General features: G+C 37.4%; 1 long non-coding RNA gene across 1 annotated transcript; it reads left to right on the top strand.

Annotated features, from left to right (window-relative positions):
• The first annotated feature begins 24,031 nt into the window (after positions 1 to 24,031).
• LOC132346267 (uncharacterized) lies at positions 24,032 to 56,193 on the top strand. Its single transcript, XR_009496052.1, has 3 exons — positions 24,032 to 24,108; positions 54,013 to 54,100; positions 55,628 to 56,193. It is a non-coding gene; the product is annotated as an uncharacterized lncRNA (long non-coding RNA).
• Positions 56,194 to 72,089: the final 15,896 nt, after the last annotated feature.

Here is a 72,089-nt window from a genome sequence, read left to right on the forward strand (position 1 = left end):
ATTTTGAAAGCAACAAGAAAAAAAATGGCTTATAGCATATAAGGAACCCTAATAAAAGAATTCGCTGACTTGTGGAGACCAGAGAGCAACAAAATAACAGATTCAAAGTGCCAAAAGAAAGATAGTGTCAACCAAGAATCTTACACCTAGGAAAACTATATATTATAAATAAAGGTGAAAGAAAGATGCTTCCAAGTAAACATTGAGAGAATTCTTTTCTAAAAGAATCACCTAATGTTAATTCAAATCCACATGCAAAAATATAGTGCTGTTAAATGTTATGTTGTATTGATTAAAGACTATATTCATTTCTTCTTTCTTTCTGAACTGATTTTAAAAAGTAATCATATAAAATAATATTCATATAACATGATGTTGGACTTACTAAATATGAAAATGTAATATATTTGGCACTAATAGCATAAAAGAAGTATTTGGGAGAAAAGGCAGTTTGGAGAAGGAAATATCAGAAGATGGTAAATTGAACCAAAGTAATAAATGAAAAGTCTATACATTGAAAATAAGAAGATGAGTATTACAAATTCTATAAATACATACTTAGCTCTTCTTTTGTCAGTTTGTTTGGTAAACATAAAATTATACAGATTAATAATCATAGTAATGTATTTGGTTTGTAACATGTATAGATGTACTACATGTAACAGTAACACAAAGGGGGATACTATAAAAAAGTATATGCTAAGAAATTATATACCTTAGATATTATGTATAAATTCCTGGAAAGACATAAATTATTGAAACTGATTCAAGAGAAAGACAAATTCTGAATGATGTATAACAAATATAGATATTGAATTACTAAGAACAAAACTTTCCACAAAAAAATCCCAGACCCAGAGGGCTCTCCCATTGTATTATCTTAGCACCCTTGTCAAAACTCAATTGACCATAAACATGGACAGTCTTGTATTCCTTTTGCCTACATGTTTGGTTTTGGCTATTTGACATGATAGATCAATGGAATAGACTTGAAAATTCAGAAACAGCCCGCACATTCATGGTCCACTGACTTTTGACAAGGATGCTAAGATAATACAGTAGAGAAAGAATAGTATTTTCAACAAATAATGCTGAGATAACTAGATAGCTACATTCAAAACAAATAATTTAGGCTCCTGTTTCATATCACATAAAAAAAAAAATTGGTCCAAAGCCTTAAATGTGCTATCCTTAGAAGAAAAATAGTCATGTTTTAAGAAGAAATTGTGCTTCAAAAGTAGCCATCATGAAAGTGAATATCATTTCAATATATGGCAGAATCAATACAATATTGTAAAGTTTAAAAATAAAATTAAAAAAAAAAGAATTATATATACAAAAAAAAAAAGAAAGTGAATAGACAACACCCTAAAAGGGAGAAAACATTTTTTTCATGTATTTATGAAAGACTTTAATCTAGAGTACATAGAAAAATAACCTTTATAATTCAGTATAAAAAGACAACCCAATTAATACCAGATGAAGAATTTGAATAGACATTTCTCCAAAGGGCAAAAACAAGTGGTGAGTAAACAAATTCATTAGCCACCAGGGAAATGCAAATCAAAAGAACAGTGAGAAACTATACCAGTAAAAGTACCTATTATCAAAAAGACAGGACACGTGTTGGTGAAAATGTACAGAAACTGGAACCATCACTGTACTTCTGGTAGAAATGAAAAGTGGTGCAATCATTTTAGAAAGCAGTCTTCCAGTTCTTCAAATAGTTAAACACGAATTTTCCATCTGTTGTCATTATTCAGTCACCAAGTTGTGTTCAACTCTTTGTGACCCCATGGACTGCAGCACACCAGGCCTCCCTGTCTCTCACCATCTCCTGGAGTTTGCCCAAGTTCGTGTCCATTGAATCAGTGATTCCACCCAACTGTCTCATCTCTGTTGCCCTCTTCTGGCTTCAATCTTTCCCAGCATCAGGATCTTTTTCAATGAGTCGACTTTACATCAGGTGGCCAAAGTATTGGAGCCTCAGCTTCAGCATCAATCCTTCCAATGAATATTCAGGGTTGATTTCCTTTAGGATTTACTGGTTTGATCTCCTTGCAGTCCAAGAGTCTCTCAGGAGTCTTCTCCAGCACCACAGTTTGAAAGCATCAATTCTGCCTTCTTTATGGCCCAACTCTCACATCCATACATAACTACTAGGTTTATCATATGACCCAGTAATTTCACCCTAACTTGTCTATACACCAAAGACAATTAATAACACATCCACATAAAAACTTATATGCAAATGTTCATAGCTGCATTATTAATAATAGTAGAAACAATCTAAAGGTCCAACAATTGACAAATGGATAAATAAGATGTAATATAATCATACAATAGAATATTATTTATCAGTAAAAATAAAGTACTTATACTTGTGTATATAAAGTTTAACATGGATTAATCTTGAAAATATTATACAAAATGAATCCAATCACAGAACCACATACTGTATGATCTCATTTACATGAAATATCCAGAGCAGGCAAATCTATAGGGCATAAAGTAAAACACTGGTTGTCTAGGGCTGGAGGGATTGGGGTAACATAGGTCAACCTGCTAATAAGATGAAGTTTCTTTGTAAATAGATGTTTTAAAATGAACCAAAGTTATGGCTGCACAATTCTGTGAATACATTAAAAACATTAAATTTTATGCTTTAAATATGTAAATTACATGATTTATATCTCAATAAAGCTGTTATGTTTTGAAAATAACATTTCCTGATGAAATTTCAGAAATACAAGGATAACTATGAAACTTCTAAAAGCTTTCAGAAAGGCAAAAGAAGTTACCTGTAAAGGAATAGGAATCAGCATGGCCTTAAAAAAAGCAATAACAGAAGGAGATATGATTTCAAAATCCTGGAGAAAAAGTTAATTGTCGATTTGATTTTTATACTAGAATGTTCTAATTCAACTGTAAATACTGTATTACTTTCCTAATGTTGCATAACAAATTACTACATACTTATCATCTTGAAACTATCTATACTGACCAATTTCCAAGAGCCCAGACTTAATGGGGTTTTCTGCTCAGGGTCTCACATTGGAATAATTTATATACTGATTAGGCTATCTTCAGAGAAGGCAATGGCACCCCAGTCCAGAGCTCTTGCCTGGAAAATCCCATGGACGGAGGAGCCTGGTGGGCTGCAGTCCATGGGGTCGCACAGAGTCGGACACAACTGAAGTGACTTAGCAGCAGCAGCAGGCTATATTACTCTGGAGCTCCAGGTTGTCTCCGAACTCTTACAATTGTTAGAAGAATTCAGTAATAAGACTTATATCTCTTCTTCCTCTCCACTCTTTGCTGGGGGCTAATTTCAGTTCTTAGAAGACACTTCATTTCCTTGCCATGTGGCCGTCCCATAGGTCATGTTACAACATGGCCGTCTATTTCTTCATAATCAGTAGGATAATCTCTCTAGACAATCTTCTAGGATATTTTAGTCTTTAGCCTGACTATGCCATTAACTTTGCTTAGAAGAAAGTCACAGTTTCCCATCCTCACTCAAGGGAAGGGAACTATATAAAGATTTGACTAATTTGAGGGTGGTCTTAGAATTCTCCCTACCATACAGGGTATGCCTTTTCAGAGCAGGTTATCTCAGACTTGATCTTACAAAACATGTCAAACAAACAAATGGGGAGTTGTGATAAAGAGTGAGCATATACCAAGAGAATGAAGTTACAATCATAAGGTTACAATCATTGGGCTCTGGTGTCAGCTCATACCAGTTCCTAAGAGCTGACTGCCAACTTTTTCAGGATAAAATAATATAAATTTACAACTAAATAAATTGTATTTAAAACACAGATAATGAATACTATAAACATCACTTTCTAGTTATTTTACTGCTGTTTATTACTACCTATGCTCTTGAGGTTATTTACATATATGTCTATGGTAGATAATAGCGAACTCATTATTCACTCATGAAATAGAGCTCATCTCATTCCAATCATGCACTCAGTGACTTCATGCTAGCAGTCTGAAATTAGCCTTGTAGGGAGTATTTGCACCATGGGAATTGGCAAATATTACAAACAGGGGCTCAATCCACCATGGCAGTGCTGGTTGTTAAATATTTAGTACATAATTGGTTGAAGGTAGAAAGTTTACATTTCAAGGCACTATGCCCTACAGCGAAGCAGCAAGAAATGGATCTTTATAGCTATGAAATTTGAATAATAAGATGATAGTAAAAGGTCTTGAGAATTTGGGGATGGGGAAAAATATTCATAGGGTAGGACAAGGGATTCAGATATGGATATGGTATAGGACCTGCAAATCCATACCCTAACCCAAACCTTCCATTCCAACTTCTTTTGGAATGAAAATTTCTTAGTGACTTTGCTAAAGACTACACTTCATTAAGGGTTTCCCTGATGGCTCAGGGGTAAAGAATATGCCTGCCAACGCAGGAGATGTGGATTTGATCCCTGGGTCAGGAAGATCCCCTGGAGAAAGGAATGGAAATCCACTCCAGCATTCTTGCCAAGAAAATCTCAAGGACAGAGGAGCCTTGCAGGCTATAGTTCATGGGGTAACAAAGGGTCAAACACGATTTAGTAACTAAACAGCAGCAGCAGCATCTCATCATAATTCCTAGTTCTGAAGGATTATTAATCCCTAGATGAGTCATACAGTAAATTATTTTTCTTGATGATCCTGTGAAGTAACAAGGAAAATAAAGATTAGCTCGCCCAGATGGAAAACAAATTTTTAATATTACCAGTCCATGAGTATCATATTCCTTTAATCTCCACCTTTACTGAAATATATGCATACTGTGGGCAAACGTCAACTCTGCTTGAAAATTCTTTAGGTAAAGCACAGGGCTTTCAAAGAATAGATGCTCAGTAAATATTTTATGTAAGTGTAATATTAAGTTGAATTGAACTGGGCTACACGGAATGGAACTAAAGCTTATGTCTAGTAATTTACAAACAAATGATTTAAGGACCATAATGTGCTTAGAATAAGTGCTTATGAACAGAAGTAATTTGATGGTCTCTAATGTATTTATGAAGATTCTATTTAGAAATGTTATATATAAAGTGAGTCCAGAGGCATATATCTATTTATACTTAAAATACAATTTTATTAATTTTCTGAAAAACAATTAAATTAGAAAATTCCAACTAAAATTAACAACACAACCCTTCCCCAAAAGTTTCTCTTCTTTATGTGCATTTTGAATATTTTATTTTCCTACCTAAATTGCCAGCGGAGTGTCAAATACTGTCTGACTTCTACTTTAAAGCACATTAAAAAAAAAAAAAAAACTCAGGAAACATTAAAATATACAGTAATTTCTTCATGCAGAAAAACTGTGGCAGGAAAAAAAAATTTGTTAAAGTGTCTTATTCTTCAGTTACATTTTCAATGAGTATCCGCCTGAACCCAGTATTTTATAAGTAGCTATGCTCACAATTCTAATATTTCAGTTTCCATTGTACAGGGTGAAGTTTCTGATAGACTCCTGGGAAATGACATCCTCAGTCAACTCTCCAATTTGCAACACCTCCAATTTTGTAGCCTCTACTGACTACAGTTAAGTGCTAAGTTTTAAACTTGGCAATAGAAACTCTGACCTTGCTATTTGATTTAATCAAACCCAGCATTAAATTGAATGCTAACAGGTATACTCACAATGTTCTTCAACCAAGTTATAACCTCTAATCTTTAATGCTTTCATATTTTTGTTATGAAAATTAAATGAAAAACCAGCTCCATTTTATCTTCATTTTCACTCATGACCAACTTATATTCCACGTTTCACTCTTACCATCATTCAGTCATTACTTTGAAAAACCCAGTATCCCATTTCTCTCTCTGCCTTCATAATCACTGCAAAAATAACTCAGCCATCCATTATTTCTGTGACAGCACCACAGCAGCTGGAAAGAGTCATGCAAATGGGTAGAAAGACTACTGGAACAAATCATCACAAGTTATTTGGCTTAAAATACAACAGAAAAGTGTGTGTGTGTGTGTGTGTGTGTGTGTGTGTGTGTGTGTGTGTGTGCATGCGGGCGCGCATGCGCACTCACTCAGTCATGTCTGATTCTTTGTGACCTCATGGGCTCTTACCCTGCCAGGCTCCTCTGTCTATGGAATTTTCCAGGCAAGTATACTGGAGTGGGTTGCCTTTTCCTACTCCAGGGGATCTTCTTGACCCAGGGGTCGAGCTGATATCTTCGGTGTCTCCTGCATTGGCAGGCAGATTCTTTACCACTGTGCCACCGGGGAAGCCCTCATAACAGAAAATTACTCTCTCACAAATCTGAAAGACAAAAGTCTGAAATCATTATCACAACTGAAATCAAAGTGTTGTCAGGACCATACTCCCCCAGAGACTGTTGGGGAGAATGTGTTCCTTGACTCTACCAGCTTCTGGTGAGTGCTGGCAATATTTGCCATGTGGCTGCATCATTTCAGTTTCTTCCTTTATGGTCACATTACCTCCTCCTTTTCTTTGTAAGAGTATAATCTTCATCTTCTGTATGTATAAAGATACTTGTTATGGCATTTAGAATCTACCTGGATAATCCTGGATAATTTTCTCATTTCAATATCCTAAACTTAATCAGATCTTGAAAAAATATTACAATATAAGTTAACAGTCATAGGTTCTAAGCTATAGCGTTTAATACCTTTGGGAGACTATTTACCAATCTACCACAAATAGTTGCACTTTAAATTCATGATCTAAAATTTTAAGTAGGTTCTCTACATTGCCTAGCAATCTTACTGTATCTACTAACTCTCCAAGATGACTGTACATCTGCTCTCTGTTGAATATTTCATATTATCTCTTCCAAACTTCTCTTTTAGCTAATGACTATGAATCTTCACATGATGTTTTCATTTCCTATCTTTCCAACCTCCTTCCATGCCACTATTCAATTGCCCATTATGTGCTAGCCACACATATAAAGTTTATCCAACATAAAAGCTTTTTAAAATTCAGAGCATTTTATATGTACCATTCTCTCTCTCTGATAGGCTGCATTCCACTACTATTTCTTCTTTCATCCATCCTGTAAATCAAAACCAAAACTCTTCTTGCTTAATCTTCTGGTGTCACAAATATCACTTTACATTGGTCTTTACAGACAACATTGTCTTATTTACTGTTTCCACTGTCTCCACACCTCTTCCACTGTCTAAACACTTTGTCTATTTAAAGTCTCATGACCATGATTGTTTATTCACCATTAGATACCTAGTATTTTGTTCAATGTCTAGAACTTAAAAGGTTTACAATTATTTCCCAAGTGAACTAATTACTGGGACTCACATAGTAAAATGTAACAATTTTAAGTTGGAATAGCTTTATGGCTCGAAATGTGAACTTGAAAATCAGAGACTTATTTTTGAATTCTAGCTTTCTCATTTTTTAACTGGAAGAACTTGGGAAGATTTAATATCTCAGTAGTCTGCCTACCATTAGTTAAAAAATTGTAAGTTGTCATGACTCGACCTATTACCAGTTCTGTGACTATGTACCTTGTTAGACCTGTTTTTTCAACTTTAAAATGGCAGACCTGAATTCAGTGATCTCTAATATTCAAATCATGTCTAATATTCTATATTTCCTCTTTGTGTGAGATTCTACATGGGAAAATTCAATAGGACAGAAAAACCTTGAAATTTGAGAAAAAAACATAACTAAATATCTGCTGAATATTTGAAACTATTTAAACTTGTCAATGTTTGTTTAGCAGTAAAATATAGTACATGAAAATGTTGGTTATCACACCCCTATCTTTCCAAATTTTACTGTGTTTTATTGAAAAGTTGACAAGTCACACATTTGCCAATCATCTTTTATCCTTGAAATTTGACAGATTTGAAAGCTGTGACAAAGAACTAATTTCAGTTCAGCTTGGGTTATTCTCTGAAACCTTTATGGAACTAGATGGATGTGTTCTATGTGAAACAGGTGATAGGTTTGAACAACACATTTGTGAGATGGATAGCTAAGAACAGTAGGAGTTCACTCAAGAATTTTTATTTTATATAATGTCAGGATACGGAGAAAAAAATAACCTCTTTGGAACAATAAGACAATGTCATCTTTAGAAACCACTGGTTACTAATCAGAAAAATATGTTTAAATGATTTAGATAATCTTTTAGGTAAGAACTGAAGGGCAGCACATATGATTAGCAGATCATTGATATCAGAACAATGAAAGATATTTAGGATTTTCAGACATTGAGCAATGCAGAAGAAAGAGCACAGAACCTAAAATCAGGATTATCTGGATTCTAGTTCTAGTGCTGCGACAGCTTGCTTCATAACTGTATCTCAAAGGAAGGCATCTGATGCCAAAGTGCTTCTTCCTGCACTACAATGCGTTCACTCAAACATTTCCTGGCAACTTCTGCACTATTTGTATTATTGGTTAAAATAATCTAACGCATGCATGTGTGTTAGTCATTCAGGCATATCCAACGTTTTGGGGCCCCGTGGACTGTACCCTGCTAGACTGCTTTGTCCATGGAATTCTCCAGGCAAGAATACTGGAATGGGTTGCCATTCCCTTCTCCAAGGGGATCTTCCAGACCCAGGGATCGAACCCAGTTCACCTGCATTGCAGGAGGTTTTCCTTATCGTTTGAGCCACCAGGGAAGCCCCCCAATAAGATTAAATTCAAAGACCCTAACTAGTAAAAATATTTATAATTTCATAAAAAGTGAAGTCTAGTGATTTGGCCAGTTGTTCAGCTGCTGAACTGAAATTGTTGAAAACCAAACCCAGAGCCTCATCCTGAGAGAGGCTGAATTATAATGCAAATTGAATACTCAAACTCATGGAGTTTTATTGTTACAAGAAGGGCATTGATTAGGATAGAATGGGATTCTCAAAATGGGAATGGGGACATGGAAGCTCCTGAGGAAGCTGGAAACATTAAACTCATAAATTCTGATGAGTCTTTGGCAGTGGAAGTTTCCATTATATCTGTGTCTAAGATTAACCCTGCTTTGCCTAAAGAAACTATAGTGGCCTTCCCTGAAATAATTGCAAGCCACCATGGATTCTCTTCAGGACCCCAACCGAAAGCCTCTTTGCTTCTAGACTTATCAATTCAGTTCAGGAAGCCAGGCTTCCCTGTCCATCTAGACTCATAACTAGACTCAAGTCCCAGCAAGGCTTGAAAGTTGAGATATAAACTGTGTTCCGTGTAGATGTGTTCCATACTCCAAAAGAACTACAAGCTTTTCCCAATTTATACAGACAGAAATCCAGGGAATATGTATGGGAATGGATGTTGAAGGTGTTGGATAATGGAGGAAGGAACATAAAATTAAATCAGGATGAATTTATTGATATAGGCCTAGGAAGCAGAGATTCTGAATTAAATGTTGCAACGTAGAGGGTTAGAAAGTGTTCTTCTCTTTGATTTGGCTGATACATAGACCAAAACGCAGACCAAAAGGTGGCCTACACTAAATTAAGCTGAAATGCCAGAACTGCCTAGGTATATGGTAAAATGCTCCAAAGGCTTAGGGGAACTGGAATGTTAGATTGTTATTTATCATGTAAGACCTATTTACCCCTGCAGGGTCGAGTTCACACCTTTCAAAATGACTGTTAAGAGATGAGTTTGTGAGGGAAACCCTAGCATCCTTGAAGAGCTTCTTGATCACTCTTTTCTGTAGGTCAGAAATTACCATGAGAACTGCTATCACTGAATTAGGAAAGCTGAAGTATGATGGGGATAATCGGACTTCAGAGAGGCAGGGGCCAAGTGGCAGTACTTCATTGCTGAAGGCAAGGCGGGTGTGGTTTCCATATAGCTGAGACAAAACAGCAATCAGAACAGTTCGGCAGTGTACAAGAAGTAAAATAGTGGACAGGCTACTAAATCCTTACTTACTATGTACATGGCATAGTTCTAGGTCATAAAAACAGAGCCACAGTCATTCCCAGAGATAAGGACTCCACACTTCCACTGCAGGGAGCATGGGTTTAATTTGATCCCTGTTCAGGGAACTAAGACCCTGCAAGCCACGTGTGTGCATGTATGTGTGTGTGTGTGTGTGTGTGTGTGTATTTACATATATATACACACATACATATGTATTCACTTTTTTTATATATAGTAACTATCACATATGTGTGTGTATATGTTTGTATAGAAAGAAAGAAAGAAAGAAAGTTAGTGCTAAGTCATGTACAGCTCTTACAGTCCCATGGACTGTAGACTGCCAGGCTTCTCTGTCCGGGGATTCTCCAGGCAAGAATACTGGAATGGGTTGCCATTTTCTTCTCCAGGGGATCTCACCAACCCAGGAATTGAACTCAGGTCTCCTGCATTGTAGGCATTGTAGACAGATTCTTTACTGACTGAACTACGTGGGAAGCTCTCATATGTGTGTATTTGTGTGTGTGTGTGTGTGTTTGTATATATAATATAATGTATATATATAATGGGCATATATATATATATATATATATATATATATATATATGTAAAATGCTGCTGCTGCTGCTAAGTCACTTTAGTCGTGTCCGACTCTGTGTGACCCCATGGACGGCAGCCCACCAGCTCCCCCGTCCCTGGGATTTTCCAGGCAAGAACACTGGAGTGGGTTGCCATTTCCTCCTCCAATGCATGAAAGTGAAAAGTGAAAGTGAAGTAACTCAGTCGTGTCCAACTCTTAGCGACCCCATGGACTGCAGCCTACCAGGCTCCTCCGTGCATGGGATTTTCCAGGCAAGAGTACAGGAGTGGGGTGCCATTGCCTTCTCCATATGTATAATGAAGTAAATATCAAATTCAGTGCTTTCTTTTTTCTAAAGTTTTCTGGAAACCATGAGGATGCTTGGAAAAGATCTGCTACTTTGAAGGTCTGACATTGCATAACTGTGGTTTAAATGCCTTTCTGAACACAATTTACTTTGGGGGGACACATTAGAAGTACCTTTTCTTAAAAAAAAAAAAAAGAACTACCTTTTCTTAAATACTAGCGGAGTTGGTTAGGACTTCCTCTACTTGTTCTAGAAGATAATATCTAACACTTCTCTTGCTGTTACCTTCAATGTGCCTTCAGCCATTCAGTTGTGTCTTTGGAGCTCTTTTTGTTTACTTCTTTTATTTTTAAAAGCTCTTTCTATTTTATTTTAACATGAAAATTCTTGGCACAATGAATGCCAAGAACATAAACCATGGATTTACCCTTAAGGCTAAACTTCCCCTTGAACCCTTCTCACTTTTTTGTTAAACATTACCAGTTGCATTCACCCTTCTTTGAATAGAAATTTCTTACCCCCTACACAGCCACTGGCAATGACTGCCTCTGCCTACCTCAGCTTTTGAGACTCAAATTCATTTCAAGTTAGTTCCTTGAAAAAATAAAAATAAAAATGCTGGGAAAGCTGAAGGAATTTGAGATACTGATTGAAATAGTACCTACTTTTTACCTATCAGATTATATCTTTAGGCTTGTCTTCTAGAGAAACCTATGTATACAGGGTGAGTGAACCAAGGCCAGGGAAGAAGAACAGTAAGAGCGGTCTGTCCCCTTTTAAAGATGGAGTGATGACTATGGCTTTCCTTGTCCCTCAGGGCTGGAGCTATGGGCAGAGGCATCAATATGCTATAGGCACAACTCTGAAATTGCCTTACTCATGCCTAGTCTTTCTAATTCTACTTTCTTAAGTATTAATTAGCAAGTGAACTAATCCAAAACCACTTAAATGTTGGCTATTTACACACTCATTCCCATTTTGTGAAGAAAAACGGTAGGTTAAATTACTTTAAAAAAGGTGCCATGGTGCCAACAAACTGAGTTGTTTAATTTATGTTTAATAAGAAGAATAAAAAAAAAACTAATTGCCTTTATATCCCACCTCCCTACTTAGCCTCCATGCTACTTGTTCTTTTCTCTTAAATAAGAAAGAATTTTCATGGAAAAGCAATTGCTATAATGTGCTGATTGTTACATTAATTCTTCCCTTAGCTCTATTGCTTGGCAGGAATTTTGGACTTTACTCAGGAACTGCTTAGTGAGCTTGTCCGTGGATAGGATTAATTTAATCTCCTCTCACAAGCCTCTAAGCACTGGGAAGGGTTGGGGTAGAGGAGAAAGAGTGGTAAGGCTGAGAGGGCAGGGTAAAAAGCATTGCTGATGACCAATGCCAAGGTTTATTTTGTCTCAGAACTAAGTCTGAACAGTGAGGAGAAAGGAGGGCGGGGAGGGGAGTTAGGAATGGGAAGGGAGCGGTAGGGGAGGAGATGGCAATGGTGGTGAATAAGAGTGTTAAACCAGGATGAAGATGGTGGTCTCTTCATGGTTTCACTGTGCTTGGAGTGTCTCTAAGCCCTGCGGGCTGTGCACAAGTGAGAGGGAAATGGAAGGGGTGGGGGGAATAGAATGATGACTAGGGTCCCCAAATAAAGAACCCTGAGAAAAGGAGGAAAGAAAAAAGAGGAATTTCTGCATATAAAGGAGGAAGCAGGGAGACTTGAGACTTGGCTCATTTCTTTGGTGGACTTTATCCACCGTGCAGATGGCCTAGGTGGGGACATAGTATGATTTTAACAGAGTTCCTAATTTCTTCACCCTTGATGAAGATTAAACAAATTGGGTTAGATGAGTTTTATGACACAAAGTTTGTGAAATGTCTTATGAACTCTACTGTGCAAGAGAAATATAAGAATTTATTATTTATTATTATCATTGCCATGCCTGTGTCTGGAAAGCAATGGATGATAAAAATTTGTTTGTGTATTGAGACATGATAAATTCACTGTATATTTAATTTAAAATTGTATTGTATACCATGTCTTTTTCCAAATAATAGATAATGAAATTTTACTGATAAAGGAAGCATTTTTTTTAAATAGACAATAGGGCTTGCAATTTTGAACCAAGGGAACATTTCATGCAAAGATGGGCACATAATGAACAGAAATGATATGGACCTAACAGAAGCAGAAGATATTAAGAAGAGGTAGCAAGAATACACAGAAGAACTGTACAGAAAAAGATCTTAATGGCTCAGATAACCACAATGGTGTGATCACTCACCTAGAGCCAGACATCCTGGAGTGTGAAGTCAAGTGGACCTTAGGAAGAATCACTATGAACAAAGCTAGTAAAGATAATGGAATTTCAGCTGAGCTATTTCAAATCCTAAAAGGTGATGCTGTGTAAGTGCTGCACTCGATATGCCGGCAAATTTGGAAAACTTAGCAGGGCCACAGGACTGGGAAAGGTCAGTTTTCATTCCAATCCCAAAGAAGGACAATGCCATAGAATGTTCAACCCACCACATATTTGCACTCATTTCACATGCTAGCAAGGTCATGCTCAAAAATCCTTCAAGTTAGGTTTCAACAGTTTGTGAACCAAGAACTTCCAGATGTTCAAGCTGGATTTAGAAATGACAGAGGAACCAGAGATAACCAGAGATCAAATTACCAACATCCATTGGATCTTAGAGAAAGGAAGAGAATTCCAGAAAAACATCTACCTCTACTTCAAAGAATATGCTAAAGCCTTTGACTGTTTGGATCACAACAAACTGTGGAAAATTCTTAAACAAATGGGAATACCAGACCACCTTACTTGCTTCCTGAGAAACCTGTGTGCAGGTCAAGAAGCAACAGTTAGAACCGGACATGGAACAGACTTGTTTCAAATTGGGAAAGGAGTACATCAAGGCTTATATTGTCACCCTGCTTATTTAACTTATATGCAGAGTACATCATGCAAAATGTCAGGCTAGATGAAACATATGCTGGAATCAAGACTTCAGCGAGAAATATCAATAATCTCAGATATGCAGATGACACAACCCTTATGTCAGAAAACAAAGAGGAACTAAAGAACCTCTTGATAAAGGTGAAAGAGGAGAGTGAAAAAGCTGACTTAAAACTCAACATTCAAAAAACAAAGATCATGTCATCCACTCCCATCACTTCATGGTAAATAGATAGAGAAACAATGGAAACAGTGACTGATTATTTTCTTGGACTCCAAAATCACTGCAGATGGTGACTGCAGCCATGAAATTAAAAGATGCTTGCTCCTTGGAAGAAAAGTTATGACAAACCTAAACAGTGTATTAAAAAGTGGAGACATTACTTTGCCAACAAAGGCACATATAGTCAAAGGAATGGCTTTTCCAGTAGTCATGTATGGATGCGAGAGTTGGACTGTAAAGAAGGCTGAGTGCCAAAGAATTGATGCTTTTGAACTGTGGTGTTGGAGAAGACTCTTGAGAGTCCTTTGAACTGCAAGGAGATCAAACAATCAATCTTAAAGGAAATCAACCCTGAATACTCATTGGAAGGACTGATGCTGAAGCTGAAGCTCCAATACTTTGGCCACCTAAGGTGAAGAGCTGAATCATGAGAAAAGACCCTGATGCTGTGAAAGACTGAAGGCAGGAGGAGAAGGAAATGACAGAGGATGAGATGGCTGGATGGCATCACTGACTCAATGGACATGAGTTCGAGCAAGCTCCAGGAGATAGTGAAGGACAGGAAAGTCTGGCGTGCTGCAGCCCATGGGGTCACAAAGAGTCCTACATGAACAACAACAAGGGCCTGAAAGTTTGAATTTGAATAACAGTAAACATGCTAAAAAAGACTGGAAGTTTTATTCTTGGTCTGAAGAGAGCAATTAGAACTCTTTCCCAAGATAATCTAAAATTGAACAGGATAAAATATGAGATGTTTAAGGAATTTTGTCTTCTAAACTTTTTTGTCTGTTATCAGTTATACATTTACACATTATATGTATATTTAATTGCTGAAAATTTATATCTAAAATTGTCAACTGAAAAGTGTTTTGCATATTTCTATGCATATTTCTGCAAATCTAATTTTTTCCTTTATGTGTATTTTCAGAGATTTGTCAATTGCGTTAGTTTTTCCTAAGCAATGACGCTTAACTTGTTTACCTTCTTAAGAGTAAATTAGTTCTTTAGTTCATTGCTTTCTATTCTTAACCTTTATCACACTGGGGTTTATCCTACTGTTCTTTTTACTGCTTGTTTATCTTCCTCACATAGCTCATTAATATTTAGCCTTTTTCTCCCAACTTTAATTATTTAAAACCTACAGTTTTCTTTTGCATTATTGCTTTATCACAGGTTTCATTAAGTAGCCTTTTAATTACCTTTCATTTCTAAGCACTCTTTAATCTTTATAATATATTAATTGATTCATTGGGAGAAGGCAATGGCACCCCACTCAGTACTCTTGCCTGGAAAATCCCATGGACGGAGGAGCCTGGTAGGCTGCAGTCCATGGGGTCGCCAAGAGTCAGACACGGCTGAGCGACTTCACTTTCACTTTTCACTTTCATGCATTGGAGGAGGAAATGGCAACCCACGCCAGTGTTCTTGCCTGGAGAATCCCAGGGACGGCAGGGCCTGGTGGGCTGCCATCTATGGGGTCGCACAGAGTCGGACACGACTGAAGCGACTTATTAGTTACTTTACATTTTTTAAAAAGTTCCAACTGTACTTTTTCCATTGATGAATTTATCTTCAATGTTTTATATTTCTAAGTTAATTTCATAGAATGTGAACTCCATGATATTTTTACAATAAACAAGATTGCTTTATGGTTATCAGATTGTATGAGTGTTCTATATTTGTCTTAAATTAATGTGTATTCACCAATTTTTCAATATAAAACAATGTATATGAATAATAGATCATTTATTGTTTTTCTAATCTTCAATATTCTTACTGAATATTGAATATTTGATCTGCATAACCTATCAAATTCTGTGAGGTGTGTAATAAAATCTTCAGTCTTCACTATCACTCTCCCCTTGCTCACTCAGGCAAGCTGTACCCTTTGCACTTCTTAGACTCCAAACATATTCAAATGTCAAGGTCCTTATTTTGATGTGGAATGCTTTTGCCCCCAAGTTCTATATAGCTTGCTCCCTCATTTGCTTTGTATTTGACCAGTATATTTTTTATAAACATTAAAAATGCTTTTTAATCATTATAAAGGGGAGAATTTCAACATTATTTCTTTAATGTTCAGTTCAGTTCAGTAGCTCAGTTGTGTCCGACTCTTTGCGACCCCGTGAATCACAGCACGCCAGGCCTCCCTGTCCATCACCAACTCCTGGAGTTTACCCAAACTCATGTGTATCGAGTCAGTGATGCCATCCAGCCATCTCATCCTGTGTCATCCCCTTCTCCTCCTGTCCCCAGTCCCTCCCATCATCAAGGTCTTTTCCAATGAGTCAACTCTTCGCATGAGGTGGCCAAAGTATTGGAGTTTAAGCCTCAGTATCAGTCCTTCCAATGAACACCCAGGACTGATCTCCTTTAGGATGGACTGGTTGGATCTCCTTGCAGTCTTTAATGTTAGATAGATTCAATCAGTTTAAACAAATACATAAACATAGAGGTGATCATTTAGGTTGAATTTTGATTTAAAGAATATATTTTGGGGATTTGGTGTATTGTACAATCTGTTCCATTGAAGAGGAAAAATCACCTTTCTGTGATTTTTATTTTTTTCCAGAGAGCAGCATCCTGCTGGGAAGCTTATTTTATCCCCTAGGTTTGCTTCCTTCCACTTTTTTCCCCCCTAACAATGATGACTGGCTTACAAACAGAAATTTGTATCAAAAAAAAAAAAAAAGAAAGAAATTTGTATCAGTTGACATGGCCTTGACCTGTTTAGAAAGAACCATTACAAGACAAAGGGTCAAGTGAAAGTCTCTAAAACTATCCCCTCCCTCCTTGGTTTGTAGCCAAGGTAGTAAAACAGAAGCAATGTGCCCTGGGAATAATTGAAGAGATTAGTTCTACGAAGCAAAAACTTAAAAGAACACAAGTTATGGAGTCCTCATTATTCCCTATTAAATTTACCTAATTGGCTCCTAAAAAAGAAAATCCAGGTAAATTGTGGCAGATCATCATAAACTGCCATAAAGATGAGCAACCTCAGTCTCAAGTGTGGCTGCTCTGGTAGATGTGTTGTCTTTACTGAAAGGAATCTGCAAAAAATTTGGCATTTAATCTGTAACTTCTGGATGGGAAATGCATTACTCTTAGTCCTCATTGGCAAAAAAGCTCAAAAACAGTTCATGTTTATGTGGAAAGACAGAAATGCACATTGACTGTCTTGCCTAATGGCTATATTGATTCCCATTTTTGGTCACACCATCATACCATCATCTGCAGAGGTTTTGTTCATGTAGGGTTTCTATAGACTATTATGCCATAAAACTACATTAATGTTATCATGTAAAATACTCTAGAAGACATTTTCATATACTTACTGGGTATGTCCTGTCTTCTAAAGTTATGTTTAGTATTTTGCCCATTTCTTCAATGAGTTTTATGTCCTTTTGTTATTCATTTGCAGCAGTTTTTTGTGTTTCAAAATAATTAGGACACATGTATTGCAAATATTTTCCCAACCTTTCAACTGAGTTTTCTCACTCTTAGTAATATCATTTGATGAACCACAGTTTTAACTTTAATAAAGTCTAATTTATTAATACTTTATGGTTAATATTTAAGAAATCTACTTAACTATTTCAAGGACATGAACATTTCTTCTATACTATCTTTTAGAAGCTTCTTTCTTATGATTGTCTTATTGTTTGCTTTTAGATCCGCAATTTTTCTGGAGTTGAGTTTTGGGCATGATGTGAGATACTGGTCAATATTTATGTATTTTGAAAACATGGATATTCAACTGAACCAGCACCAGGTGTTGGGAATACCACATCTCTCTCCCCACCCCACCCCCATTTTGTAGTATTACTTTATCCATATATGTATGTGTGTGTTAAGTCTTATTTTTAGTACAGATACTGCTTGTGTTATATCAAGTTTAGTGTAAGTTTTGTAATAAGTTATACTTTGACATATGTTATATCAGAATTATTTTGGTTATTTAGATCCCTTGCATTTCCATACACATTTTAGAATCATTTTCCAATTTCTAGGAGGAAAAAAAAACTCAAATAAAATACTTTTTTTCTGGTATTTCAGTTGGGATTATATTGACAGAAATGTTATTTTTGTGACATTGAAACTTTCAGTCTATGAATATAGCATATCCCCTCTGCCATTTAGATCTCCCTGATTTGTCTCAAAATTAAACTCTAGTACAGATGACACCACCCTTATGGCAGAAAGTGAAGAGGAACTAAAAGCCTCTTGATGAAGGTGAAAGTGGAGAGTGAAAAAGTTGGCTTATAACTCAACATTCAGAAAACGAAGATCATGGCATCTGGTCCCATCACTTCATGGGAAATAGATGGGGAAACAGTGGAAACAGTGTCAGACTTTTTTTTTTGGGGTCTCCAAAATCACTGCAGATGGTGATTGCAGCCATGAAATTAAAAGATGCTTACTCCTTGGAAGGAAAGTTATGACCAACCTAGATAGCATATTCAAAAGCAGAGACATTACTTTGCCAACAAAGGTTCGTCTAGTCAAGGCTATGGTTTTTCCAGTAGTCATGTATGGATGTGAGAGTTGGACTGTGAGGAAAGCTGAGTGCCGAAGAATTGATGCTTTTGAACTGTGGTGTTGGAGAAGACACTTGAGAGTCCCTTGGACTACAAGGAGATCCAACCAGTCCATTTTGAAGGAGATCAGCCCTGGGATTTCTTTGGAAGGAATGATGCTAAAGCTGAAACTCCAGTACTTTGGCCACCTCATGCGAAGAGTTGACTCATTGGGAAAGACTCTGATGTGAGGAGGCATTGGGACCGGAGGAGAAGGGGACGGCAGAGGATGAGATGGCTGGATGGCATCACTGACTCGATGGACATGAGTCTGAGTGAACTCCGGGAGTTGGTGATGGACAGGGAGGCCTGGCGTGCTGCGATTAATGGGGTCAAAAAGAGTTGGACATGACTGAGCAACTGAACTGAACTGATAGAATCTTATACTAGGATTATACTTCCCTTGTGGCTCAGATGATAGAGTCTGCCTTCAAGGCAGGAGACACAGGTTCAATCCCTGGGTTGGGAAGATCCCCTGGAGGAGGGCATGGCAATCCACTCCAGTATTCTTGCCTGGAGAATCCCATGGACAGAGAAGCCTGGTGGGCTACAGTCCATGGGGTTGTACAGAGTAAGACACAACTGAGCAACTAACACACATACATAAATCTTAAGAGCTTCCCAGGTGGCTTAGTGGTAAAGAGTCTACCTGCCAATGCAGGAGACATGGAAAGATCCTCTGGAAGAGGAAAAGGCAACCCATTCCAGCATTCTTGCCTGGAAAATCCCATGGACAGAGAAGCCTGGCAGACTACAGTCCACGGGGTCCCAAAAAGTCTGATGTGACTCAGTGACTGAGCATAAGCACGAGAATAGAATCTTAAATATTTTCGGATTATCTTAAACATAGTTTACTTTGCCTATGAAAGCAATCACTTTTGTGTTAGTTCTCCTTTCTAATGGTTCCATTCAAGTTATTACTGAAAATTTAAAAAGGGGCAGAAGCACCTATAGATCACTAGATCAACCACTAGAGAAGCTTCGAGTTGATGTGAAGATTCTGTAGCTCCTTTCCTGGATATGTTCACTCAATTAATTATGATTCATCTATATGAATTTTCAGGTAGCCCTTACTTCTCCATCTTGCCTCAAGTATTGCATGAAATGCTTATTAAATTTTGAATAGATGATGACTATTTTATTCCTTTGTCAGCTTTTAAATCATTTGCACATTGAACATTCAGGAAAAAGCAGAAGCAATGCCAGGGTTTCTGGAAGAATTCTCTCAGCTGCCCTGTGTTTGGCCAGCCTCACTTATACCTCCATTCTGCTCCCGTTAGCTTTAAATCCTATTCTTTCATTTTTTTCTGGGAATACATTTATTTGTTTCAGTCTGACCTATTTTTACTGCCTGGCTGAAATATCTTGGATCATTTGATATTGTTTGGGCCTAAAGTTTGGCCTAAGGTTTTGCTTCCAGACATAAGACCAATTTGGTCAACAACCCAAATTTTGATATACCTGAATGCATAAATAGATTCAATATTCTGTTTCCATTTTTGTCTCTGCTAATTGTTTATAAAACCCCATATCTACAAAGTTAATAATTCTATGAAAACAATTGACATTTAGCTGAATTCATCCAATATCAGCTTTACATTATCACCATTTCCTTCTTTTGGAGAATCTCATACTGTATTGTTACTAACTTTCCCTCTGTAATCCTACCAAAGACCAGTTTCAAGCTCACTTTGGTAGTTTGTAGGATATACTGTGTCTGTGCACAGTATAAATCAGAGTACTATCTTCTGTAATCTACTCTTTTTCACTTAAAAATATATCATGAAATTCTGTGTTATATATAAAATGACCACCAGTCTTTCTTTCCTTGTTATTTCTTCTAAGGAAAATCTGAAGGTTCTGAATTGAGATGATCTGATGATTCACAGAACAAAGCAACTACTTACTATGGAGATTCAATGAATTTGGAGTCATTCAATAGAGATAAAGATCACTTAAAAAACAGCAAGTAGAATGGTGGTTACTAGGGGCTGAGTGAGTGGGAGAAATGGGGAGATGTTGGTGAAAGGGGACAAACTTCCAGTGTAAGACAAATAAGTTCTGGGGCTCTAATGTATAGCTTGACAATGGTAGCTAACAATACTGTGTTCTCTATTTGAAAGTTGCTCAGAGAGTAAGCCTTATATAGTCTCCCCACCAAAAAAAAAAAAAAAGAGAGAATTGTCTCATGCCACATTGTGGAGATGTTTGCTAACACTCTAATGGTAATCATTTTGCAGTATATGTATATCAAATTGACATGTTATACACCTTAAACTCACACAATGTTATATGTCAGTGATATAAAACTGGTGAGGGGAATGGAGTTATTTTGGAGATCCCTGAAATTAAAAGACGCTTTCTCCCTGAAAGAAAAGCTATGACCAACCTAGAGAGCATATTAAAAAGCAGAGACATTACTTTGCCAACAAAGATCCATCCAGTTAAAGCCATGGTTTTTCCAGTAGTCATGTATGGATGTGAGATTTGGACTATAAAGAAAGGTGAGCGCCGAAGAATTGATGCTTTTGAACCGTGGTGTTGGAGAAGATTCTTGAGAGTCCCTTGGACTGAAAGGAGATCCAACCAGTCAATCCCAAAGGAAATCAGTCCTGAGTGTTCATTGGAAGCACTGATGTTGAAGCTGAAACGCCAATACTTTGGCCATCTGATGCAAAGAACTGATTCATTTGAGAAGACCCTGATGCTGGGAAAGATTGAAGGCAAGAGGGGAAGGGGATGGCAGAGAATGAGATGGTTGGATGGCATCACCAACTCAATGGACATGAGGTTGAGCAAGCTCTGGGAATTAGTGATGGACAGGGAGGCCGGGCATGCTGTAGTCTATGGGGTCACAAAGAGTAGGACATAACTGAGCGACTGAACTGAAGCTAAATCAAATAAGGGATTTGATTTAGGTCATACCTGAATGGTCCAGTGGTTTTCCCTACTTTCTTCAATTTCAGTCTGAATTTGGTAATAAGGAGTTCATGATCTGAGCCACAGTCAGCTCCTGGTCTTGTTTTTGTTGACTGTATAGAGCTTCTCCATCTTTGGCTGCAAAGAACATAATCAATCTGATTTCGGTGTTGACCATCTGGTGATGTCCATGTGTAGAGGTTTCTCTTGTGTTGTTGGAAGAGGGTGTTTGCTATGACCAGTGCATTTTCTTGGCAAAGCTCTGTTAGTTTTTGCCCTGCTTCATTCCGTATTCCAAGGTCAAATTTACCTGTTTCTCCAGGTGTTTCTTGACTTCCTACTTTTGCATTCCAGTCCCCTATAATGAAAAGGACATCTTTTTTGGGTGTTAGTTCTAAAAGTTCTTGTAGGTCTTCATAGAACCGTTCCACTTCAGCTTCTTCAGCGTTACTGGTTGGGGCATAGACTTGGATTATTGTGATATTGAATGATTTGTATATGCAATTATGCATGTTTATATGCACATAACATATATGTATATAATATATTTTCTTGATTAGTCATCTTGAGTATTTCATTATCTCCCTCAGTCCTAAAATCCAATGTTATTTATTTACCTAATACATTGAATTAATTTGGAGACTTTTACAAAATAATTTTATAAAGACTCCCAAACTATAAATAGATAATATCTTCCAATCAATCATAGATAATAGAACTTTATTTAAATGTTACTTCTTCAAATTCTTAATTATTTCTCTTCCTTTATAATCAGGCTGGAAAGTAAGATATGCCTACAGAATAAGTGGAGGTTTATTAGTATTGATCCTGTTCAGAGCTGAGCGGAATAGCATAAAGATACAAGAAAAAGAAAAGCCACATTCTAGCTCTGAGCACAAAGTGTCTAGGTGGCTTGTCAATGTGCAGTTAAATCCCCCTCTGAATGGAAACATTAAAAATTCTTCCCACTGTGCCTTTAAAAAGCTTCTTGTGTGTGAGTTTGGATTCTGCTGCCAGGCCTCGCTGGGACATTCCTCATCTCTCACCACTGAGATTCTTTAAATGTCTGTCAACCAGTTGCCGCATTTGCTGAATAGTACAGCATTACGTCATGCTCTCAAAAAAGGTAGCAAACAAGCTGATTGTTCCCTCTGTTTATTATTTATTTTAGGCAAATGTGAATTCTTAGGTTTGAGACACAGCACGAGTGGTAACTAGAGCACAAAACAATAACTTAAAGAAGGTGAAGGTGAGGGGTTGGCAGCCGGTTCTTACTTGGGAAAGTTGCAGGAGGTGGGGTATGGGGTGAACAGCGGGTGAAAACGTGAGTTAGAAAAATCTCAAGTGCGCGTCTGGGTTCCTTTAACGGAGGCGGAATACTGACTAGTTGAGCAAATTAAGTCCTTTCAGGGACGTCCAGATAAATGATTGGTTTGCATTCAAGCAGAAAACACCATTATTTCTGGCTCCGTGTAGTGTGAATTAGAGAAGAAAGATGACAATTCCTGCTCTGTAACCTGAATATATGAGAGATAAGAAACCTGCAGGAAAGCGAGAGAGACGTACTACTTTTTATTTTCCCGGCAAGAAAGTGAATTTATTAAGGGAGACTTTTTTTTTAATATCAAATTAATGAAAAGTGAAAAGAAGCAAATATTCACTCTCTCTGCAAAATACCCATTCTAAATTGTGTGGAAGGTGATGTGAAGAGTAACCAGGTTCTGAAGAGATGGATCAGCCCCTTTAAGCGCTGGGCCCAACTGTGCAAGAGCGGTAGTGGGGGCTGCTGATACTGAGGAGCAGTTAAAGTTAGAGTTTGGGTATTTTATGTGAACTAGAACCTTCTCTGATATCTGAATCAGAACAACTTGAATAAAAATCCCCTTCACTAATCTGAATCTTTGAAGTACAAAGACATTATGTTTGTGAGAACAAAATATTGAAAGGTGACATTTATGTATTTGTGAAGAAACTCATTTCTTATTAAGCTAGAATAGGGTGATGACAGAAACATTCATTGACCATTGATGGAAAATTGAAGAAAAAGGCAATGCTACACATTTATATATATATATATATATGTATATATAAACTTAGCATGCTTAAAATTTCAATGCTAGTTTTAAAATACAAAGCTTTTATTTGTACTAGCTATTAGATTCTAAATTAAGTTAAAAAATAATTAATTTTGAGCAGACTTTCATTTGTATTATTAAAGTTCAGAATAATAATTTTTATCCTTACAACTTATAAGACAAAGTAATCTATGAAATTTAGAGAGTGACTTAATCACAGATGTATGTAGTAGAAGAGTCATTTGTATGATAAAAAGAGGTTTAAAAAGATATAACTAGACAACATTGTGACTATGGTTAATAATTCTGTATTGCATACTTGAAGGTCGCTAAGGGAGTGCATCTTAAAAGTTATCATCACAAGAAAATGATTTTCTGTAACTATGGTGATGGGTGTTAACTAGACTTACGTGGTCATCATTTTGCAATATATACAAGTATCTAATCTTTATATTGTATTCTTGAAACTAATATAATGTTACATGTCTATTATACCACAATAGAAAATGGCTTTGATACAAAAGATGAAATGAAAAAAGGAGAGAGATATACAAACACAGAGACATATGCATTTAATAGAGGTAAGACATAGAATGTAGACACACATATGTATTTATATATACAAACTTGTCAGTATAATGTGGATCTGGATTTGAATCTTGGTTTGGTTGTATATGATTGTGTCAGCTTGGGTTATCTAATTAGTGTCTCTAAACTACAATCTTCTTCTATGTAAAATGAGTATAATTCCTATTTTATAGAGTTTATTAGATTAAGTGACATCACATACATAAAGGATTTAGTACTGTAACATGTGCATGGTAAATGCCCAAATGTTTCTTGATATTTTGTATCTTCTTTTTATCACTAGCTTAGTTTACTGCCTTTTTGTTGTCTGTAATATGTTAATTAAGACCCTATCTATTAAGAACAAAAGGAATCAATGAAAAAGATAAAAAGTCTTCACCAAAACAGACGTTCAGGGGAAAAGATAAGAAAGTTTGTTCAAACACATTCTGACTATTTCATCAATATTAGTGCATGGGATGGAGAAGGAAATGGCAACCCACTCCAGTGTTCTTGCCTGGAGAATCCCATGGACGGAGAAGCCTGGTGGGCTGCAGTCCATGGGGTCGCACAGAGTGGGACACGACTGAAGCAACTTAGCAGTAGCAGCAGCAGCAGTGCATGGGAATAACAATGTGAAGGTAAGATGGGAATGTTTATATAGTGTCTCTTCTATTGCCTATAAAGAGACTGAATTGGTAAGGTTCACAAGTATACATGCCTTTTCATTTCTCCCCCATTTATTTATTCCAGTACAATTTTAGACCAGGCTAATGTTTGAGTTGTCAGAGCATGCTTCACCTATCATATACACAGAAAACCTAGGTATTGCCATGGAAATGAGAAAGGATGGCCTGGATTCCTTACAACATGAATGCTTCAAAACAAACAAACTTGCTCTATGGGCCCACACAGCCTACTTTAATCAGCATTAATAGCTCTGACAACCAGCTCTTTTATTTGCTCTGTTCACAACAATTTGCTAAAGATAATTAAAAATTCTTGGTGTTTGCCAAGAATTCTAGAATTACATTCTTCAACTTAAAAAGATAAAAATAGAAGTGTAACAGCAGTAGCTATATTAGTAGTTTTTGACTAGAAAATTCAAAGAAGTTTAAAAAAAACAGTGCAGAGGAAGTGGTTTTGATTTTGAAGAAGGAGGTGGCATTACATTAACCTCAAAGACCTAACTGTTGCTGGGATAGAAAAGATATTTGTAAATAAGATAGGAATTGGCATAAATTTTTATTAAAAATCAGCATATCTAGTCATTAGATGAAGTAACTGTTGTGAATATTTTATGTTATTTAAAACTCTGTTATCAGGGATTCTTAACTTAAAATTCATAGACAGGGAACTAACTCTGGGAGAACACAGTATCCTTGAAATTTTAGACAATATTGTGAATTCATTTCCATTGGTGATACTTTTTTTTGGATACAAGATCAATAGCTAAAGAGTTTTTAACATGGTTTGTTACTCACAAAAATTATTATTATGGTTATTTTTCATAGTCTTTGCATTTTCCTATGTTGTTAATTTTAAAGTTATTATATTGGAAATGAATTTAAAATATATTTCAAGAGCAATCAAGAGTAGTTACCTTTGAGAATTTATCCTAAGTAGACAATCCACACAACAAGTACATATCAATTGAAGGTTTTTTAGCTGTTTCAATGAAAAATTAGCTTTAAGAATATTTGCTATTTCACATTACAAGAAGTGTAAAAACAAGAGTTACATGATTAGTTAATTCCATAATTAATTCTCCATCTTTCTGCCTTCCTCCGCGTGTTCACTTACCACTAAAGCTGGGGTCCGCAGGTAGCAGGATGACAGCCGCAGTTCCAGGAATCACATGTAGACAGCAAAACCCAGAAGTTTGAGTGTATTTAAAATCTAGAAAACTTTCCCCAAATTCCCTCTGATGCCCCTTCATTGGTCCAAACTTCATTATCACCTTTGCCTAAAACAATTATTAGCAAGAAGATGATGTTTCAGTTTGTACAGATGGGAAGAGGTCCAGACCACTTGAAGGATGAGGTTGCTCAAAGGAGAGTAAAAAAAAAAAATTAGAGATCTGTTAGACAGAAAGAAGATGGCCATTGCGTAGACAAGTATTACCAGCCACAAATCACTGCCCAGGAAATTAATTTTTTTAAACATTATTTTTTTATAATTAAATGAAAATGTTATTTTTTTGTGGTTAAATATTTTACACATTTGGATAAGAATTGATAGTAATATGGCCATATCTGTGACCCAGCCACTTAGCTTAACAAGTACTAACATTTGCTAGATCTTTATTAAAAGAAGAAAATTGCAAATATACTTGTGACTACACCTGTACTCAACTTTGATTATAGTTCTTTCTGTTCTTCCTCAGCTATGACTATTAACCTGAATTCCTTTTGTCCTTTCTCATGCTGAATTTTATATTTGTGCTATATACTATGTATTGTAGGAAAATTTTAAAAATACATTTGTGATTTCCCATTCTTGGGTAAAGGAAATACAATAAATATCGTTTGGGAGAAAACAAATAATAATATTCTATTCCTAAGATAGAATTCCTGAGATATCTATGCTGACTCCGGGAGGGTTTTAATTCCTTTGGTCCTAAATTTTGTTTTGGGCTGTGTGGCACTGGAGCAGCGAGCAGCGGCTGAAACTCCAATACTTTGGCCACCTGATGCAAAGAGCTGACTCATTTGAAAAGACCCCGATACTGGGAAATATTGAAGGCAGGAGGAGAAGGGGACAACAGAGGATGAGATGGTTAGATGGCATCACCAACTCAATGGACATGAGTTTGGGTAGACTCCGGGAGTTAGTGATGGACAGGGAGGCCTGGCATGCTGTGGTCCATGGGGTTGCAAAGAGTTGGACATGACTGAGCAACTGAAGTAAACTGAACTGAAATTTTGTTTCATAAGGTCAGTTAGGCAAACAAACCCATAAAAATTAGAATGCTGTTTCAATAAAAAAGCCAGTGATAATTAATCCCTTCCTGTAACCTAAAATATTTGAAGAAATACATCAGTAAAAATCATGTCCGTATAATATATGAATAGCAAGAACAAGAAGGAAATAAACGCTAACTTCATTATGTCATAAGGATGATGCTTTGAGATCCAACTGAATTCTTAATCTCTTCACTTAAATATACAACTGAAAGTGGGGATCTGGTAGTACATAGTCCAGGAGAAAGCATTAATATTCTATCTGTCATCAACTATATTCATTCTGCAGGAAATTTCTAGAATGTAATGTAAGTGTCCTGCCTGAAGGGGTATGGAGTTGGTGCCCCTATTTGCTGTGCTGTCTGCACTATCCAAATATATATATATGTATGTATGTATGTATGTATCTTTCTTTAAGACTGTGGGGTTAACAATTCTTAAGTAACTGACCCATAGGGATAGGATACACAGTTTGGGACCAAGCGCAATTCTCACTGCCCGTAATTGCTCAGGTACCAGATAAAGCATGTCTTATTCATCTACCATGTGCAAAGTATATGGTAGTCAACAAACAATCCAAGATTTAAAAACAAAACAAAACAAAAAAACCCCTCACATGTTAGAAGGTCATTTTATTTAGGCATAAACAATGGAAATCAGATCAGATCAGGTGCTCAGTCGTGCCTAGATCTGATAGATAGAGTGCCTGATGAACTGTGTAATGAGGTTCGTGACATTGTACTGGAGACAGGGATCAAGACCACCCCCATGGAAAAGAAATGCAAAAAAGCAAAATGGCTGTCTGGGGAGGCCTTACAAATAGCTGTGAAAAGAAGAGAAGCGAAAAGCAAAGGAGAAAAGGAAAGATATAAACATCTGAATGCAGAGTTCCAAAGAATAGCAAGAAGAGATAAGAAAGCCTTCTTCAGCGATCAATGCAAAGAAATAGAGAAAACAATGGAAATAAGATGCGATAAATGGTCTTTAAATGAATATTATAGGGTGGTCACGTATTAATCTGGGCTTCCCAGGGTGTGCTAATGGTAAAGAACTGCCTGCCGATGTAATGCAGGAGATTTAAGAGATGCGGATTCAATCCCTGGGTGGGGAAGATCCCCTGGAGTGGGTAATGGCAAGCCACTCCAGTATTCTTATCTGGAGAACCCCATGAACAGAGGAGCCTGGCAAGCTACAGTCCATAGGACTGCAGAGTCAGACACGACTGAAGTGACTTAGCACCCATGCAAGCACATGTTAATTGGAAATTTGAGTTCACTTTGGGGGCTTGGGAATGTTTCATGGAGGAACATTTGAGCTAGTTCTTGAGGAATAAGAAAGATTTCACCAGGTAAAGAAAAGAGGAAGAAAATGTCAAACAAGTAAGGCATACTGTATTTCAAATGGGAAAGCAATTCCAGTTGGTTCCTGGTCTCTTGAAGGTCACCTATTACAGTACACTTTTATTAGATCCACTGCCTTGGCCCTTAATGGACTGCAAATCCCCTTCCATTTTGAGCAGTTTTTCTCAGTTCAGCTCCTGGGCTTCTGAGGCTCCCCTCTAATAATGCTTTTCATTTATTTCTTAGTTCCATCTTCTGACCTCCTTTTGCCTTCCTACTTCCCTCAGATGTAATTCTCTTCTCAAACCAAATACTGTTAGTATTCTTCCACAATAGACCTTGTAATCTATTGACACTAGAGCATAAATTTGTAGCAACTGGAAACTCATTTCCCTGTCTTCAAGCACAAGGTGAGTTTAAGCACAAGCTGAGGAAAAACTATTGTATTTCCAAAGAATGAAAAAAAACAGTGACCTTTTTAGCAATAGGCTTGTGACGAAAAGGACTTCCCTGATGGCTCAGGCGGAAGAGTCCACCTGCAACGTGAGAGACCTGGGTTTGATCCTTGGGTCGGGAAGATCCCCTGGAGAAGGAAATGGCAACCCACTCCAGTATTCTTGCTGGAGAATCACATGGACGGAGGAACCTGGTGGGCTACAGTCCATGGTGTTGCAGAATCGGACACGACTGAAAAACTAAGCACTGAGACAAAAAGGCTATCTTTCCGAGTCCTGATCCACAGATAGTTTACATTTGAAAATAATTCCATTCCACATTTTAGCTGGAGATGTAGACCAGCTGTTTCCTTTCACTTTCATTCTACACTGAATGAACATCCAGAAACTATAAAATAAACTTCTGCCAAAAGTCCAGTGAAGCAGGATTAGCTATGACTGTTAACAAGGAGCCACTGACTTAGAATTCCTCAAAAATGGCTTGTACTTGGGTTGGGGGAACACAATTTGCCAGAAGGGAAATTTGTGGGTGTTAAATTTAGAAGTGAATAGAAAACTTTAGGACTTCAAAATCCCATTTGGCTCCTAAGCCAGACACAACTTCAGGGCGGTGTGGGGCTTTCTCTCTCTCTCTCTTTTTTTCTTTTCCTATTTTATTCCCATGGCAGTCTTAGAGGAAGGAGCAAGAATTCCTTTCAAGTAAGAATGTTTATTGCCTGCATGATGCAGGCTTCTATTTAGTTAGAAAAACATGTTTTTCAATTAACTTTCCCCTGATAAACAATGATTTAATTTAAAGGAATGGCTGTTTTACAAATTGCAATAAAACACATTTTATGTAGGAGAAAACATTACTTTTCAAAAGAAGGGATGATTAGTTGCCAGTTTCTAAAAGCAGAGTGTAATTTTTGAGTTCTTGCTTCTCCTGCCACAGTATTTTTAGCAGCATACCTGAAATGCAAAAGCCTGGATAATATCACTTGTGTTCAAGTGAAGATGGCATTCACCCAGTCTAATCCATTTGGTTTTCAGTGGTTTGGCTTTGGGTGAACAGATTCTCTCCTGATAGCAATTTGACTTAAAACTGATACAAGGTCTTGGCCTGACTGAGAAAGAATGCCTCATCATTTCCTATCAAATCTTCACATTTTAGTCTCTCTGTCTCCCTCTAGCGACCTCTCTTTGCTTCTCTTATTTTCTCCCTCTGTGTCATTACCATATTTAATGCCTGCATGCATGGGGATTATCAGAATATTTATTCCTCCGTGACATACCAAGCCAAGTAATTAGAAAGTAAATCTCTTGACTCTCATTCAGTTAGCATCATATACAGATTTCCAGGCATATTCATATATTAAAAAATACATAAAAAGAAAAAAATGCAAGGATATATAAATTATTGTGTAAAATTTATAGTAAATTTATTGATAAAACTAAATGAAAAATGTACTGATTTTATGATTAACCATGGTGAGAACCATAATGAAAAACAGTAATAAAAATAACAACAATTAACTAAAGAGGATAACTTTCCTTCTCCAAACCACCCTTCCCAACCACCTGCAGAAATTTTCAGAATACATCTTATCTAACAACTTGAGTTCTTACCTGGCATTCAAAAATCTTTAGCTTAGTATGCCTGCATGCATGCTCAGTTGCTTCAGTCATGTCTGACTCTTTGGGATGCTATGAGCTTTATCTGGCCAGTCTCCTCTGTCCATGGGATTCTCCAAGCAAGAATACCAGAATGGGTTGCCATGTCCTCTTCCAAGGAATCTTCCCAACCCAGGGATCAAACTCTCATCTCCTGTGGCTTCGGCACTGCAGGTGGATTACTGCTGAGCCACCACGGAAACCCTTAGCTTAGGATATTCACAGCTAAAGTAGAAACCACCAGGCGGTATTTGACCCAGGATTATTTCTTAATTCTGGCACCAGTGTGCAATTTGAGAATGGGGGTAAGAGTGAGGGAAATGCACAATGCTAAGAATCTAAACAATTATATGAAATACTAACTTCATTGTGATGCAGACATCTTACATACTTGGCAGGATTTTAGGAAAATATTTTCCATAAAGCATATTTATATGCTATTCTCTGCATATCTTTGAGAGGTGATGTCTTTATGTGTAAGTGTGTGTATGTGTGTAAGAAATCAAGTGGGTTACCAGCTGGACATGAAAAAAAACAAAATTGTGTGCAGCTCATACCTCCCAAAAGAGCAGACTTGGCATGTTCATGCCTGCTCTGGAATGCTCTCCAAGTCTTGGGGTATCTAAGCAGCCTCACAACCCTGGACTATTCTGTGGGTCTCGGAATGCCAAAGGCCAATGTACACTGTCTTGGTGACTCCTGTGGAGTGTGTAGTTTAATGAATAAGTTAGGCTTTCAATTATGAGAGTGGGTCCTAGAAGGAAACCAATTATACTGAGTGCATGGTAGGCTTCTCTGGTGGCTCAGATGGTAAAAAATCTGCCTGCAATGCAGGAGACCCAGGTTTGATCCCTGGGTTGGGAAAATCCCCTGGAGAAGGAAATGGCAACCCTCTCCAGTTTTCTTGCCTGGAAAATTCCATGGATAGAGGAGTCTGGTGGGCCACAGTCCATAGGGTCACAAAGAGTTGGACATGACTGAGCAACTAACACTTAAGAAGATAAGGTAGATTCATAGAGCGAAAGTTAAAAGTTATGTTTGTGGATTCTTTCCAAATGGTAAGAATCTGAAGACAGAAGATCCATATAGGAATCAGAGACATGTGTGAGGTTCCTGCAGTGGATTCTTTTGTAGTTTCATAAAATTTTTAAATTATTCATTCTAGTTTTGCAGGTCACAACATTAGAGGTTTGATAGGGATTTTATTGAATTTATAGATTGCTTTGGATATTTTAATAAGATTTATTATCTCAGTTCATGAACATAGACTATTATCCCCTTTGTTTGTATCTTCTTTAATTGTTTTCTATCAATGACTTACAGTTTTCAGTGTACAAATGTTTCATTTCCCTATTTAAATTTATTCCCAAGTATTTTATACTTTATTATACAACTGGAAATGGGATTGGATTCATAATTTCTTTTTCTCATAGTTTGTTATTAGTGTATAGAAATGCCAACAGATTTCTGTATGTATCGATTTTGTATCCTGCAGTTTTGCTACATTCATTTACTATTTCTAGCAAATTTTTGTGGAGTCTTAGGGTGTTCTATATATATTATTATGCCATCTTCAGAGAGTGACAATTTATTTCTTCATTTGCAATTTGGATAAATTTTATTTATATGCATTAAATCTTCTTGCTGGATAGACCCCTTAATCTTTATGCAATGCCCTTTGTATTTTATTACATTCTCTTTTAAAGTCTATTTTGTCTGATTTGAGTATAGCTAATCCAGGCTTTTCCCCCCATTTTCATTTGTATGTAATACCTTTTTTCCTATTACCTTCTTTTTAGTCAATCCTGCCTGGCCACCAGAACCAGATATTCTAGGATGCCTTCTATGTAGGCTTCATGTAGCCTTCTATTATGCCAGAGACTTACTTATAACAACCCTTGGAGGTAATCCTATAACATTTTATAAAAATGAAAAATAAATTCAAAGGATTGAGAAAAAAGATTATGGTTTGAACAGTTTTTTCTATTTTTAAAGCCAAAATTTTTCTTACCCCCCAATGATAAAGTTAGTCAAGTCTGTGCATTTTCATGCAGCAATACTTCTATTGAGCATTGCAAGAGACAACCAATCTATGGCCACATTTCTCTATTAACATAACCAGATAAGGAATAGTTCAGTTCAGTCACTCAGTCGTGTCCAAATATTTGCGCCCCCATGGACTGTAGCACACCAGGCTTCCTTGTCCATCACTAACTCCCGGAACTTACTTAAACTCATGTCCATCAAGTTTGTGATGCTATCGAACCATCTCATGCCCTGTCATCCCTTTCTTCTCTGGCCTTCAATCTTTCCCACCATCAGAATTGACTCAAATGAGTCAATTCTTTGCATGAGCTGGCCAAAGTATTGGAGTTTCAGCTTCAACGTCAGTCCTTCCAATGAACATTCAGGGCTGATTTCCTTTAGGATGCACTGGTTGGATTTCCTTGCAGTCCAAGGGACTCTCAAGAATCTTCTCCAACACCACAGTTCAAAAGCATCAATTCTTCGGCTCTCAGCTTTCTTTATAGTCCAACTCTCACATCCATACATGACTACTGGAAAAACCATAGCTTTGACTGGATGGACCTTTTTGGCAAAGTAATATCTCTGCTTTTTAATATGCTGTCTAGGTTGGTCTTAACTTTTCTTCCAAGAAGCAAGCATCTTTTAATTTCATGGCTGCAGTCACCATCTGCAGTGATTTTGGAGCCCCCCCAAATAAAGTCTCCCACTGTTTCCATTGTTTCCCCATCTATTTGCCATGAAGTGATGGGAACCTCATGAACAACATGAAAAGATAAGGAATAAAGAAAAACATCAATATAAGTAAGAAAAAAATACCCTAAGATTTATATAATGCTTTGCAGATTACAATGAGGTTTCCCATGACTGCTCTACCTGGTGTGCTTTTGCCAACTCTTTGTGGACTGGTACCCATTTGACAAGTGAGAAAGTGAGGGAACAGAGACCCAGAGCAGTGAAGTAACTCAACCAGATCGTACAACTGCTAAGTGGGAGATCTTCTGTGAGAACCTAGATCTTTTAGCTCTGGATGTTGTTCTCTTTCCATTCACTGTGTGGTTTCCTTCTCTGATGTAAGTTAACTGGTTTTCTCATGCTTCACTTAAGTTGGAAAGTTGCAATGATTTCTCAGAATACTGATTAAAATTTCAAAGAATATTTAAAACTTTAGGCATCTATGGTATAATCACAGTACATACCTGAAATATATTTATTATATATAATAACTCAGGGTTGAGTGGCTATAGAGGTATAAGTGAGAAGTAGAGAAAAATGACATTTTTTGAGGCTGCCTTGTAGAGCGTATCCCTGGTAAAATGGTTGGGTTACAAAAGTTTTGTGCTTGCTTTTTAAGTATATAGTGTCGACTTTTATATATATCTTTCCTTTTAAAACTTTCCATCCTGTCTCTGTGAAGCAAATGCCTATCTTCATCCTGGTTCTCAGACCTTTTTTTTTTTTTTTTTTTTTTTTTTAAGATTTCTAGTATTTAGAACCCTCTCCCCTCATCTGATACACAGTTCAGTTCAGTTCAGTCACTTAGTCATGTCTGACTCTTTGAGACCCCATGAACCACAGCATGCCAGGCCTCCCTGTCCATCACCAACTCCTGGAGTCCACCCAAACCCATGTCCATTGAGTCAGTGATGCCATCTAACCATCTCATCCTCTGTCATCCCCTTCTCCTCCTGCCCTCAATCTTTCCCAGCATCAGGGTCTTTTCAGATGAGTCAGCTCTTTGCATCAGGTGGCCAAAGTATTGGAGTTTCAGCTTCAACATCAGTCCTTCCAATGAACACCCAGGACTGATCTCCTTTAGGATGGACTGGTTGGATCTCTTGCAGTCCAAGGAACTCTCAAGAGTCTTCTCCAACACCACAGTTCAAAAGCATCAATTCTTCTATGCTCGGCTTTCTTTATAGTCCAACTTTCACATCCATACATGACCACTGGAAAAACCATAGCCTTGACTAGATGCCCATACAACAGAGATTGTCAGAATAAACAAACACCCTTGAAATAACAGAGGTGTCCTATTTTATTGTGGGCTTAGTGAATGGGAGTCTTCTAGTCACTGGACCTATTTAAACAAAAGGGAAAAAAAAATCACTCTTCCTACCCCCACCCTTTAACATTTTTTTTTTTTTTTTAAGATCACACTATAGAAATAGAGCATCTTGCCTCCACCTGGTGGAGATATGGGATAGTTACCTACTAAGCTGACTGTATCATGCACGCATGTAACCTTCTGGGACTTTATCTCTTAGAGGTTTTGGTAAGTTTTATATGCAAACCTGGGCTCTTCAGCATTGCCTAAGTCCTGCCAACAGCCAATTGATTTCTCTTCACTCTATCATCTAAGGTTATAGACAGAACTGTAATGTTTTTTCTGCTTTTGAGAAGGGTCATGATCAACTAACTATACATAAAGTTCTGCATTCCTGGAGAGGGCTCCCTAGGTTGGATGCTGCTGGTATTTTATATCTCTGGAATTATTTTATCTTCTTAAAATGAAGTCTCTCCTAGATGAAGAAGAAATTGAAGGAAAGCATAACTCGGACTTTCAGTTTATGAAGGTGTCCCTGCTCTGTTTAATTAAAACTGCCTTAAGGCCTTTTAATCCAATTTTTTCTTGGATTCACAATATATTACTAAAATCTGCTGACTGTTTATATTTCAGTAAAGAACTTCTCTTGCCCTAGGGAAATAATGTAATCACCAAGGTGTTTGGACAAATAGAGGTTTTTTTTTTTTTTTTTTAATATTATTTGAATTTAGAACTACTATTTCATATAGATAATCACCTAACAATATAATGACAAATAAAAAGTCCTTCAAGAAAAGTACATTTACTGTCCTTAAAGTCTTCAAAAAGGAAATCAACAAGTAAATTGCTATTTCATTTTGGGGGTAAAATTAAATTTTATATTTTATACAATTACTATCAGAAACTTTGATCCTGATGTTAACGTGGAAACCAAGACAAAATTGTGATAAGACTTGGTCAAGTTTACATAACTTGTAAGTGGGATGATGATTATTTAAATACAAGTTTAATGTTATGAAGAGTTAGGTTTTATTTACTGTACCATTCTCTCTTATGTACTGTGATACTTTTAAAGAGATTGCTTTTCTTTTACTCTTAGAAAACTAACCTCTCTTTCCTGATGTAATATATTAAATGTATTCAGTTCAGTTCAGTTCAGTCGCTTGGTCGTGTCTGACTCTTTGTGACCCCATGAACCGTAGTACGCCAGGCCTCTCTGTCGGATGCCATCCAACCATCTCATCCTCTGTCGTCCCCTTCTCCTCCTGCCCTCAATCCTTCCCAGCATCAGGGTCTTTTCAAATGAGTCAGCTTTCCACATGAGGTGGCCAAAGTACTGGAGTTTCAGCTTCAACATCAGTCCTTCCAATGAACACCCAGGACTGGTCTCCTTAAATATATTACAAATGCTTAGAAAACCAGAGGTGCTAAGATGAGGCTTGGCACGCTCAGCGCGAACAGCCTTTCTCCAGCCTCAGCTCCAGCATGTATTTATTGAGCGTAGGATCTTAGACAAAACCAGAAGCTAAGTCTTTGATTCAGTTGTGTTTTGCATTTCCCACCAACTTTATGTGCAAACTTAGCTTTCATTAATAAATTGGCTTTTAAAACAAAAGTGTAAGGTATATGTTTGTAAATAAGCTAAAGAAATTTCTCATGGTCAGAAGTTATTTAAAAGAATATAATCTTAGAGAAAGCTAACAAAAACGTAGTTATGTAGACATGAAAATTATATGTGTATATGTGTTTTCTTTTAAGTGGACTCAAGCTGGACATAATCTTTTGGTAACTTATTCTGAATACTTCCCCAGATTCACCTATTTTTTTAATTATGAAGGAATAAAATACAAGATTATTCTAGTAAAAAGTTTAAAACATACTGCAAAAAGAATGTAGTATGATGTAATGAATAAGAGTATGGATTAAAGAAGCAGAAAAGCTGGCTCTTCACTCACTAGCTGTGTTACCTTGGATAAGTTGCTTTATCTTCATGTGCTCCTATTTCCTCATACATAGAAATGCAGGTAATATTTTCCATTTAGGAATGTTGTAAGCATAAAATAAGCAAATATATATAAAACTATTAGGAATGTATCTGTCATATAAAAACATTTAATAACTGGTGACTCTTGGATATTACAACTACACATATATGTCTGTATGAATATAGTTTAGAATAGAAATTAAGTGGGAGGAATCTCTTCTAAACTACTATTTCTCTTCTAAACTGGGATTTCCCAGGAAAGAATTCTGAAGTGGGTTGCCATTTCCTACTTCAGGGGATCTTCCTGACCCAGAAGTTGAACCTATATCTCTTGTGTCTCCTGCATTGTCAGGCAGATTCTTTACCACTGCACCACCTGGGAATCCCAGAAGAGAAGCTAAGTAAGAGGAGTGTCTTCTAAACTGTTATTGGAGGACTTGTGGCTTGCTCCCTAAGGCCAAGAGCCATGAGGGCCAGGGAAGGAATGTGTACTTATTTTTACATACCTTGATTTGCTAATTATTTAGCCATTCTTCACAGTTTTCATTTCCCTAAAATCTATACTCTCTTTATTTAATAGCCAGCTTTGTATGTTCACACAGAAGTAAAATGTTCTCTTGCTTTTCAATATTTAGTGATGCCACAATGGTATTTTAAGTTAGTGTAGAATGGCCAAGGTGGTTTAGTCATGGCTGGCAGTTGGTATTTGCTGGTTAAGAAGCCAGCCTAGCTTTGTGACAAGACCACCTTGATTTCTTCCGTATGTTGTTGGTGTTGTTCAGTAGCTAAGTCGTGTCCGACTCTTTGAGACCTCATCAACTGCAGCATGCCAGGCTTCCCTATCCTTCACTGTCATGCTTTAGTCATGACCATCTCTTTGCAACCCTATGGACTATAGCTTGTCAGACTCCTCTGTCCATGGGGATTCTCCAGGCAAGAATACTGGAGTGGGTTGCCATGCCCTCTTCCAGGGGATCTTCCCTACCCAGGGATCCAGCTCGCATCTCTTATGTTTCCTGCATTGGCAGGTGGGCTCTTTACCAATAGTGCCACCTGGGAAACCCTGTTTTGTCTTTGGCTGGAGGCTGGAGGTTGTGGCTTGGGCCATTTCAAGGAGCTTCCCTGGATATCTCCTATGTTGTACATGATGTGTATATATCATTAAACTTCTGTTTGTTTTTCTCCAGTTAAACTTTTATTGTGGGGAGGGAGTTTCAGCCAAGAACCTAGAAAAGTAGAGGGAAGATTATTTTTCTTTCCCACAAAAGCCAGGTTTGTCATAAACCCTTGTTTTGCTACTACAACCAATTCTGACATGGCCCATAACCACTTCTTAGTGCAAATATTCTTACTTGAACACTCATACTTCACAAAGAATCCTTTCCTTACCTTGGCCACTGTCCTTTGAAAAGCGATTTAAAGAGACATGAATAAGAGTGATATAAAGATAGGGCACCAGGTCTCCCTCCAATTTGCTTTTTTTTTTTTCATCTCTTAGGAACCTCATTTGTCCATTTACTACTCTTTGGCCACACAATGTTTGGGACTTGGTAAAGTTTGTTAGGTATTGAATAAACTAATTCATTAATCTACCTACTTTCCCGCCCTACCAGCCTATAAATCTATCATCATACTGAGAAGGATTAAAAACAAATGAAAAAAAAGACCCCTCAGAAAGAGAAAAAAAAAAGCAGACACTACAGGAATGTCTAAACAGGGAAAGGACTCCATGAAATTGTTTTCTGTGAATTTACATCCTTAAGAGGATTACCTCTAGAAGGGTAGTGGTGCCTTTTTCTCCAGAGTAGGCAGTTATGGGGAAGTTTGGGATCACCTTTTACCCTCTAGTTTCATTAAGAGCTCAGCACCCTGGGTGAACTGACTGAGCTGGTTGCTGCCCGAATGAGAAGAGCTTTCTTACTCTGCGGAAACGGAGAAACCATGTACAACATTGACTGTGTAGTTTTGGGCACTAAGAATCCTCAGCAATTTCTAGTTGTGGCTATTCTTTGAAGTCAACCTTAAAAAAGATAAAGTCTGCATAAAGTAAACTAGAACCACTTAAGTATAATTTGATAAGTTTTGGAAAACAAACATCTTCGGCATAAATGCCATCAGAATAAAATATTTCCAACATTCTAGACAGTTTCTTCATGGTACTTTGCAGTCAGTCCATTCCAACTACAGACCAAAAACAACCACTGATCTGCTTTTGATAAAAATAGATTAGTTTTACCTTTTCTAGAATTATATATAAATAGAGTTATCCACTATTACACTTTTTATGCCTGGCTATTTCTCTCAGCATAATGCTTTGAGATTCATTCATGCTATTTCATGTATTCCGTTTCAGTTCAGTCGCTCAGTCATGTCCGACTCTTTGCAACCCCATGGACTGCAGCAGGCCATGTATTAGTGAAGCCCAATCTGGCCTCTAGACCTTGAGATTGAATTAAATCTCAGAGACAGAATTTTGGGTGAAGTAGAAATGAATAGCTTTATTGCTTTGCCAGGCAAAGGGGGCCACAGCAGGCTAATGCCCTCAAAACTGAATCCCAACCTGGAGGGGTTAGTGAGGAGTTCTATAGTAAAGGTTCAAAAAGGGCATGGTCAGCCCATGGACATTTTTCTGATTGGTTGGTGGTGAAGTAAGTGGGAGTCACCATTGTCAACCTGCTTCCAAGAGGTCTGGGTCTGAGGTCTACAAGCTTATGGGAAGCATACAGTTAACTTCTTCCACCTGGTGGCGGTTTTAATACCTGTAAAACAGTTCAAAGATATTATTATATTTATTCCTTGAGGGGGAACTAGGAAACTGCCCCAAGGCTGCACTATTGTTTCTTGACTATTCTTCCCTTGTCTCAGCATACACTCCCTTCCTTAATAAGCAACTGTTTGAGCCTGCTCATTGGAACTCAGGCTTCTCTGGTGGCTCAGAGAAAAGTAAAAGAATCTGCCTAATATGCAGGAGATGCAGGTCTGTGGGTTCTATCCCTGGATCAAGAAGATCCCCTGGAGGAGGAAATGGCAACCCACTCCAGTATTCTTGCCTGGGAAATCCCATGGACAGAAGAACCTGCTGGGCTACAGTTCAAAGGGTAGCAAAGTGTCAGACATGACTTAAGGACTAAACCATTATTGGAACTCATGGAAGGTCATGGAAATTGAATGAAGCTTATTTCCCGTAATCAAAATGGGGGACACAGAAAGGCTTCTGTGCCCAGGAGCCCCACAGGACCTTGCTTGGTTTCATTAGAATCTCTTTTTTATGCTGTTCACTTGGATTTGGACTTTTGATTACTTCCAATTTGGGGTTATTATGAATGAAACTGTTATGTACATATGTGTACTGGTCTTTGAAGGAACATATTTTCCATTTGTCTTGGGTAAATATCTAGGAAGAATTGCTGGGTAATACAGGCTGAGTAGTCCCAACTTTATAAGTAATTGCAAATTGTTTTCCAAAGTGATTGTATAATTTTATAATTATACATTTATGAGAGTATATTTGCATATATTGAGATAATAATATGTTTTTTACCTTTTATTCTGTCAGTATTGCCAAATCTGGTAAATAACATGGATTTGTTTTTGGATGTTAAATCAACCTTACATTTTTGGGTTAAACCTTAACTTATTTATTCCAAGGTACTAGTTTATAGTTTTATTTTCTAGTAATGTCTTTGTTTTGCTTTTTATATCATAAGATGACTTGGGAAGCTTCTGAAAGAATTTGTGAAGGATTTATATTATTTTTATCCTATAAGAATATTAGGAATCACCAATAATGCCATTTGGGCCTGAATTTTTTTATTTTGAACCCAATTTCTTTAACCATATTGAACTGTATAGAATTTCTAACCCTATTGCAGATATCTTTATCTATATTGATATCAATATCTTCCAGTAATTTGTCCATTTCACTTAAGTTATTTAAGCGCCATGGACAGGATGTCTTACAAACAACAGAAATTTACTTCTTCTAGTTCTAGAGGCGGGAAGTCTGAGATCAGAGTGCCAGCATGCGTAAGTTCTGTGGAGGACCTCTTCATGTTTGCAGACTGTAGTCCTCTCATTACAGCCTCACATAGTAGAAAAAGAGGATGAGAAAGCTCCCTAGAGGGGCCCCTCTTAGAAAAACAATAACCCCATTCATGAGGGCTCCACCTTTACAACATAATCATAAGACCCACCTCATAATATCATCATGTTTGGGGTAACGATTTCAACATATAAATTTGGAGGGACATAAACAGCCATTGCTGTTGTCAAGGTGCTCATAATATTATCTTGAACTGATCCTTTTCATATTTGAGGAAAGTGGTATCCATCTGCCATTCCTAGTATTTTGAACTTCTCTCTTCTTATTATCCATCTCCCTAGTAATATGTCATTTTTATCTCTCTCTCTTTTTTTTAAATCAGCTTTTGTTTGATTAATCAATGGCCTTGCACACACCCTGATCCTTACTAGCAACCCTGCCCTCAAACTACTTCTCTAAGACTCCTCACAAAATTCCCTCAGGCTGGGACACACAGTTATTGAAGGGCACAAGCCCCTGTGTCCTCCTTTGCCTAGCAAAGCAATAAAACTATTCTTTGCTTCACCCAAGACTCTGTCGCTGAGATATGATTCAACACCATTCAAAACTCAGTGGAGGCTGAGTTTTCGCCATCAATATGGACAAGTAAATTTTCAATGCTCCCACTTTTTTGCTGTAAAATGGAGATAAGTATACAACAACCCTGGAGAAGGAGATGGCAACTCACTCCAGTATTCTTGCCTGGGACATCCTATGGACAGAGCCTGGTGGGCTATAGTCCATGAGGTCACAAAAATCTTAAACAACTAAACAACAACATATAACAACCCTATGGGAGTATTGGTTGAATTAAGCAAATTAATACTTGATTGGATTGCTGGTGTGCCCACTGGTTTCTGTGACTGGTGCCTGAGGAAGGCAGGAGGTGTTTTCCACCTGAACTTCTGAGTGTCTCTCAATGGGAGTGGGAAGTCTCAAGCCTTCTTGGGGTGAAAATGTTTTTGTGAGCAGAGTTTGTTGTACTGGGATTTCCTGCAAGGGTGGTTGAACAAAAGACACTGTTGTGGTGGGATTTCCTCCTACCAGTACTCCTCCTCTCCTACTCCAGTGTCTCTGAGCAAGGGAGTGATTCTCAGGAACAAAAAAGCTTTCTGGGTTTGACTGCTTATTCTGGCAGGGTTCCATTTGCTGGTACTGTTCAACTGACCACATCATTCTTACTTTAAGAAGGGAATCTCAGGCCCACAGGAATAAAACAGTCTTCCCTTGTTGCAAATCACTTACGGCGACAGCATCTTTTTTAGCTGTTGCTGCCCAGCTGTCCAGTATCTCCTGCTGGAGGAGAGTGTCAGATTTGTCTTGGAAGAACGATTCCCCCGGTTGCTTACTGTCCTCCTTGTTCCTGGTGCCATACTAATGTGGCGTTGTCACTGAACTCCTGTTCAATCATAGAAAGAAATGAGCCAACTTGAGCTGCTTTCTGTTGCACGAGTTGGAGGCTGGGAAACTTCTGGGTCCACTCCGAGTGTGGGGTGTGTGTATGTGAGTGTGTGGGAGGGTGGTCATAAGTCTTCCCGTCATTCATTAAGTTGCCCAATCAGTCCTGGGGTACCATATTATTTGGCTTTCCTCTTACTACCCTTCAGTATTCTCCTTTAGTTCTTACATTATATCCAGGGTTTTAGTTTTACTTATTAGGGAGGAGCAGAGAGAAATGGGTACATTCAATCTCATCCAGCAAGAAGTTGTGGATTATTTTTGACCATTAAGATTGCTTAAAAATAATATGAAGTGAATGGCCAATTTCAAATTTTAATCAAAATCTTCTTGCAATTTAGTGGAAATATCATATACAGTTTAAAACAAATACTGGACCCAGTAAATTTTAGTTGGGGTTACTGTTCATGATGTTAGTCACTCTGTTCTTCATAAGCTTTTATAGTCCATTTACTCTCTCACTAATTTATCAACTTGCTCTAATTTGTGATGTACCAAACAAGTGTAATAACTCCTTGTATTATAACAAGAAGAGAACACAAAAATCTCCTTTATTCTTGGTTGCTCCCATTCAATCTTTTGACAATTAAAGATTTACACTGTAATTAATAATGTAAAATTCTGACAGTGATATACAAAGTCAATTAAGATGTGTATCTCATCTTTTAAAATAAAGAGTAGGATAAGAGTAAAATATATTCCCACTAGAAAGAGTGCATGATTTATTTTGAGTACATACAAGTGTTTCAAAACACTGGGTACCTGGCCAAAGATACATTGTTAAAGACACATGTACACATGTGTACACACACATGCATATGACCAAATAAATATCATACAACACATAATATAGAAAAATTACATGTAACAAATAAAAATGAAAATGTTTGATATTATAATATTGTTTTTGCCTATGGGAATGAATATAAAATTAACATTAATGTGACTTCCACAACTGGTTATTATTGCTGGTTATTATTGTGGCCATAATAACCAACAAATTCAAATAAAAAATAAAATAAAACTTGAGAAAAAGTAATTAAAAATAAAGTTTCATGTATCATATTTCCATGTAAAAATATTCAAGCTGATAGATTATTTTAGTAGAAGAACAGAATTTTTATTCATTTAAAAACATTCCTTCTGGAGATTCTAAGAAATCAGGGATTTAATGAGGGAAAGATAACCATTAGAAATAAGTTAATTATTTATATCATTCTAAATTATCTCCTTCACAAAAAATGACTAAATATTAAATGTCTTGGTGTGTAGTTATTACATTATCAAAAGGTTGAGAAAATTATGCCTCTAGAGTAAAAAAAAAAACTTTTTATAAAATAAAACATTTTAAATTGGTTATTAATTCTAAAGCCAGTCATTTGATTTCATTATTCTGTCTATAAAATCAGTTAAAGGCTATTTGGAAGGAACAGGGATCAAGATAAGCTGAAGAATGATGCAATGCTAAACATCTGGATTTGTTAACATTATGATCATATTATTGATCTCATGCTAATGAAAAATACTTAATACTTCTGAAGTTTAAAATGAAAATTCCTTGATAGTTTCTGCTTTTGAATTCCAGAAGTTCTGTATTTAACAACAGTATTTTATGATTAAATGCATGTATTTTTAAATTATGCTTTGGTACAGTTTACAACATACTTTCAAAAATTTAAATATTTCAGAGGGACTTAAGGCACAGAAAGGGAACTAAGTCACAATAAACCCAAGTCAGAAACTTAAACACTATGATCTTTCAACTTCACTGCATTATTTGTTAGAGCATTTTATTTACTACATTTAAAAATAAGCATCGGTGTTTGAATATGCTTGCTAAAGTTGATCAAAATTATTTATTTATTTCTAACTGTAGAAACAGTTTGACACCCTCCTTAACAATGGATGCAATGAATAATCATTGTAAATAATATAAATATGAATTCAGCGTTTAACCATCTGACTTTGTAATTGAGGCAAATGGCAGCGGCTGACTCACAGGAGTAGCACCAAAGGCAGTAATCTCTTGCCTTCACACAAATAGCTGCCCGAAGGCAGATGGAGGTGCCAGTTGTGTCGGGCGCAGGTGATTACTGCCCAGCCTGCACACCACAAGGTTGTTTTTCTCTCCACCGGTAAACCATCCATTAACTTCCCTAAGAGCCAAAAGCAAAAGGAGAGGAATTTATGAAGTCGCTAGCCCATATGGCTGGTAGTGAGTTAATCTGTGTTTGAGCAGCAGGTAGCACGAGCCAGTCTGTCTGTTGGGGCTGTTAGTAACCCAGGGGCAGATCAGGGAACAGCAGGGAAGGGGATCAACTCAGCCTGCAAATACAGTCAGGAATGTGGCAGGAAATTATTTCTGAAAACACATTTTGCAGCATAAGGGCAGCCATCAGATGCTACATGATAATCTATCTGCACTTTGTCCACTGGTGATTATATAGTGCTGTACATGTAGGAGCAAATTTAATATGTATTTATAGATATAGCATTATCATGAGATTTTCCTTTATACAGCTTCCTGCATTAAAGTAATTATTTCAAGTGTTCCTTAAAAAATGAGATATGAAGGCAGTGAGATTCTAAAATTGTGAAAAAAAAATAGAAATTTCTTTAGATTAGCTGTATTAGTAAAGAATATGGCTTTAGTCAAAAGGTAGGACAGTAAAGGTGAGTGCTCTGAGTAACCAGGAAAAAATTGGGGTTAGATAACAGTCCTATGGTTAAAATAGCAAAATAGGAAGAAAAAAGGAAAATAATGTAAGAATTGCTTGGAAACACTAAGAGAAGGCTGAGACATGCGGAGAGTTAGATACTAAAACTTAAATAAGGAACCATGGAAATGGTAGGATGACTGAATGATGGTTATTAGTATCTTCTGCCTTCCCACCCATCCCTTCCTTCCTCTTTCGTACTTTCTTCCTTTTCATTCCCTCCTATGTCTGTCTATCTATTTAATCTATCATCTATATATGTGAATGTGAAGATTTGGTATAATTTTGTATTCACAGGCTTAAAATTAAGACATTTACAAAGATGAACTAGAGCAAAGAATATGCTTATAGTCTTTTGCTTCTTGTTCATGAAAATAAAGCAATTAACTTATTCATGCTTATTCATTATAGTCAAGCATTATTGTCATTCCTTAAAGACAGTTGAAGAGAAAGTTTGAAGACAAAATGTTCAAAGAGGAAAAAGAGGGGAAAGGGGGAATTAGATGAAGGGAGTAAAAAGGTACAGAATTTCAGTTATATAACAAATAAGTATCAGGGATATAATGTACAACATGATAAATATGGTTAATACTGTTGTGTGTTATACAGGGAAATTCTTGAGAGTAAACCTCATCACAAGGAATTTTCCCCTACTTTTTAATTTTGTATCTATATAAGATGACAAATGTCCACTATTATAGTAATCATTTCATGATGTTTGCAAGTCAAATCACTATACTATACATCATAAACTTATACAGTGCTGTGTGTAAATTATTTCATAATTTAACTGGAAGAGAAACAAAAAAAGAGGAAAAAGAAAGCTGAATTTAAATGTCCATGCACTCTCAAATCTCATATCTTTTAATTAGATTGTTTCAGATCTGATCAGTCGCTCAGTCGTGTCCGACTCTTTGCAACCCCATGAATCGCAGCACGCCAGACCTCCCCGTCCATCACCAACTCCCGGAGTTCACTCAGACTCATGTTCATCGAGTCAGTGATGCCATCCAGCCATCTCATCCTGTGTCGTCCCCTTCTCCTCCTACCCCCAATCCCTCCCAGCATCAGAGTCTTTTCCTATGAGTCAACTCTTCACATGAGGTGGCCAAAGTACTGGAGTTTCAGCTTTAGCATCATTCCTTCCAAAGAAATCCCAGGGCTGATCTCCTTCAGAATGGACTGGTTGGATCTCTTTGCAGTCCAAGGGATTCTCAAGAGTCTTCTCCAACACCACAGTTCAAAAGCATCAATTCTTTGGTGCTCAGCTTTCCTCACAGTCCAGCTCTCACATCCATACATGACCACAGGAAAAATCATAGCCTTGACTAGACGAACCTTTTTTGGCAAAGCAATGTCTCTATTTTTGAATATGCTATCTAGGTTGGTCATAACTTTCCTTCCAAGGAGTAAGCGTCTTTAATTTCATGGCTGCAATCACCATCTGCAGTGATTTTGGAGACCCAAAAAATAAAGTCTGACACTGTTTCCACTGTTTCCCCATCTATTTCCCATGAAGTGATGGGACCAGATGCCATGATCTTCATTTTCTGAATGTTGAGCTTTAAGCCAACTTTTTCACTCTCCACTTTCACCTTCATCAAGAGGCTTTTTAGTTCCTCTTCACTTTCTGCCATAAGGGTGGTGTCATCTGCATATCTGAGTTTATTGATATTTCTCCCGGCAATCTTGATTCCAGCTTGTGTTTCTTCCAGCCCAGCATTTCTCATGATGTACTCTGCATATAAGTTAAATAAACAGGGTGACAATATACAGCCTTGATGTACTCCTTTTCCTATTTGGAACCAGTCTGTTGTTCCATGTCCAGTTCTAACTGTTGATTGTTTATATCAAATTAGTCAGTCTTAAAGGGAATCAACCCTGAATACTCATTGGAAGGACTGATGCTGAAGATGAAGCTCCAGTATTTTGGTCACCTGATGTGAACAGTTGATTCATTGGAAAAGTCCTTGATGCTGGGAAAGATTGAGGGCAGAAAGAGAAGAGGGCATCAGAGGATGAGATGGCTGGATGGCATCACTGATGCAATGGACATGAACTTGGGCAAACTCTGGGAGATGGAAAGGAACAGGGGGCCTTTGCACTCCATGGGGTTGCAAAGAGTTGGATATGACCAAGTGACTGAAAAAGAGAACATAGTAACTTCAAATCCTCACTAGTATCCCTGTTTCAATTAATATTTATAAGAATTACAGTCAAGTTTCGAATGTAGACTTCAAGACAGAGAAGAAAAAAATATTTTATTTTATTTTCTCCTTCCTTTAGGGAAAGAATTAGTTGAAGACCTATTATGTATAGTATAATAGACCCAACCAAATACTGCAAGAGATACAAAAATAATAAGTTATTACTAGCCATTGTACAATTCATACATGAAGTAAATGTCATTCCTAATGATCTTGGAGAGAGAGCAGTGAGCAGTTCTGAAGAGATATCTTAGTTTCCTGCCTAGGAATTGAACCTATGTAGCCAAAATGAAAACCAGGAATGCTAGCCACTACACCATCAGGGGTTAAAGTCTAGAAGTGACATGACTCTGACTCTTTCCCCATTTGAAAGCAAACATGTTTCAAGGAGGCAAAAATTGTACAAACAGGTACAAAGTTTATTATTAGAGACACTGTAAGGTGTGAGAGAGCACACAGAGAAGCAGTTTGTTTATTGAAGTTAGAAGCAAGGCAGAAATACACACCCAGAGAGAAAGGGTATGAGTGTTCTTTCTAATGATGAGGAACTCAGTAAAGAGGTGATTTAAATCACTTATATGGGCTTCAGTGGTAAAGAATCCTTCTGCAAAGCAGGAGACGCAGGTTCAATCCATGGGTCAAGAAGATCCCCTGGAGAGGAAATGGCAGTGCAGTCCAGTATTCTTGCCTGGGAAATCGCATGGACAGAGGAGCCTGGTGGGATACAGTCCACGGAGTCCAACACAAAAGAGCTGGACATGACTTAGAGGCTGAGCACAAAGCACGAAATCACTTATATAGGACAGTTCTTCTGGGTCTCTGATTGGCCAAAGATATTACCTTGACCTCAAGAGCGGTCATCTTATCTCTTTACCTCAGCAGAGCTCAGCTTCCGTGACTAGCTTTGTTCTTGAAGTATCTGGGTGAAAACAAGATTTAATTTTACACTTGGCAAACCAGTTGTTCAGCCCAGGGGTCCATCCGTCTCTTAACTCACTGTGACGTTCACAATACTTAATATGATTACTCAGAAGAAATATTTTCAGAAAGCTAAAAGTTCTATTTGTTTTTAATAACCTTTTGTATGCTAGAAACTTATGCTGACCTCAAAGATCTTCAAGAACATAAATATTGAACAAGTATAAAGTTTCAGTTATGCAAGCTGATTAAATTCTGGAGATTTGCTGTCCAACATTGTGCCTATAGTTAACAGTACTGTATTGAACAATTAAAAGTTTGTTAAGAGGATAATTTTTATGTTAAGTATTTTTGCTCATAATTAAAAAAAAAATTCTCGAGAGAGGGAAAGAATTGATCAGGAAGATCAAGTCTATGCCCTATGGTCAAAATGCAGCATCATCTTCCGTTTTCTGAGGCTTGTGACCATTAGTTTCAGTTTACTGCATCTCAACTTCTGTTCAGTCATAGCTAAAATTCCAAAACTAAAATATTTACTATTTTTATGACTCTATGATTTGACTCTAGTAATAGGGTTTGGGCATTTCTACAAGTGGCATTATTCTATTTTCTTTGTAGAAACATGGAAAGTGAATTCTTGTTAATTCTGGCACAAAGTATTTGCTGAGATATTTTTTGACTGACTGAATGTATGAATGAGTGAGCCAATAAATTATACCTTATAATCATCCACTAACATGTACTTAATTCTGGGTACTCTTGGGCATAGACCTCAGAGACCAAGTCAGGTTTTCTTCTCTCTGTTTCTAATTGGAATAAACCTCTAAATAAATTTCTTAGAGTGATCAAAAAAGGCATTTGAGCTGGGCCTTGGAGTTCTCAGTTAAGAAGGAATGGAGTGAAGTAGAAGTATTCCAGGTCAATAATATATCAAACACTGAGGTATAAAGGGAAAAATACCAGACTGCGCCTAGGTGGACAGTGCAGAGTAGTATAAAACCTAATTCTGTTTTTATGTAGTTTTGAAATTATACCATTGAGCCCCTGAAATATGAAGTTCACATTAACATTAATTCTGCCAAAGATTTTATGAGTGAGAAGGCAGCAAGCCCTGAAAGTGATGATTTAGAAGAAGTTTGATGATTCTTAATGGTCATGTGAAGAGCTGACTCATTGGAAAAGACTCTGATGCTGGGAGGGATTGGGAGCAGGAGGAGAAGGGGACGACAGAGGATGAGATGGCTGGATGGCATCACCCACTCGACGGACGTGAGTCTGAGTGAACTCCGGGAGTTGGTGATGGACAGGGAGGCCTGGTGTGCTGTGATTCATGGGGTCGCAAAGAGTTGGACACGACTGAGCAACTGAACTGAACTGAACTGAACTGAATGGTTAAGGAAAAGGTGAGCAACAAGGACCTCAGCTGGAAATATGTGTCTACCAAAAAACTCTGTGGTGGTAATTATATGTATTTTTAGTAATGTTTAGTAAGATTTATATAAGTTTCATATAGTATTTAAAGAGTTTTTCTATATTGAAGGAGCTTATATTTTGTTAAGTAGGAGGAATTTGTATTTTATTAGCAAAATACTCTATCTATATGTATATACATATACAAATATAATGATTTACAGATTACTTAGCAATTTCATATTTACCACTCCATTTTAATTTTATAATAATTTAAAAAAAAAAATCACAGTAACTCTCTAATAGGCTCAATTTTATTATAAAAGGCCAGAAATTGTTTTATAAAAACAATTAAACACTGGTGTATTCACTTACTTCATTGATTTTTAAAGTTTTCATCCAAGTAATACATGGACATGTTTAAAAGCAACAGCACTGTGCCCCAATCCCACACCAAATTCTTAAAGGCAAAGATTTCTAGCTTATTTTTATTGTTTATTATATTAATTACCTCCATAAAAACTATGTATGCACAACTGTTCTTTGTTTTATGAAAATGTGTTCAATGTCTATGGTTTTCCTTCTATAAAAAAGATTTAGTATATTTAAACCACCTTCTCATCTCCTCTTCTCATGTACTTCTAATGTAGCTATATCACTATTTATTCTTTTGGCTACATTTTTATCATTAGGAAGTATTCAGTTCAGTTCAGTTCAGTTGTTCAGTTGTGCTGACTCTTTGCAACTCCATGGACCGCAGCACGCCAGACCTTCCTGTCCATCACCAACTCTGGGAGCTTACTCAAATTCATGTCCATCCAGTCAGTGATGCCATCCAACCATCTCATCCTATGTCATCCCCTTCTCCTCCTGCCTTCAATCTTTCCCAGCATGAGGGTCTTTTCAAATGAGTCAGCTCTTCATATTAGGTGGCCAAAGTATTGGAGTTTCAGCTTCAACATATTAAAGATATGCAAAATAGACCACAAATTAGTATATCAAATATATATGTGACCACTACACAGCTTAACAAATAAAATATTGACAATACATTGAAATCTTCTGTATAAACCTTATAATAACAGTCTCCTTCTTTCTTCCCTCATGGTAACCACGTCTTAAATTTTGCATTTGTTATTCTCATATGAATATTTTTATTAATACCTATACATCATCTTCGGAGAAGGCAATGGCACCCCACTCCAGCACTTTTGCCTGGAAAATCCCATGGACGGAGGAGCCTGGTGGGCTGCAGTCCATGGGGTTGCTAGAGTCGGACACGACTGAGCGACTTCACTTTCACTTTTCACTTTCATGCATTGCAGAAGGAAATGGCAACCCACTCCAGTGTTCTTGCCTGGAGAATCCCAAGGACAGGGGAGCCTGGTGGGCTGCCGTCTATGGGGTCGCACAGAGTCGGACACGACTGAAGTGACTTAGCAGCAGTAGCAGTAGCATACATCATCTTATTCAAAAGTCATCTGCATTTTGGAATTTAGAACTTTTGGCATTTTAAAAATTGTACCTTTATAGATACTACATATTACATGACACTCCTTGAAGAGTCTGGAGCAAACCCTACAGTCAAAATATTTTAATATTTCTATAAGAAAAGGTATAGCTATCCATAATAAATATGTTAAAGTTTATAAATAGCTTCATGTTATTTTGGTCATATTTTATCATCAAGTGAGTTAAGAGTAAGTAAAATTTTGTAGCCAGTTGATTTAGAGGAAAACAAACTTCTGATTTTCAGAGCTTTAAAGATTTTGGAATTAATAAATATAATATTATGAACTTGTATTAATGAATGTATTTATTAATAAATTACTAATGCATTTATTCTTCTCCTCAGCCCATGAAGTGAGGATACCAGCACCCCTCCAATTCTCATGGTTTTCCCAATTTCCCACCTCCCCTGCCCTCTCTGGTTTGGTGACACTTGAATTCTGTATAATCATAAGTGTGTTTGCATTTCCATGTCTATAGGTGAATTCTAAAAGTGGCATCTGAATAGAATGTTTTTCATTGCTTTGATTATGTGAATATGGATCATGCAGAGCAGTGATCACATCCATGATCCTATCATTTTTAAGTATATCTTGTTTCATTGAGAAATATATTCTTAACTTCATCCAAACTTTCCATCCAAATATGTTTCCCATCAGCTCCCTATGATTCTTGAAACTCTATCAGATTAAAAATTGACCCCTTCCTTGCTGCTGCTGCCTTTTTTGTGTGAGGCAAACTCCTCTGTGCAATTTTAACTTTGTTTCTAGTTTCCCCTGACATCTGTACCTACTCCTCCATCTGCATTTAGAAACTTATTGAAATATCTCATTTACTAATGACCCTGAGTTGTATTTTTCTATTTATGTTGTGCCGTGTTGTGCTGAGTCGCTCAGTCATGTCCAACTCTTTGTGACCCCATGGACTATAATCCACCAAACTCCTCTGTCCATGGGGATTCTTCATGCAAGGATACTGGAGTGGGTTGCCATGCCTTCTTCCAGGGGATTGTCCCAACCCAGAGACTGAACCCAGGTCTCCTACATTGCAGGCAGATTGTTTACCATCTGAGCCACCAGGGCAACCCAAGAATACTAGAGTGGGTAGCCTATCCCTTCTTCAGGGGATCTTTCTGACCCAGCAATCAAACTGGGATCTCTTGCATTGCAGGCGGATTCTTTACCAGCTGAGCTCCCAGGGAAGTCCAATACCTATATAGAAAAATAATGTTTTCTATATATAAAAATCACTATTATTTTATGGTGGTGTCTGAAAAGAGAGAAAATAAATTTATATTGATAGCTTACTATTTCTAATAAGAATTTCTAAATGACCAAAACTGTAGAGGATCATATTACCCAGGAGTAAGATGCCAAGGTACAGGGCTCAAAACAATAGTTTAGATTTTTAAGTGTTGGGGAATTTAATACAGTAAACAATAAAAGTACAATAAAAATGAAGATGCACTTTGAAAATATGGGTAAATGAAAATTATTTCTACTTTCTCATAGATAAATTAAAACTTGAAACTGATTCTTGATTCTAGGGTTATTTTATTTTGACACAATATAAGAAAGCACAAGTATATAATTAAGAAAATAAAAGTATAAAATAAATGAATTCAGTAAAAAAAAAAAATCATAGTTACACATTTCCATTGGTGATTTGGAGTGAAGGCAGAATTTCTGAGTTCCTAACTACACAGCTAAGTTAATTTAAATAGGTAACTTAGAGGAGGCTATTCAGAAAACATTAATTTAAGAAGTAAAGGAGTTGCTGTTGACATCTCACTCACATTCTCTTATCTTCCCGCTCAGTGTATACCTGCTCCACTTACAGAATGTGTACATCTTTATCAGAGAGCTAAAGCCTCTTTGTTCAACCATTCAGCAGTTCAGAAATGCAAGTGTGATGGAAATTGATACGTAAATCTTTCAGCTTCTGTTAGGGACTGCATGTTTGCGTCCTTTCAAAATTCATAATGTTGAAGCCTTAACTTCCAGTGTGATTGTATTTGGAAATGGGACCTTTGAGGAGGTGATAGAAGTTGAGTGAGATCTAATCTGATAGACACAGTGCTTTGATAACAAGAGGAAGAGATGGCAGAGATCTCTTTCAGCCTACGCTCAAAAGAAAGGCCATATGAGGACAGAGTAGCCATCTGCAAGCCAGGAAGAAAGCTTTCACCAGAAACTGAACCCTGCGTGAACCTTGACTTCGGGCTTCCTAGCTTCCAGAACTGCAACAAACAAATGTGTGATGTTTAAGCCACTAGTCTTGTTACCATGGTTCAGTGGTAAGGAGTCTGCCTGCCAGTGCAGGAGACACAGGAGATATGGATTCCATGCCTGGATAGGAAAGACCCCCTGGAGGAGGAAATGGCAACCCACTATAGTATTCTTGCCTGGGAAATTCCATGGGCAGAGGAGGTTGGCAGGCTGCAGTCCATGGAGTCAACTAAGCACATAGCACATATCTACATACATTTTGTTATTATCTTCTATCAGTTTGAGCCAGTCCCTTGAGAGGTATGTGTTCCATGCTGATTATCAGTTTCTCCACTGAGACTGTTTACATTGGGCTTGGAGACTTATGTTTTGTTGGCCACTGTCAGCCTCGTAGGCTGCAGTCTATGGGGTCGCTAAGTCAGACATGACTGAGCGACTTCACTTTTACTTTTCACTTTCATGCATTGGAGAAGGAAATGGCAACCCACTCCAATGTTCTTGCCTGGAGAATCCCAGGGACAGGGGAGCCTGGTGGGCTGCCATCTATGGGGTTGCACAGAGTCGGACACGACTGAAGCTACTTAGCAGCAGCAGCAGCAGCAGTAACCCACATCACTATTTCCTTCAACTCCCCTTTCACTCTAATTTTTATCTGAGGTTCTGCTTTTGGAGTAACCCAAACGAGGACAAGAATCATACACACAGTTCAGGTCTTTTGAAATTGTTAATGCTTGTGAAGGCTTAGGGATTAGGGGGTTGGGCAAGGACAGAGGAGGCAGGCAAGAAGACTTTAGCTTTAGCTTACTTTATCCATATGCCTTATTTCCAAAGGCCTCAAAAGTAAATAGCGTTTTAAAAAAGCCATACCCCATTATTCCTCAATGTCCAGGTCCTAAGGAGTAAATTATTTTTCTCTCTTTTAGGGCTTTGGAATGGGAAATGCAACAAGAAGTCTAACATAAATTGTATTTAACAAGAAAGATGGAAAATAACCATCTTTGATGCAAAAAGGTATTGTCCAGTTGAATAATAATGTTATTTTATATTCACAGAGAAAGACAGTTTTAGGGGTAGAGAAATATATGATTTTAATAATGCCCGAAATACTGAATGTGCTGGAGTTTTTATAAAGATAGATCTTTGAATTTATGTCAATGAATTGCTTGGATAAATTCTATCAAAAATATAAGTCACTGAGTGGAACCTCTCAATTTATCAACCAGTTTATCTCTATATGGTTAAGGAATGACCCAGGTAAAGAAGCAGCCAATACATCATGCTTGCCTTTCTAACTGAAATCCAGGCTTTGTTTCTTGTCCTTGGATCATCTATCTCTATATCTTCTTAGTCTTTCTCAGGAATAGCACCTTCTTTCCTTAATTACTCTTTTGCTTCTTCTACTCGCCTTTCTTCCAGATTGCTTACCTTAGAATCAGTACTTGAGTAATTCATACTTGAGAAAGAAAAGAAAGATAAGCGCTAAGTCGTGTCTGACTTGCGAACCCATGGACTGTAGACTGCCAGGCTCCTCTGTCCAGGGGATTCTCCAGGCAAGAATACTGGAGTGGGCTGCCATTTCCTTCTCCAAGGGATCTTCCCAACCCAGGAATCAAACCCAGGTATCCTGCATTGTAGGCAGATTCTTTACCAACTGAGCTATGCGGGAAGCCCTCTCATACTTTGAGAGTCAAATGGAAACTTTCATTTGTGGGATTCCAAGTGCTATTTAAAAATTTTCCATTAAAATTATCCAAGGCCTTCCTAATTACATTGGTTACAGGGTTTTATTTGATAAAATACCACTATTCAAAAGAAGCAAATAGAAAGAAGGCTATTTGGCTGGTTATTGACAATAAGAGCCTGTTGTCTGTGTTCAAGACTAGTAATAATCTACTGTTATAGAGTTTATTAATTCCACTAAAGCCTTTAATATAAGCTCATATTAATTGTATCTTTAAGCTTCATTCCTCAGCTTAGCAATGCTGAAATTTCCTAATTGGAATCTGGGCTGTAATTATAATTTACTTAGCTGGAATTTATGAAGTATGTTGCCTCTCATAATTCTTAAAGTTGAATCCCAAGTCAAAACTTTTGAAAAAAAAAAACTTTTGAAAGAGAGGCATGAGGCAGGCTGACCTATACTTGGAGGATGCTGTCATTTTATATGTAATAACATATTATTTTATATGTATTATAAAATAATACATTTTATATGTAATATATGAAGATATGGGCATTGGGTATTTATATTCTTGTGATGCTGTCTGTGTGAGTAAATGTTCCTTTTCAAATTTATTAAGAAAAAAAGCTTATGAATTCAGTAACTAAAAGTTGGGAAGATTCTTAAAAATGTTCAAAATGTGGGACTTACCTGGCAGCCCAGTCTATGCAGGTTTGATCCTTGGTTGGGAAATAGGATCCCACAGGCTGTGGTGTGACCAAAAAAAAAAAAGTTCAAAATGTAAAATTTTTTGGAGAAGAGCTCCTTTTGTTTATTTTATACTTCTTCACAATCACCTTATACATTATTTTTTTCAGATGAGGAAAATACCAGCAAGGACTCAGACAAAAATATTTTAAATCAAACTGACATGTGTGCTTCACCATCAGCATGTAAGAAGTTGAAGTCAATAGCACGAACTGTTTCTAGAAAATGCATTTATCACTGATAGAGTTGTGTTAGATGCATCATGATGCTAAAAATTTCATGTCACAGATTTGACCTCTATAAAGGTATCTGCTGGCTTCTCCCAATCGTATTATTCAAAACATAGGCTAGTTAAGATAGTGATATTCTTGTGGCAAAGAACCATGATTATAATTCAAAGAACAAGCATTTCTGACAGTAGATTAGAAATTTTCTCCAAGTGAAAGGATACTAAAGTTAGCTAATTTGATTATCTTAAATGATATTTATATAATCCCATCAAGACCATCCCAATGGAAAGATGTGCAAAAAAGCAAAATGGCTGTCTGGGGAGGCCTTACAAATAGCTGTGAAAAGAATAGAAGTGAAAAGCAAAGGAGAAAAGGAAAGATATAAACATCTGAATGCAGAGTTCCAAAGAATAGCAAGAAGAGATAAGAAAGCCTTCTTCAGTGATCAATGCAAAGAAATAGAGGAAAACAACAGAATGGGAAAGACTAGAGATTTCTTCAAGAAAATCAGAGATACCAAAGGAACATTTCATGCAAAGATGGGCTCAATAAAGGACAGAAATGGTATGGACCTAACAGAAGCAGAAAATATTAAGACTAGATGGCAAGAATACACAGAAGAACTGTACAAAAAAGATCTTCATGACCCAGATAATCACGATGGTGTGATCACTGACCTAGAGCCAGACATCCTGGAATGTGAAGTCAAGTGGGCCTTAGAAAGCATCACTATGAACAAAGCTAGTGGAGGTGATGGAATTCCAGTTGAGCTATTCCAAATCCTGAAAGATGATGCTGTGAAAGTGCTGCACTCAATATGCCAGCAAATTTGGAATACTCAGCAGTGGCCACAGGACTGGAAAAGGTCAGTTTTCATTCCAATCCCAAAGAAAGGCAATGCCAAAGAATGCTCAAACTACTGCACAATTGCACCCATCTCACATGCTAGTAAAGTAATTCTCAAAATTCTCCAAGCCAGGCTTCAGCAATATGTGAACCGTGAACTTCCTGATGTTCAAGCTGGTTTTAGAAAAGGCAGAGGAACCAGAGATCAAATTGCCAACATCTGCTGGATCATGGAAAAAGCAAGAGAGTTCCAGAAAAACATCTATTTCTACTTTATTGACTATGTCAAAGCCTTTGACTGTGTGGATCACAATAAACTGTGGAAAATTCTGAAAGAGATGGGAATACCAGACCACCTGATCTGCCTCTTGAGAAATTTGTATGCAGTTCAGGAAGCAACAGTTAGAACTGGACAGGGAACAACAGACTGGTTCTAAATAGGGAAAGGAGTACATCAAGGCTGTATATTGTCACCCTGTTTATTTAACTTATATACAGAATACATCATGAGAAACGTTGGGCTGGAAGAAGCACAAGCTGGAATCAAGATTGCCGGGAGAAATATCAATAACCTCAGATATGCAAATGACACCACCCTTATGGCAGGAAGTGAAGAGGAACTAAAAAGCCTCTTGATGAAAGTGAAAGTGGAGAGTGAAAAAGTTGGCTTAAAGCTCAACATTCAGAAAATGAAGATCATGGCATCCGGTCCCACCACTTCATGGGAAATAGATGGGGAAACAATGTCAGACTTTATTTTTCTGGGCTCCAAAATCACTACAGATGGTGACTGCAGTCATGAAATTAAAAGATGCTTACTCCTTGGAAGAAAAGTTATGACCAATCTAGATAGCATATTCAAAAGCAGAGACATTACTTTGCCAACAAAGGTCCGTCTAGTCAAGGCTATGGTTTTTCCTGTGGTCATGTATGGATGTGAGAGTTGGACTTTGAAGAAGGCTGAGCGCCGAAGAATTGATGCTTTTGAACTGTGGTGTTGGAGAAGACACTTGAGAGTCCCTTGGACAGAGATCCAACCTGTCCATTCTGAAGGAGATGAGCCCTGGGATTTCTTTGGAAGGAATGATGCTAAAGCTGAAACTCCAGTACTTTGGCCACCTCATGCGAAGAGTTGACTCATTGGAAAAGACTCTGATGCTGGGAGGGATTGGGGGCAGGAGGAGAAGGGGATGACAGAGGATGAGATGGCTGGATGGCATCACTGACTCGATGGACATGAGTCTGAGTGAACTCCGGGAGTTGGTGATGGACAGGGAGTCCTGGCGTGCTGCGATTCATGGGGTCGCAAAGAGTTGGACACGACTGAGCGACTGATCTGACCTGATCTGATCTGATCTGAGTGTGTAAATGATAAATACATGGAGAATATACCATAGGTACATTCAGAACTATACATTTAAAGAAAGTGAAAGTGAAGTCGCTCAGTCATGTCCGACTCTTTGCAACTCCATGTACTGTAGTCTACCAGGCTACTCCATCCATGGCATTTTCCCGGCAAGATTATTTGAGTGGGTTGTCATTTCCTTCTCCAGGAGATCTTCATGACCCAGGGATTGAACCCGGGTCTCCCTCATTGTAGGCAGACACCTTACCATCTGAGCCAACAGGAAAGCAAATGGCAAAATCTGAATAGGATCGAGATATTGTTTTATATAGCTTACTTTCTCTTACTTTAGAATTATGGGATGGGGAAGAGAGCAAATACTGGCTTCTGGTTTAAAATGTATGGGCAATTCAAGCTTGGTATACTTTTCTGTTATTGCTGCCATCCATAATAGTAACTATAGTTTACTGAAGATAATGATAGACCAAGCTTTAAGCAAAACACATTACCTAATTCTCATGTTCTTGAGCAACAAGTAAAGAAGGTAGAGTTCAGATACTAAGTAACTTTTCTGTGTGTATATTTTACTAGATAATGGTATATCTGGGTTTGGAACAGCGTTTCTGAATGACAAAGAATTTTGAATAGAGGGAGATAAAATTGCTACACCATCGATTATAAGAATCAAATAAAATGATGTGTCTGAATAATTTTTGTAAATACAAAGAATGAAACAGCACTGTTAATGTCCTGCTTAAAGAAGACACACATAGACTGGTCAATAAGTGTACGTGTGCTAAGTCGTTTCAGCTGTCTGATTCTGTGACCCTAGGACCAGAGCCCATCAGGCTCCTCTGTTCATGGGATTCTCCAGGTAAGAATATTGGAGTGGGTTGCCATGCCCTTCTCCAAGGGATCTTCCCAACTCAGGAATCAAACCTGCTTCTTTTGCATCTCCTGCATTGCAGTGGGTTCTTTACCACTAGAGCCACTGGGGAAGCCCATGGTCAATAAGACGTGCACAAATACAAGGTGAAGTGTAAATACCAAGAGAAAGGGACAGAGAATGTGCCACTGGGTCCCAAGGAGGAACCAGTCCCTCCAGATAGGGTCAAGGAAAGTTAAACAAAGTGCTACTATTTTTAGCCAAATATGACTATTAAAAAACAGAGTAGGTAAAGTCTGTGCCGATTAAAGGAAAATACTGAAGGAAAGCTTCTATTTAATACATTTAGTTCTTTAGTTCTGTATTTTGTGTTGTAAGAGACATAAAGAAATTGCAAATAAAGCCCAGGATTTCAGGATGGGAACTCGTTTATTGAAGAAGTGACTTAGAGTCCTAAAACAATTGAAGGAGAGTACATACCAGGTGGTGCTGGTGGTAAAGAACCCTGCTGCCAATGCAGGAGACGTAAGAGGTGTGGGATCAATCCTTGGGTTGTAAAGATCCCCTGGAGAAGGAAATGGCAATCCACCCCAGTATTCTTGCCTAGAGAATTCCATGGAGAGAGGAGCCTGGCAGGTTATAGTCCATGGGGTCGCAGAGTTGGACACGATTGAAGCAACTTAGCATGCATGCATGCGCATGACAGTTGGGTACCTTGATGGTGTCCTCTTAGTTTAAAATCTCTTTAAAAGATAATTGGCAAAAAAAAAAAAAAAAAAGTGAAAAAATAGCACAAAAGCCACAACAGGTGAAAAGGAAGTATACAGTCGCAAGGTTCTCATACTATATGGGAAGTTGTATGCTGTCATATGGACTTCCCTGGTGGCTCAGACGGTAAAGTGTCTGTCTACAATGCAGGAGACCTGGGTTCGATCCCTGGGTTGGAAAGATTCCCTGGAGCAGGAAATGGCAACCCACGCCAGTATTCTTGCCTAGAAAATCCCATGGACGGAGGAGCCTGGTGTCCATGGGCTCTCAAAGAGTCAGACAGGACTGAGCAACTTCACTTTCATGCTGTCAAACAAATCATACAAAAAATGATGACTCAAATTGCCAAAATTGGAAATCAGTGATGGACACTATTACTGACTAAGAGATATTGAAAGAATTATAAGAAAATACCATGAAAAATTTTAAAAATTAGACAACTTCAACAAAATGTACAAATTCTTGGAAAGCCTAAAATTATTAACAGCAAAACTAATTCAAGCAGAAATAAAAAGGCTGAATAGATTTGATAACAAATAAATATTTAAGTAATTAAAAATCTTCTCACAAAAAAATAGCTAAGGCCTACATGGCTTCAAAGGTGATTTAAATCAAATAATAAAGAAAAAATTGGTAACAAGCCTTTATACATTGTTTTAGAAAACAGAAAATAAACATTTCCCTGCTCATTCTATGAGGCCAGCAGCACTCTGGTATCACAAGCAGTGACATTATAAGAAATGAAAAAAATAAAACAGATGAATAACATTCATGAACACAGATGCACAGATCTTTACAAAATACCAACAAAACTAATATAACAATATAAAAATATATTATACGTGATGAAAATGTGAGATTTATCCCACAAATATGAGGTTGGTTTACTATTCAAAAATCAATTCTATTAATATACCATATTATTAGAATAAAGGACAAAAAGATACATTATCATTTCAATAAACACAGAAAAATCATTTGAAAAAAAAACACAACACCTAGTCTTGAATAAAACTCTAAGCAAACCAGATGTAGAAGGGAAATTCTTCAACCTGATAAATGAAAGTTATGGCAAACTTAGAGTTAACATCATAGTTTATGGCAAAAGACTAAGTTGTTTTTCTCCTAAGATCAGTATCAAGTCAAGGATGATTACTCTTTTATTTTCAGGCTTGCACTAATGATTGTAGTCAGGACAATAAAGACAAAAGAAAAACTGGGTGGGAAAGGAAGAGAGAAAAATATCTTTGTTTGCAGGTGACATAATCCTGTGCATCACAGTAGAGATAGTGACAAAACAAGTTACAAAGTCAGTTTACAGAAATCATTTGTATTTCCAAATATTAGCAATAAATGTTAGAAACTTTACAAAATAGTGAGAAAACTAAACAATTTGGAAGTAAAAAAAATTTTTTTAAGATACAAAATTGCAAAGTTCACTGAAGAAATAGACAATTAAAACCAATACAATATTATAATTAGTCTCCAATTAAAATAAACAAATTTAAATTAAAAATAAATAAATAAATTCTTCTGTTAAAAAAAAAAACAAAAACTATGCATTAATTGATTTTGCAATTGCAAAGAAAGTCCAGCAAAGAAAACTCCAGGCTCAGGAGGCTTCACTGGTGAGTTTTACTGAACATTTCAGAAAAATTAAAAGAATACCAATTCTATTAAAACACTTTTTGAATATTAAAGAAGAGGAAATATTTTCTGAATCATTCTACAGGGCCAGTATTTCTCTAATATGAAAAGATAACTACAACCATACTATTCAAGAACATAGATAGAAAAATTCATAATAAAATTTTAGCAAACAGAAAACAGCAATATATTAAAAAGAGTGGTATGGGTGACTGAGTAGGATTTATCCCAATAACACAAGGGTCATTTAACATTTGGAAAATCAATCAAGATAATTCATCATCTTAATAGGCACACACATACACACAAAACTGCATGATCATCTTAATAGATGTAGAAAAGACATTTGGCCAAACCCAATATATATTCTTATTAAGATACTCAATATCTAGAAATAAAGAAGACCACCCTCAATCCAGCTAAAGGCAATCTATGAAAAGCCTGGCATCATATATAATAGTATTAATAAAATACTGAATATTTTTCACCTATAAAAAGAAAAAAAAATAAAAAGATACTACTATTCTGCATCATATTGGGAATTCTAGCCCATATACTTAGGTTAGTAAGAGAAATAAACATCATCCAGATGTAGAGAAAGAATTAAACCTCTTTTTATTCACAGTTCAGTTCAGTTACTCAGTTGTGTCCAACTCTTTGGGACCCCATGGACTGCAACACACAAGGCTTCCCTGTCCTTCACCAACTCCCAGAGCTTGCTCAAACTCATGTCCATCGAGGTGTCATGGTTGATGCCATCCAACCATCTCATTCTCTGTCATCTCCTTCTCCTCCTGCCTTCAATCTTTCCCAGCATCAGGGTCTTTTCCACTGAGTCAGTTCTTCGCATCAGGTAGCCAAAGGATTGGAGCTTCAGCTTCAGCATCAGTCCTTCCAATAAATATTCAGGAATGATTTCCTTTACGATTGACTAGTTTGATCTCCTTGTAATCCAAGGGACTGTGAGGAGTCTTCTCCAACACCATAATTTCAAAAGCATCAGTTCTTCAGTGTTCAGTCTTCTTTGTGGTCCAAATCTCACATCCATACACGACTACTGGAAAAACCACAGCTTTGACTAGATGGACCTTTTTCAGTAAAGTAATGTCTCTGCTTTTTAATATTCTGTCTAGGCAGGCATAGTTTTTCTTCTAAGGAGTAAGTGTCTTAATTTCATGGCTGCAGTCACAATCTGCAGTGGTTTTGGAACTCAAGAAAATAAAATCTATCACTGTTTCCATTGTTTCCCCATCTATTTGTCATGAAATGATGGGACCAGATGCCATGATCTTAGTTTTTAGCCAGCTTTTTCACTCTCCTCTCTGGAGGAGCCTGGAGGGCTACAGTCCATGGGGTCACTTAGAGTTGGACATGACTGAGCGACTTCACTTTCACTTTTCACTTTCATGCATTGGAAAAGGAAATGGCAACCCACTCCAGTGATCTTGCCTGGAGAATTCCAGGGACAGGGGAGCCTGGTGGGCTGCCTTCTATGGGGTCACATAGAGTCGGACACGACTGAAGCGACTTAGCAGCAGCAGCAGCCTTCACTTTCATCAAGAGGCTCTTTAGTTCCTCTTCACTTTCTGCTGTAAGGGTAGTGTCATCTGCATGCTGCTGCTGCTGCTGCTAAGTTGCTTCAGTCGTGTCCGACATGAGGTTATTGATATTTCTCCCAGCAATCTTGATTCCAACTTGTGCTTCATCCAACATGGCATTTCACATGACATATTCTGCATATAAGTTAAATAAGCAGGCTGACAATATACAGTCTTGACATACTCCTTTCCCAATTTGGAACCAGTCTGTTGTTCCATGTCTGGTTCTAACTGTTGTTTCAATACTTGCATACAGCTTTCTCAGGAGGCAGGTAAGGTGGTCTGGTATGCCCATCTCTCGAAGAATTTTCCACAGTTTATTGTGATCCACACAGTCAAAGGCTTTAATGTAATCAGTATAGCAGAAGTATATGTTTTTCTGGAACTCTTGCTTTTTCAATGATCCAATGGATGATGGCAATTTGATCTCTAGTTCCTCTGCCTTTTCTAAATCCAGCTTAAACACCTGGAAGTTCATGGTTCAAGTACTGTTGAAGCCTGGCTTGGAGAATTTGGAGCATTACTTTGCTAGTGTGTGAGATGAGTGCAGTTGTGTGATAGTTTGAACATTCTTTGGCATTGCCTTTCTTTGGGATTGGAATGAAAACTGACCTTTTTCAGTCCTGTGGCCACTGCTGAGTTTTCCAAATTTGCTGGCATATTGAGTGCAGCACTTTCTAAGCATCATTTTTTAGGATTTGAAATAGCTCAACTGCAATACCATTACCTCCACTACTTTTGTTTGTAGTGATGCTTCCTAAGGCCCACTTGACTTTGCATTCCAGGATGTCTTGCTCTTTGTGAGTGATCACACCATTGTGGTCATCTGGTCATTTATATCTTTTTGTATAGTTCTTCTGTGTATTCCTGCTAGCTCTTCTTAATATCTTTTGCTTCTGTTAGGTCCATACCATTTCTGTCCTTTATTGTGCCCATTTTGCATGAAATATTCCCTTGATATCTCTGATTTTCTTGAAGAGATCTCTAGTCTTTCCCATTCTATTGCTTTCCTGTATTTCTTTGCATTGATCACTGAGGAAGTCTTTCTTATCTCTCCTTGCCATTCTTTTTATTCACAAATCATGTGGTTTTGTAAAAAATCTATGAAATCTGCTAAGAGCCAATAAAACTAATACATGATTTTGCAAGTTTGCATAATATCTGATCAACATAAAAAATCGATTGCATTTTTATGTATGAGCATCAAAAGCAATACAATATGTGTAAGATTTGTTCAATGAAACTATGAAACATTGCTGTGAGTAATTAATGTAGTCTAAATAAATGAAGCTGTGTGCTGAATTCATGTATAGAAAGACCGAAATCCCAGCAGGCTTCTGTTTTTTTGGTAGAAAGTGACCATTTGATTTCAAGATACATATGAAAACGCAAAGTCAAGAATCAGCTTTAAAAAATAATAGTAATGTGAAGGACTTCTAGACATTAAGACATCATAAAAGGGGCTTCCTTTTTGGCTCTGTGGGTAAAGAATTTGCCTGCAATGCAGGAGACACAGGAAATGTGGGTTTGATCCTGGGGTCTGGAAGATTCCCTGGAGGGTGGCATGATAACCCACTTTAGTCTTCTTGCCTGGACAATACCATGGACAGAAAAGCCTAGTGGGCTACAGTCCATAGAGCTGCAAAGAGTTGGTCATGACTGAAGTGACTGAATACACACGCAGGTAAAGATACAAAAATCAAGATAGTGTAAAGTTGACATTGAAATAGATAGATGAAGGGAACAGAATACTCGTGAAGTAAATCCACATATGTATCAATGATAGATAATTCACAAAATTGCAAGGACTATTCAATGGGGAAATGACAATCTTTTTAGCAATGGCTTTGGAACCATCATATATCCATATGTAAAACAGTAAAGTTAATCCATATCTAACAACATACACAAAACTTTTAGAAAATGCAAACTATCTATAGAGACAGATGAGTAGTTTTTAATATATTGCTGCTTTTTGTTTGCTTAGGGAATGCATGGGCAGGAATGACAGGAGTGAGAGATTCTAAAGGGGATATTACAAAAGACATAGGCAACATAGGTCAGAGACCTAAAGGTAGATCTTAAAATTATAAGACTTCTAGAAGAAAAATTATGAGAAAAATCTTTGTGACCTGGGGAGTTTTCTTAGTTGTAGCACTAAAGTCATAATTCATATGAGGGAAAAAAATTATAATGACCTGGGTTTGTTAAAAACATACTGTAAAGAAAATGGAAAGACTATATATCAACAGTGAGAAAATAGTTGAAAGTCACATATTTGATAAAGGATTTATGCTGAATATATTCTGAATATAAAAAGAATTCTTTAAGCTCAAAAATGAGGTAACAAACATCCAATAAAAAAGCAAAAAATAGGAAATACACTTGAATAAGCAGTTCATCATCAAATATATGACTGACAGATAAGTACATGAAAAGATGTTCATCATTATTGGTCATTGTTGTTCAGTTGCCCAGTTGTATTCGACTCTGCATCCATATGGATTACAGAACACCAGGCTTCCCTGCCCCTCACAATCTTCTGGAGTTTGGCCAAGTTCATCGGTGATACCATCCAGCCATCTCATCCTCTGACATCCTCTTCTCCTTCTGCCCTCAGTCTTTCCCAGCATCAGGGTTTTCTTCCAATGAGTTGACTGTTTGCATCAGGTAACCAAAATACTGGCTCCTTAGCTTCAGCATCAGTCCTTCCAATGAGTATCCAGGGCTGATTTCCTTTAATATTGACTGGCTTGATCTCCTTGCTGTTCAAGGGGCTCTCAGGAGTCTTATTCAGCACCATAGTTCAGAGGCATCAATTCTTTGGCTCTCTGCCTTTTTTATGGTCCAGCTCTCACTGTGTGTGACCACAGTGAAAGACCATAACCTTGACTGTACAGACCTTTGTTGACAGAGTAATGTCTCAGCTTAACAACACACTGTCAAGGTTTATCAAAGCTTTTCTGTCAAGAAGCAATAGTCTTCTGAGTTTATGCCTGCACTTACCATCTGCAGTGGTTTTAGAGCCCAAGAAATAGCTTTTAAAAACATTTAGTTTTAAGCTGGTTTTTTTACTCTTCTTTACCCTCAATCAAGAGGTTTTTTAGTTCCTCTTTGCTTTGTGCCTTCAGAGTGGTGTCATCTGCATACATATCTGAGATTGTTGATGTTTCTCCCACCTATCTTAATTCCAGCTTTTAAGTCATCCAGCCTGGCATTTCTTACAATGTGCTCAGAATATAAGTTAAACAGGGTGACAACAGACAGTCCTGTCATACTCCTTCTCAATCCTGAACCAATCAGTTGTTCCATACAGGTTTCTAACTGTTACCTCTTTACCAGCATACAGGTTTCTTAGGAGACAGGTAAGATGGTCTGGTATTCGCATCTCTTTAAGACCTTTCCACAGTTTGTTATGATCCACATAGTCAAAGACCTTAGCATAGTCAATGAAACAGAAGTAGATGTTTTTCTGGAATTCCTTTGTTTTTTCTATGATCCAGAGAATGTTGGCAATTTGATCTCTGGTTCCTCTGCTTTTTCTAAACCCAGCCTGGACATCTGGAGGTTCTTGGTTCGCAAAATGCTGAAGCCTAGCATGCAAGATTTTAAGTATGACTTTACTAACATGGGAGATGAATGCAATTGTCTGATGGTTTGAACACTCTTTAGTACTGTCCTTCATGGGAACTGGGACAAGGATTGACATTTTCCAGCCCTGTGGTCACTGCTGGGTCTTCCAGATTTGCTGACATATTGAATGCAACACTTTGATAGCATCATCTTTCAGGGTTTTGAATAGCTCTACTGGAATTCCATCATGTCCACTAGCTTATTGACAGCAGTGCTTCCTAAGGTCCCTCTGACTTCACACTCCAGAATGTCTGGCTCTGGGTGACTGACCACACCATTGTGGTTATCTGGTTCATTAAGATATTTTTTGCACAGTTCTTCTGTGTATTGTTTGCATCTCTTCTTGATCTCTTCAGCTTCTACTAGGTCTCTACTTTTTCTGTTCTTTATTGTGCTGATCTTTGGGCAAAATGTTCCATTGATATTTTCAAATGAGTCATTAAGAAAATGAAAATTAAAGCTACAGTGAGCTACATTGTACATCTATTAAAATATCTACCATACTGCTTGATGGCAAAGGTTTATCATAACTAAACTCTAATACATTCGGTGGGAAGATAAAAGCCTATGTTCACTTGGTAAAACAGTGTGGCGATTTCTCGAAATATTAAAGATACACCTAACATACTACCTGTGCATTCCACTTCTACCATATACCAATACAAAATCTAGTGCACAAGACATCTTAAATGTCTATTAACAGATACATTTGTCCATTCTAAGCTGCTTTAGTCATGTCCAACTCTTTGCAACCCCATGGACTGTAGCCCACCAGACTCCTCTGTCCATGGAATTCTCCAGGCAAGAATACTGGAGTGGGTTGCCATGTCCTTCTCCAGGGGAATCTTCCCAACCCAGGGATCAAACCCTCATCTCTTACGTCTCCTGCATTGACAGGAGGGTTCTTTAACACTAGTGCCACCTGGGAAGCCATACGTATATAAACAGATTGTTATATAGATATGGAATATTACTTAGTGGAAATTTGTGTAATAATAAAAATGGCATACAACGACATGGAAGAAAGCAAATTTAAAAAAAGAATATACGCTCTTCCATGAATACAAAATTTTAGAAAATGCAAACTAATCTGTAGAGACAGATAAGTAGTTGCTCAGGGAATGCATGGGCAGGAGTGAGAGATTCTAATGGGGAAATTATGAAGAAGAAATTTCTGAGGGTGATGCATATGTTTGAAGTCAATAAAGTTAATTATATGATAATTTTTTGCTTATTTGCAGACAAAAATAAGTCAATCAATGGAGAGAGAAATATCAGGGGCTGAAAAGGATGTAGAAAAGTTTCCTATTAATTGAAAGAAAGCTTCCTGATAGATAGATGATTAGCTTATTTCTACAGAACAAATCATCCCCAAATAAAATTATTTTATTATACTTATGGCTTTTGTGGATAAGAGATCAAGGCTCAGAAAGCCTGGCTTGTCTTTGTGTTCCATAGTGTTTGGTGCCTCAGCTGGGAAGGTCTGAGCAGCTGAGGTGTTCATTTGCAGGCTTCTTCCCTCACATGTATGGTACACAGACTGAAATGACTCAGGTGACTTCTTTCCTTCAATAGTTTCAGAGTCTCTTCATGTGGCCTATTACATAACTTGTCCAGAAGGGTGGCCTCAGTGTAGTTGGAATTTTGATATTACAGCTCTGGTTCAAGAGGGAGTGTTTCAGTGGACAGGATGGAAGCTTCATGACCTTTGAAACTTCGGCCTCTATATAGCACCATGCGTGTGTACGTGCTCAGTCTCTTCAGTTGTGCTGGACTCTCGGCAATACAATGGATTGTAGCCCGCCAATCTCCTCTGCCCATGGAATTCTCCAGGTGAGAATACTGGAGTGGGTTGCCATGCCCTCCTCTAGGGGATCTTCCCCACCCAGGGATCTAACCCTCATCTCTTATATCTCCTTTATTGGCAGGTGAGTTCTTTACCATTAGTGCCACCTGGGAAGCCCCATATGTAGCACCACATCCATCTATTTGTCAAAGAAGTTACAAGCCATCTAAATTTAAGCAGAGGCAATACAGATCCCTATCTATCTATTGGCGTCTAGTCAGAGCATTTAAGGCTGTGTTTTGTCCTGTTACTTGTGAGTGTGCACTCAGTTGTGTCTGACTGTTTGCAAACCCACCAGGCATGGACTGAAGCCCACCAGGCTCCTCTGTCCATGGGATTTCCCAGGGAAGAATACTTGAGTGGGTTGCCATTTTCTTCTCCAGAGGACCTTCCCAACCCAGAGATTGAAACTGCGTCTCTTGCATCTAATTTTAGAGAGAAGAAAATCTCAGGTTTATGGAAGTGATGGCTAATTAAATCTCCCTAATTTTCTCAGCAAAACACATGACACATCTAACTGTTGAAACATGTATGGTACGGCTAGATTGAAGATGAGAGAAAATCTTGTGATTTGTTATGAAGGGGAAAGTTCTAGAAAAGCCAGCTAGGCTGAGAAATCAATCAATTTTGAGGTTCTTCTGGGAATGAGAAAAATAATGAAATGAGAAAAAAGTTTAAAATAAAATTTATTAATCAAACATGATAAAGATACAGTGAGTAAAGTGAAAATGTAAACAACAAATTGAGGAAAAAAATAAATGATAGACTATCATTTTTAGGATTAAAATATTCACAAATCAGTAAGACCAATGGCTCAAGATAGAAGAACATAGTGTTCTAAAAATGAACTAATATTACATATAAGCCTGCAGCATTATGTGAAAACTTGGCATATCCTTTTATGTGAATATTGGTATTAATTCGAAAATAAGGAATAACAAAGGCTTTTTTCATTTTTAAGGTTTCTTGTTAGCTTTTTAATATCTGATGACTATGAAACACACAGCACACATTTGACATCTTTCTGTAATATTTGCTGTTGGCATCAGGAACATATTTGAATTTCAATATAAGCATCGATCAGCATGTACTTTGTTATAGATTTTGTGTGGGAAAGGAGAAGAATATTTCCATGTTGAACAGAATAAAAGAAATACTTCATAAATTTCATACAAAAATGTATTTGGAATAATTTCAGTTTATTTTATCACAATAAACATGAATATACAAACTTGTCATTGGGGCACTTATAAGTTCATAAACTCATGTTTCCCTTTGAATAGCAAAATAGAAAGAAACCATCCGTTCCCAAATGGTGCTCTCTCTTTATCCCAACAGGTGGGCTTCAAGCTTTTCTATACATGCAGTTATTACTGGACAAATCTTTCTCCCTTTCTCTAAGCCATTCACCCCTCCCTCTAGCTCCAGTTCTTTATGATGAGATGACTCATTAAACTTCCTTCCTAGCAGGGAGCTGACACCCAATTAATGAGCTGACACTGTTCTGTGTCCGCTCTCACTGGTGCAATAAGGCTTTGTTTACAAACACAGGCTGTTGTGCCTGTTAGAGACTGCAGGTTAAAATCTCCCTGCTGGGCCAGTTTGTTCAGAATCATAAGGCTTCTTTAAACAATGTCTTTGTGCGTTGAACATCAGACATTCTGCTTTCAGCAGGATGCAAGTCACCCTAATGGCAACATCCTCTTTGGCGGGAAAGGGACTAATGGGACAAGGTTTTGGATTGTAAATAATATAAACGGTATTATTTTATTATAAAGTTATTCTCAATCTATCTACAGGTAGATAATTATTTATTTTTAAGACAAAATTTCAGATATGCTGACTTTGGTTCTTCAACTAAATGCATTGTTAAATCTAGACTTCATCTGAGTTTTTCTCCTTCTGTCAGAATTCAATCTGCCCTTCTCCATTGGGAAACGCCTTTCTAAATTCCGGCCCCATAAATTAATAAGATAGCATCTCTTCTGTGAAATCTTTCTCAAATTTTTCTAGAAGGAGTAACTGTCTATGCAAATTTTGTGGGAATTTTTTAATTCTACTATAGTAGTATTTATCACATTAGTTCCCTTTTAATTCTTCTCCTTCACTAAAGAAATGACCAAGATATTGCATAGTACATGACACATAGGATATACTTGCTTAGTCTTCAAATTCTATGAATATGGGTTTCCTACAATTGTGCTTGAAACCTATTGGTACCACTATAACAAGGACCTCACTGGTTGCCAAAAGCACATATTCATCTATTCTGTTTGTAGGTAGTTGTAGATGAATGTGCAGTCGTGTCTGACTCTTTGTGACCCCATGGACTGTAGCTCACCGAGCTTCTCTGTGCAGGGAATTTTTCAGGCAAGAATACTGTGAGTTGTCATTTCCCACTCCAGCGCATCTTAATGATCCAGGGACTGAGCCCATTTCTCTTGTGTCTCCTACTCTGTTTGTACTCTGTTTTTTCCTGCCTAGTTAATTACCTGTCCAGATCAGCCCTAGTAATACCTATGTAAAACTAGCAGACAGGTATAGTGCCAGCCATGTGGCTCTCCTTCCAACTAAGTTTGATATAAATAATATAACATGTTGTATGTGGAACAAGATTGGGATGAGAGATGGGTCAAGATTTTAGCTTTCATATTTTTCTGATAATGGACTCATTGACCGAGTGTGAACACACTGGTACTATGTGGATACTTAAGTTTACTTTTTTACATGTGTTTGAAGTGTCTTGAATATACCTAATTGAAGATGCAAGGAAACAGTAGATTTTTGTGTCTACAACTAAACATTTCAGTACAGGTATGTATGTATAGTCATCTGTACGTAGTAGTTGTGAAGCCATGGACATTGATGAGAAAACTTAGAAAAAGAGTATAAAGTAAAGATAAGAACATCTAGGATTGAGTTTTGAGAAACCTCAACCTATAGGGGTCAGATATAGGAAAAAAAGAGAGTTGGTAAGGAGAGAAGGAGGCTCAATGTTAAAGACCCACCTGCAATACAGGAGATTGACGCAATGCAGAAGACACAGGTTTGATCCCTGGGTTGGGACGATCCCCTAGAGAAAGAAATGGCAACCCACTCCAGTATTTTTGCCTGGGAAATTCCAACGACAGAGGAGCCTGCCAAACTATAGTCCATAGGGTTGCAAAAGAGTGGGACATGACTTAGCAGCTAAACCACCACCAAGGAGTGGCTGAGATGGAGAATAACTCCAGCAGTATAGAGTCAAGAAATCAAGGGATGGAGAAATTTTGGTAGATGAAAAGAGCTAACAAATGCTGCTGACAGATCAATTAAGACAAAAACTGAAGATAGTACATTGAATTTATTGACATGGAGCTTGTCCATTACATTAACCAGATCTGTTTCAGTAGAGTAATAGAAGCAAAAGTCAGATTGGAATGGGCTTAAGAGTTAGTGCATGATGAAGATATAGAAACTTTGAATATAAGCAACTTAAAAAACTGTAGTGAATCTACATAACATAAAACCTATCATTCTAATCATTTTAAGTGCACATTTCAGTGTCATTAAGTACATTTACATTTTTATACAACGATTGTCATTATCCATCTCCAAAACTTTTTCATCTTCCCAAACTGAAATGCCATATACCCTGAACACTAGCTCCCCATTCCTCTCTCTTCCCAACTATTTAAAGCAGTGGGAGGAAATAGAGAAGAGTTAGAGAAGATTGTGGATTTGAGAGCCCTTGCCAATGTTTTCTTTTTTTTTTTCTAAATGAAAGAGACCGG

The sequence above is a fragment of the Bos taurus genome, chromosome 1 (assembly GCF_002263795.3).
Source record: "Bos taurus isolate L1 Dominette 01449 registration number 42190680 breed Hereford chromosome 1, ARS-UCD2.0, whole genome shotgun sequence".
Classification (NCBI taxonomy): Eukaryota; Metazoa; Chordata; class Mammalia; order Artiodactyla; family Bovidae; genus Bos; species Bos taurus.